This window comes from Hydra viridissima, unplaced genomic scaffold, assembly GCF_058129835.1.
Source record: "Hydra viridissima isolate aposymbiotic clone 2 unplaced genomic scaffold, HvirCarnegie_v1 scaffold_8, whole genome shotgun sequence".
In the NCBI taxonomy this organism is placed as follows: Eukaryota; Metazoa; Cnidaria; class Hydrozoa; order Anthoathecata; family Hydridae; genus Hydra; species Hydra viridissima.
In genome coordinates this window covers 2,598,340-2,670,428 of record NW_028324307.1, presented here as the reverse complement: position 1 = coordinate 2,670,428, position 72,089 = coordinate 2,598,340, and the positions used below count along the sequence as shown (strand labels likewise).

The 72,089-nt window shown below is 31.5% G+C and overlaps 2 protein-coding genes and 2 pseudogenes across 9 annotated transcripts; 2 read left to right on the top strand and 2 right to left on the bottom strand.

The window, feature by feature from the left end:
• Positions 1 to 24,001: 24,001 nt before the first annotated feature.
• LOC149884510 (uncharacterized) lies at positions 24,002 to 26,298 on the top strand (annotated as a pseudogene).
• Positions 26,299 to 38,897: 12,599 nt separating this feature from the next.
• LOC149884509 (uncharacterized) lies at positions 38,898 to 40,724 on the bottom strand (annotated as a pseudogene).
• Positions 40,725 to 48,619: 7,895 nt separating this feature from the next.
• Positions 48,620 to 68,907, bottom strand: LOC149884507 (NFX1-type zinc finger-containing protein 1 homolog). The gene is made up of 6 exons (XM_090094498.1): positions 68,755 to 68,907; positions 66,985 to 67,050; positions 55,363 to 55,459; positions 52,250 to 54,596; positions 51,981 to 52,171; positions 48,620 to 51,888 (listed from the first exon to the last, which is right to left on the bottom strand). The coding sequence occupies exons 4-6, from the start codon at positions 54,525 to 54,527 to the stop codon at positions 48,733 to 48,735; spliced, it is 5,625 nt and encodes a 1,874-aa protein (XP_089950624.1). The 5' UTR covers positions 54,528 to 54,596; positions 55,363 to 55,459; positions 66,985 to 67,050; positions 68,755 to 68,907; the 3' UTR covers positions 48,620 to 48,732.
• LOC149884508 (uncharacterized) lies at positions 59,522 to 64,130 on the top strand. Of its 8 annotated transcripts, XM_090095309.1 has the most exons (5): positions 59,522 to 59,634; positions 60,263 to 60,357; positions 60,573 to 61,908; positions 62,190 to 62,297; positions 62,494 to 62,628. In XM_090095309.1, exons 3-4 carry the CDS (start codon positions 61,507 to 61,509, stop codon positions 62,256 to 62,258), a joined length of 471 nt encoding a protein of 156 aa, XP_089951435.1. In that variant the 5' UTR covers positions 59,522 to 59,634; positions 60,263 to 60,357; positions 60,573 to 61,506; the 3' UTR covers positions 62,259 to 62,297; positions 62,494 to 62,628. The 8 variants fall into 8 exon arrangements, 7 of the variants coding, with proteins under 7 accessions (XP_089951435.1, XP_089951433.1, XP_089951430.1 ...); XR_016454820.1 differs by having other exon boundaries at positions 60,573 to 62,297; XM_090095307.1 differs by having other exon boundaries at positions 62,190 to 64,130.
• Positions 68,908 to 72,089: the final 3,182 nt, after the last annotated feature.

The window sequence follows — 72,089 nt, the reverse complement described above, 5'->3', positions numbered from 1 at the left end:
CACCCGTTTCAATGTTGGTTATTCTCACAGTGATGGGTTTTTTCTTAACAAAACTAAGCCATTCCCATTTTGGATCAACAGGTTTTTTTTCTTTTCGAGGAGGCTTTACTTTTTTTTCTTTTGCTCTTTCTAAAATCTCATCTTTACTGATCAAATTATTTTCAACCGCAAGCATCATCAACGTTATTAAATCATCTGCTGTTTTACTAACTCCGTTTTCATTCAACAAATTTTTCAAATACGATGTTGTATATCTCATTTTATTATACCAAGATTTTTTTTAAGTCAATTCAATTTTTCCTGAAAAGACATCTTAATAAACTTAATAAACAGCAGTCATGTTGGTTCCGTCTGAAACAAATTTAAGCAGTTTGTCAGAGATCACCACTGCAAAAATAACGGTATTTGCAATAGTTGAAGTTCGAAATTTAAGGTTTACCACTAATTCAGCAGTTTCCGACGCCACTCTTTCTTTTTGCTTGCTGATATCCACAAAGAACAACGGATATAATTTTATATATTCAAGCAAGCTTAACCCAGATTGACAAACAAGTTCATTTGTGCCGTAATATTTTTCATCAAAAGAGAACGCATCTGAATAAGCCATGACCACTCTCTTTTCTCCAAAATTCAAGTCGTAATTGTAATTTGGATACTTTATTCCATTAACAGTCACGTAAAAATTGCTAACATCACAATGGTCGAATAGTGATGGATTAACTGTTTGACTGGAATTTCTGTTTGTCTGAAGTCCGAACAAGATAAATCTTGGAATGCTTTTGTCAGTGACTCTTCCAAGCGACCAGGTAAATTCTGTTTGACCGGCTGGAATAAGCTGTCTTTCACATTTGTTTGATTTATAAGCCACTTGAATGGGAATTTTTTGAGCTATTAAATTCATGAAATCAGTCTTTTTCGAAATATCTAATTCAACGCGAGGCATATAAAGTCTGAATTTTTTAAGGTTGATCATTCCTGCACTAACGCTCTCCGCTCTATAAATCGCATCATCACATTCTTTCTTTGTAAAGGTGATGGTATGCCTAAACCCATAAACAACTTTGTCATAGGTTTCGCAAAATCCAAAAATGTGTTTCAACGGAATTTTAAACGAAAAAGCTCCAACGGATGTAGTGTCTGCAAACAAGTGGTCTCGTCTAACATTGAATCCTGAATTTCCAACAAGATTTGACGTATCCATATACCACATCTGTTTTAATCCATCAGCAAACTGAAATCCATAAGGATATTTCATCAATCCAAGTATGGTGGTGGCTGGACCTGGATACATCACTCTTTCCACTTGCTCTCCCGACAAGTCATAAGTCACATCATTAAACAAATACATCAAAGCGTTGTTCACCAGTGCAATGTTGTCTTTAGCATCATAAAAGGTTCCATCGCTCTTTTTCAACACTCCTTCAATAAGAATGTAAGCCTCTAATGGTACTGTTTGAATCGATTGACAGTCTATCTCAAAAGTAATCGTGCCTGAAGAATTTAAATCGAGATTGGTTGGAAGATACTCATAAAATCAACTTTTTCAATACCAATATCATACTCTGGGTTCTCAGTAACTCTTAATCGCTCTGTACTTATCATTTTTTATATAATAAAAAAATTATTTAATTCATTTAAATGTCTCTCATTGCAAGCCATCGCAACAAAATGCTATCTTCATACTATTTTCATGCCCTGTCCCATTTTCACCAGGTCTTGAATTCGAATCGCGTTCTTTTTAGACATTTTCTTACTTTGAATAGATGAACCAGTCTTTAATTTCTCAATGGTCTTTTTACCTTTATCAATAGCTACATCTTTAGCAGCGGAAATGGCTGAAAGGGCTAACTCTGTCCCAGCAGATTTTGCAGCTGTAATCGCTTCTTGTCCAATTTTACTTGTTGCAGCATTTTTAAGCAAATTCACTGTTGCTTTTGACACACTTGACGCAGCTGCTCTTTTTATGAAATTTTTAATCATGTCTACAATACCACCTCCACCAACAACGTTCTTTTTCACATATCTTCTTTTGTTCACAATGAGCATTTTTTAAATAAAAACAATTTTTTAAATAATTTTATCAATAGTCCTCATTAACGATTTATATTCCTCTTTATTAATCTCTCCTTGTCTCAACAGCTCATCGCAAATAGCAACAGCCACATTTCTTGACTCTTTATTCCCAGCATGCCATGCAGCAATACTCAATTCAAGCTTTTCCACCAACGCATTAGGATCGCCTGGAAGAATAATGACACCACGACCTTTTTTACCTTTTTCAATACGCATCATTTTTTCCCAAATAGGAGCAATAAGTTGCTGATACTTTGGTCTTCTTGATGATTTCGGTTTATGCGGTTGTGAATCAGATCTTATAGCATCACTATCCATCAAAATTTTTTCATAATTTTGCAAATCTTCATCGGTATAGCTCTTTGGTATTGTTAATTCAGTCATCAGTTCCCAAAGGCCTTTTGTTCCATTATACCTTTCATCACCAACAATGATATCATCTCCATCTATTTCAACCTCCATTTTTCCAATATACATTTTATCTTCAACTTTGTTCACTTCGAAAGGTCTTTTCTTTTTTTGGTCGACTGACAGGCTTTTGATCATCTTTTCATTGCTTTCGATGATTGGCTTGAACAGCTTGCTCACATCAGCTTGAAAATTCGTATCTGAAATGTTGTCATTCACGCTGTTCTGATAAATCCTCTTTCGTCTGTCATTAATTTCTTTCACAATTTCATCCCTTTTATTCAGGTCTTGTATTTTAAAGAAAAACATCTTTTTAAAATACGTGGAAAAAAAACATAAATTGGTTTTACGACTACGTTGATCCTTTTTTAAACAAATTGTTAAACGTTTGAATCGCGTCTTCTCGACCTTTTTGGATCAAGTTTTCTTTAGTAACTTCATCTATTCCCTTTTTGGTTTTGGTTCGTATTTCCACCGTCAAGGATTTAAATTTTTGAAGCTCCCCAAGAATCAATTGAAACTCTGAATCGCTTATTTTTCCGTCTATCAACGCTTTGGAAATGTGCTCGCTGATGGTGTTCAATTTCGACTCAGCCAACACTTTGATCTTCTCATGCTTTTCCGCTTTTAATACCATCTTTTTATTCACTTGTCCTCCTACAATGGATAAAAACCCCATGCCAATAGCCACACCTTCACACGCAATCGCTACTGGACTGGCAATAATCGTAGACAAAAGCCCTATTCCAGTCGCACCCAATGCTATACATAATCCTTGCATCACATTGTCCACATTCGAAATGATCCTAAAGACACGATGGTACTTTTTGCTCAGATGAACTCGCTTTGCTTTTTCACTCTCTATCTCTTTCTGAATTTCGCTTATTTTATGAAGACGGTAAACATGCCCTCCTTCTTCTATAGGAGCTGATGGAAGAACTGGATAAAGTTTTTCATTCAATATTTCCATTTTTATTAAGCGAAAAAAACTATTTTAAATCAATGTAGTTAATCTTACAAAGTTTTTCTCCTTTTTTAACAATCACGTCCTGTTTGCTGTTACTATTCACGTCCATAATAACATCATCTACAGACTCTGAAATAATAACTTCGTTTTTTCTATAATTCAATTGATCAGTAATTTTATTCATTAATGTTATCACTGCAACACCTTTCTCCAAATTCAGCCCAATGGATAAAGCTATCATTGTATGTGAGAGAGCAGCAAATTTAATGTCTTTCTGGGCAAAAATCTCATATTGTTCGTTAACGTTGAAATAAGGTGGATGATCTAACGTTTTCGTAGACACAATAATGTTGTTTGGTCTTCTTTCCTCCAACTCTCTAACTCTCTCTTCCAAAATTTTTAATTGCAAATCCAAAGTGTGAACTTCTGCTGAGGCAACATTTCTAAAAAACTTGTGAGGAGCATGCATTTTACATATTAAAAATAAATTTTTAGATCATTTTTGCAAACTTAACAATTCATTATTATCTACCCATGAATTAAACGAGTCTGGATATCCCAACCATTTGACTAACGACTTGCTTTTGGTTTTGCGAATGATTTTTTCAATTCTGAATATGTCTTGATGCGTCTTTTGCATCTCCTGCTCGTAAAAGGTGCCTTAAATTTCTTCACCGTTAGCGTCAGCGATTTTATACGTGGGTGGATTCGTATGCTGAACATTTGACACTGTAAAAACCTTTTCAGTCCATCTCGGCGTATACCCTTTTTCAAAATGAGACTTCTTTTTTGCAATCCGCACTTGATCACCCATTAAGAGTTTTGGTTTTGCTGGTAATGTTTGATCCTTTCCATACAGATTCCACCATACCCTACCTTTATTCTTTTCATCGCTAGCTTCCACTGGTGTCATTTTGATAGAAGAGTGCTTTGTGTTGTTGTAATTTTTCACCATCTCATCTAATACGTCAATGTATTTATTGGTATTGTTGGCTGAAAAATATTTAAACATTCTCTCTTTCATCGTTCTGTTCCATCGCTCGACAACACAACTTTTTTCCTCGTTTTCAGTGGAGTATAATTGCACACCCAACGCTCTCACGTGCTTGTTGTAAAACTCTTTTCCTTTATCTACCCACAATTTGACGCATTTTCTTTCACCAAAAATCTTTTTCAACGATTCTGCCACTTCAAGACCCGTTTTGCTTTTTAACGGAACGATCCATCCATACTTTGAAAACACGTCGATCACCATGAGTAAATATTTTACGCCCTTGTTGAATTTTGAAAACGATTGCATGTCCTTCAAATCTGCAGCCCATATTTCATCAATGTCGTTTACAATCACCCTTCTTCTTTTAAAATGATGAATCACCGGTTTATGAAGCTCCTCTGCAAGCTGATCCGTCCATTTCAAATCACTCACACCCAATCCAAATTTAGCTTTGGCTTTGATGATGGGAGCGATAAGTTTTCTTTCGTTCATTTCTTTTTGAGTGGGATTGGGAATCGAATTCATTTCTTCAAGCATCATTTGATCAGCCACATTCCTGTTTTGTCGGTCGTTAAAATATTTATAAGCCAAATCATGGTGATACGCTGCATTGTCTACTCTGTCTACCGGCTTGCTCCAATCTTGATACATGTCCGTGGAAGTGAGTCTTTTGTCTAAATTGGTTCCAGGTCCTGCAAAATTCATCCCTGGAATGTGCATTTCTCCTGGAAACTTTGCCCATGGAAGTTTTATTTTGTTTGAGAGCTTGTTGATCGATTCCACCAAGTCTCCTCCATTGACCGCATGCGAAGATGATCCTTTGGGCGTATGCGAAGAAACAAACTTGCATTTTGTTATCCCACAAGAGTTGCAAGTCCCTTTCAACATAGGTCTGTTGTTTTTTGTGATCTCGTTTTTCAAGTGAATGGTTTCAGTCTCTCTTCTACACTTAACGCAGTACATTTTAACATATATAAAAAAGTTTATATAAAAAATGGAAGTGATGAATTTGTCGTGTAAAATTGGGAAAACCAAAAGAAACAACAGCGCGCTTTTACCAAGAAGTATACGAGGAATCATCGTTGGAAAGTCCGGTTGCGGAAAAACAACGTTGCTCTTAAATTTACTTTTAAGACCTGGGTGGCTAGATTACAACCGCTTGCAAGTCTTTGGCAAATCACTATTTCAACCTGAATACAAAATACTCAAAAGATCCTTCGAAAATAAACTTCCTAAAAAGGATATTGTTGATTTGTTAACGGATGATGTACAAGACGAAATGGAAAAATTGAATTTAAACCCTGAAGATGTTATTGAGGAAATTTCAAAAAAGTATTCCGACAATGATGATATGGAGTGTCAATTCTTTGAAACGGCTGATGATGTGTCTGAACCTGAATCCTTAGACTCAACCAAAAACAATTTAATGATCTTTGACGATTTGCAATTAACTAATCAAAACAAGTGCGAAAAATATTACATCCGAGGAAGACACTCTAACGTCGACTGCTTTTACCTCGCTCAAAACTATTTTGAGATTCCAAGACATACCATCCGAGAAAATGCCAACTTTATTTGCCTCTTTAAACAAGACCAAAAAAGCGTTAATCACATTTATCAAGATCACGTTTCCTGCGATATGAAAATAGAAGAATTTAAAACCTTTTGCAATCATTGCTGGAATGAACCTCACGGATTTGCCGTCATCGATCTCTCTTCTAAAAAGAACGAGGGAAAGTACCGAAGCGGGTTGGACGATTTTTTATTTTTCTAAAACAATTTAAAAAATAATTCTTATTTAAAAAATGTCAGGTATAATCATCGATGTAGATGGAAAATCAAGTGTTATCACCACTGATTTTTTGGATAAAATCGTTTTTGACGAAGGAAAAAGTTATGAAATGGCTTTTCTCGGTCTTGAGACTTACAACAGCATTCCAAATGTAAGCAGTAAAAACAATTCTTTCAAATACAGCATGAACAATGGAGCTCATTGGGAGAACATTATCATTCCATCAGGAAGCTATGACATTAAAGACATCAATGAGTATTTGCAAAGGTCTATTTTAAGCACAACAAAATCAGCTCAACGTGGAAGTTATATCATTGCAAATAAAATTAATTACTCTCCAAACAACCTTCAAATTGGAATCAATCTTTAAAATCGACCATTAAACTTGGTTTGAATTATTTGATTGACTTTAACGTGGAGAATAGCATCTCTTCAGTTTTAGGGTTTACTAAAAGAAAATTAAATTCCAATTCCGAATACGAGTCGGATCATATCGTTAGAATTTCAAGCATTAACACCATCAGAATAGTTAACAACGTTATCGGATCATCCTATATTAATGGAACCCAACTCAATTGCATTTACTCGTTTTATCCAAATGTTAGTCCTGGCTATAAAATCATCGAGAGACCAATGCATTTGATTTATCTTCCTGTTAAACTGTTTGAAATTTCAACAATGGTTACTCGTATCATTGATCAGAATGGAGATTTGGTTGATTTTCGTGGAGAGGATATTACAATACGATATCATATTCGAGAAGTGAAATAAATAATTTTTAATACATAAAAAATGAGCAATTATCAAAATATCAAAATTAATATCTCGCAGAGCCAATCTGATAAAATTAAAAAAGCCATTCAAGACAAAACCGATACTAGCATTAAGCTTTCTCATCAAGACTTGAACGGTAAACATGTTCTCGCTATCACTAATGCGCAATTGAACAAAATTAGAAAAGCGTATGAAACTGGAAAAGGGGTCACTCTTAAATTGAGCAAAAGACAAATTGCATACAACTCGAAAATAGAAGGAGGTTTCATCGGGGCTCTTTTACCTCTATTAGGAACTCTAGCCACAAAGGTTGTTCCTGCTCTAGCTACTGGTCTGCTTTCAGGTGTTGGAGCCTCTGCCGGTTCTGCAATGGTGGATGGAATCGCTGGGCGAGGTCTTTTTTACCTGAGCAAAAATGGAAAAGGAATGAAGATAAAAACTTTAGGTGGAGATGGATTGTTTATCACCCCATGGACTAAAAATGTTCACGGTGATGGACTCTTCATTAAAACTGGAAAAGGTTATAAATATGCTGGTTCTGGATTATTACTCGGTCCAAACTTACCCTTCTCAAGCATTCCTTTTTTAGGTGCCATTCTATGAAAATCGCTTGTTAAAAAATTCGGATAAACTTTTTAAGAAATTAAAAAAAAATGATCGACTTTCAATGGATTGACGTAGAAGGAATTGTTTTACCTAATGAAGCTTTAACTAACTTTCAATTGATAAAGGCTGCTAAACAGTTAAAATTAAAAAACTTTAGAGGTGTTTTTGTGAGGGATGAATTGCCAGAAAAGACAAGAAAAAAAGAATGTGGAATTGTGAATACAGGAGATTCAAGCACTGGTGGGTTTCATTGGGTGTGCTGGTATAAAGACGCTGACAAAAAATACAGCTTCGACTCTTATGCTCAGCCTCCTCTTATTGAGCTCATTGATTATTTAAAAAGTCCGGTTTATTATAACAGCGAGAGAGTTCAGTTTGGTGATACGTCTTATTGTGGTCATTTGTGTCTTTACGTTTTAAAAAAATTGAATGAAGGTCTTGACTTTCAAGAAGTTATCAATACCTTGTGGTGACTGCTTAATGACTAAACAAGAAAAACTCACCACCATGAACGTCTTCCGATCACGTCATCACGATGTCTACACCGAAGAAATCAACAAAGTAGCACTCAGCGCTAACGACGACAAAAGATTCATCTTAGAAGACGGCATTCACACCTTGGCTATTGGACACTACAAAACAAGGCAATAAAGAAGAACAGGCATCTTGAAGAACTGGTATAAAAATAATCATGTTATTTCTATACTTCTTCTTGATTTTTAAAGACGACTCTTAAGTATTGGTTTTGTCCAAGAACATGATATGAAGTGTTCACCATTTTTTATGCATCCTTAAGTATGGGAAGGGTCAATGCGCCAGAACCGCCTTTTGACTATATATAACGATTTTAAAAAACGTTCTCGACGGTATTGACGCTGTTATTAGTATGAATATTTCAATCATTGTGGAGGAGTGCACCAGGACGATGGAAAGATCGAACTTGGTTTTGTTTCAATTTAGAAATTTTTGTTTCAATTGAGAAAAGATCTGTTAGCAATAGTGTTTCTATGACGGAAGAGGATTTTGATGCTTATTTCGATGGCATAAAGTGGACTACTAAATACAAATAAAGACACCATAAACCCCAACTGAAGAATTCTGTTGCTCAGTAACAACAGTTACAAGATTAAACCCCAAATAGTACATCAATTTAACGAAGAGATGGACTCATGTGGTTAAAACTATGCATAAAAGATGAACAAGGGTTTTATTTCGATAAAGGTAGTTTAACAGGAAAATAAAAGAAGATACGACCTGTTTTGGACTTTTGTAAGTTGAATCCAGTATGTTAACTCCCATAATGCCTCAAGTGATGCAGGCGATGAAACAGTAAGGAGATGGAGAAAAATTGGTGGGAAATTTTCAATTCTTGATCTTAAATGTGCCTACATGCAAATTCACATCGATCTGGTTTTGTGGAAGCATCAGGCGATAGTCTACAAAAAGATGCAATACCACCACACACGTCTCGGTTTTGGTTTAAATCCTGCACCAAAAATCATGTCTTCAATGTTAGGCAAAGTGCTGAGTCTCGACGGAGGCATTAATGAAGTAACTGACAACTACATCGGCGACATATAGTAAGCTGCTTTTGTGCGATTTATAAATCTTAAATTTGATGACGACGAAAAATATTTCTTAGCTTACTATTGCGGCTTTTTGATTACTGTAGACAAGGTGTTTTAATAATCATCGGTGTTCTAAGTCTTCGTGATAAAATAAGACGTAAAGCATAAAATAAATTCAGATGAAGTTTCGATATTTGAATGAGCTTTCGATATTTTGTAAGAAATGGTGTGTACTAAAGATATATAGATGTGCGTATAGACCACCGCACAGTAAAACGTACAGCTGCGAGCGCACAAGTATGTCTGTTGCAAGCAGTATTTTGGTATAATTCAACACCAACGATTGGAACGCAAAAAGACTTTACATTTGCTTCTCAAAAATATAAGTACGAATGGCGCCTACCACTTCAAGAGGAGAAAAACACTGAAACTCAAGAAATATCAACATAGGGTACAAAAAAACTACAGGATCGGAGAACAAGTCGACGTAATATACCTCAATATAGAAAATTGGTAATGTAACCAACATAATCACGAAAACAATTATTGAAGTTGATAGCATACGAAGACATGTTTGAGAAGTGAGGAAAGTTCCTAGATCAGATTTAAATAAAAAGAAGAATGTTTCAAGAAAAATTAACATCAAAGATAGTGAAAATGATGTCAAAATGGATGATATAGATATCTTTACTGTTAGGGACGAACAAATCAAAGAGGCAGATATTAACAATAATGAAGAAGATAGCAGTATAGAAACTATAGGTGATGAAGTGTTACCAGTGCTAAGACAGTCTACCAGAGAAAGAAGAAAGACTATAAATTTAACTGACTATGTAAATTAGGAACTTTATTTTTTCTTTTTAAGGGGGATCTTGTAATAACTTTTTGTTATATCTCATTACGGTTAATAGTTGTACTTATGTCACAACATATGAGTAAGATGTTTTATATTAAACCCTAGAGAATTCTGAAAATGTATATAAATTGTACAGAAAAAAGAAATATATAACCATAAAGGAAATATAGTTGTCTTGATTTACACATACCACTTCCTAAACAACAAGCTCCTAAAAAGGCTGTAAATAAGATTAAGACTGAGGATGAGAATTGTTTCCCGTGGTCTGTATTAAGAACTAAATATCCTTAAGACCATAATAGTGAACATATTGATACCATTCTTAAAAGAAATGAGAGTGAAATAAACACGACTGGTATAGATTATCTAAGATTTTTAAATCCATTTCATTCACAAGAATTATTGTATAAGCATAAGGAGTATTGTAACATTAATGAAGCTGTCAGGGTAGAAATGCCAAAAACAATGTCAAAAGCATGCACCCTCTAGCTTTTGTTATAACAAGTGCTAGTAATAAGTACATGGAAGATGAATACAATAAAGATGAACCGCCAAAGTGTACACCTATCTAGATGCTCATGGTCTCTACTCAAGTATAAAGTGTATTCCTGTATCTACAGATGGTTTTGAGTGGATGACGGAAGATGAAACTAATTCATGAAAGAATCATGCTTATATCTTTGAAGTAGATTTGGAATATTCAAAACAATTGCATGATTTACATAATGACTACCCTCTTGCTCCTGAACAAATGCGAATAGGTAATGTTGATAAACTAGTACCTAATTTAAACAATAAAAATAAATATGTTGTTCATCATGAAACTCTAAAATTATATGTGAAATATGTTATGGTTATTACACATATTCATAGAGGAATGAAACTTAATTAAAGCCATGGCTAAGTCAAATTTCTGTTGGAATTAAATGCTGATGTGAGATTTAATTCCAACAAAATGCTTGACGTGTATGGAAATAAATACTGACGTGAGAGTAAGACTAAAAACGAGTTTGAAAAGGACTTTTTTAAGCTAATGAACAATTCTGTTTTTGGAAAAACTATGGAAAATATACGAGTTGATTAGCTAAGATATTAGAGTAGCTAACAATAAAGTTAAAGCAAAGAAACTAGCTGCCAAACCAAGCTTTAAATATCGTAATAAGAAAATGTAATAAAGTCTATGAATGTGATTCGTTAGGGTTAGGGTTGAAAAAGTAAATAAGTTGGGTCTTAGTTTCGATGATGATAAAAAAAGAGTTATGTTACGATGGTTTACATACACTAGTGTATGAACACTACAGACTATTTCAGAGATAAAAAAAGATTTTTTATATAAAAAAATGTATTACATGAAATGTAAAAGTTTACTGAATCTAATAATAAAGAGTTTACACTTTTGAAAAATATTCGTAAAATGAATTTGGCACTACAAAAAAAAGGTGTAAAGAATTTGGCACTAAAAAAACTCAATTTGCCAAAACTCCTCCAAACAACTCTTGTTTAGTTAAAACTACTATAAATGACTCGAAAGCTGAAGGTTGATCCGTATTAAACTCTATTGTTAAAAAACCTCCGTTTGAAATACATTCACCCGGTCATAAGTTTACTGGTCCTGATACAATACTAGATAAAAGATTGAATGTGGACCTTACACAAAAGAATGGAGCAAGCCTATAAACAGAGTTGATAATGTTGCATAACATCATGACGTATGCTATTTACCGAATAAAGACACATCCACATACTTTGCATAAACAAGTAAAAAAAGATATGCAAATTAGAAAAGTTATTGTCAACGATATAGATGAATAATGGGCTGCTAGTTTTGTTGATATGCAATCATTCTCCTAATTTAACAAAGGTATAAAATATTTGTTGGCTGTCATTGATAGTTTCTCCAAACATTACACTCCTCTAAAAGATACAACTATTAGACTGTAGCAAAAGTATTTAAGACTTTTTTCAAGGAAAGAAAGCCAAGCAAAATTTAGGTTGACAAAGGTAAAGAATTTTATGATAGAGATATACAAAGTATTTACTCTACCAAAAATGAAAAAAAAATTAAGTATAGTTGAAATATGGGATCGCATGATGAAAAAAAAAATATGAAAATACTTCAGCGCCAGTTCAACTCATGTATATATAAAACATTTTGGCTGACCAAGTTTAATAATGTGATAATACTATTCATTCTTTAGTTAAAAGCATGCTGAAGCTAGCTCAACAGAGAATGAAAGTATAGTGGAAAGAGTTATACCCAGAAAAACTTTTAGTATGTAATAGAGTAAGAACAAGCAAGAAAAATTCATCGAAAAGGGTTATACAACTAGATGGGCTGAAGAATTTTTTACAGTATCAGTAGTACAAAATACTATTCCAGTTACATATAAGATTAAAGATTCAAACGATGAATGATGTTGAGTTTATAGATGTTGAGATTCAAACGATGAATGATGTTGAGTTTATAGATGTTGAGATTTAAATACTATTCCAATTACATATAAGATTAAAGATTCAAACGATGAATGATGTTGAGTTGAATAAAGTATTTTTTTTTTTTTTTGTAAAAGTGACCTGTTTATTTACCAAAACCGAAATAAAGATACCAAGAATGTTTAAGTACTTTAGAACCAAAAAGCTTGATTCAATCTGACTACTTTTTATGTACCACAGAAATTGTGGTATATACTGTATATATATATGTAACAATATATACTGTATGTATATATAAATAACAAATATACTGTAAATATGTATATATAAATAACAAATTACTTAAAGTTTTTTTTAAACTTTTATGAAGTACAATTAAAGTTATTGGTATTATTCTTATTTTTAATTTTTTATTTTTTGTTTGGTATTTTTAGTTGCATCACACAAAAATGCAAAATGCACCGCATTAGTACACCTCGTTATTATACAAAATATAAAACTCACAGTCGATACATAAAACTCACAGCCGATATATAAAACTCACAGTAGAAAAGCCGAATAATTCTTGTCTTGAAGGCTAATCCCAACTTATGGCTGTAAGCAAATGCGTATAGAAATTATTTCGATGCAATATTTTTTCGATACGATATTTGTTCTCCAAGAAGTTATTGAAACGATTTCGATAAGTTATCAAAAACTTTTGAAAAAATAACGAAATCCTTTCGATGAGTTTTTCAAAATTTTTAAATTTTTCACGGGAAATTTTAGAGGTAAAAAATAAAAGTTCGTTTTTTAATTTACTATATCTGTAATTCTTATTATTTTTTGAAAACTAGTGATAACTAACAATATTTATCAGTATCTGCTGTTATAAATAATAAAGATACAAAAGTTAGTTAGAAATGTTATGTTATGTTAGTTTACTTTAAAAAATGAAACATTAAATAACAAATGGCTTCTTTTTGCGCGGCTACCCTTAATGGCGAACATTGGCGTCATAGCATGGCTTGTTTTTTATTAAAATAAAGTTTTAAAAAAAAACATTCAAAATCTAATTGAATCTAAAGTTTATTAATTAAAGTGCAATTAAAGTGAAAAGCCACAAAACAAAGTCTAATCAAGGTCAATTGTTGAACCAGCAGCAGCAGTCCCAGTTGATGCGCGTCTTGACCTAGTTGGAGTTTAAGTAATTGGTGTGCCAGTACCCAATCGAATTCCAGTTGCTGTTATTTTAGCAGAATATTCTTGAGTGCTACTTTGAGTTCCCCAATCTTCAAATTTCAGTGATACTGGTGGATCTTCAAGAGCAATAAACTCTTCTACTTCTTTTGAAGTCAAGGTGGTGGTTCTAATGGTAATCTAGACATAGTTTTGCTGATTGTAAAACAACTTTTCAATTTGAAATGGTTACAGCTTTGTCCTTTTTTAAGACAAAAAAGCGCTACCATTGCTAAAAACTCTTTCTGAAGAGGCAGATAAACCTGGAATGCAAAGCCATTTCCTAGCATCTTCAGCTAACAGTGGAAACTTGTTTTTGTTGTCTTTCCAAAATTGAAGACAACTTTCATGGTCATCTGTGTCAATGGCTGGAATAGCCATGTACATTTTCCAATTAACTTGAACAACGAACTTAGAAGCTGCAGGGTGTGGTGGTGTTAAATAAACATTAGCTTTGACATCTTCTTGTCACTGTAAGTGATAAGTGCATTGTAGGCATTGTCAAATTCATCTTCTCCACCAAATTAAAAGTATCAATTATATCATTACCTCTCATCATATCTTGTTAATGAAAGCATAATAACGAATTTCAATCAATTTCAATAATATGGTTTGAAACGATACGACAGCATTTTTTTATCGTTATCGAAACTCCATTTCAATAACTTTTGCGTTGCTTATCGAATGTTTCGATAAGATAAAAACATCGTATTGAAATGAAATTTCAATTAGTTTTGAGAGTTTAGTTTTGATACGCAGATGTTAACATGGCTGATTTTTTTCTACTTACTAAAAGGTTTTAGAAGAGAACCAAATAACTTATTTGCAAAAAGGACCATCCATGTTAAACTCATTGAGCTCAGCATTCTTCATCAATTGTGACGACAGAGCGGTCAGCCAAACTTGTCTAGCATTTAGAAAAAAATTCTGCCATCAGTGCTAATGAAAATTATACTTAATGAAAAAAAAAAAAAAAAAAAAAAAAAAAAATTCTGCATTCTTTTACATTTAAATAAATTGCTTATTTCAATTTACACACATTGAAAATATTTTCTATCGGTATGTTATGTTCCTAAAATTTCTTTTCTCATTTGTTGATCCAATAATTATCGTTTCTTCGACGTTACAAAATTGCTGTTTTCTATATAAGCAACATGCAATCCAGCATTTAGTTTTTAGTCTATCCACTTGTGTCTCTCCTAAAACCATTTTTCGCAATTTATCTACATCTCTAACCGTTTTTTCAGCAAGATCAAATTATTGATCTATATAAGTACACAACAATCCAGTATTTGAAACTAATTACATTAGCATGCTTCTCTCTTAAAACTACTTTTTTCATTTTTTTCACCATCTCTAAATTTTGCTTTAGCGTTATCGAACTTTCGCTTTTTATATAAGCACACTGCAATCCAATGTATAGTATTTGGTGCATCAACTTATTTCTCCTCCTAAATCGTAATTCAGCATCTTCTCAGTATTTCTATACGTCTTTTCAGCGTTATTGAATGGTTTTTTCATCTATACATTTTGAAATCCAGTTTTTAGTCTGTAGTGTATCTTCATGCTTTTCTCCTAAAATCTCTACTTGCATTTTATAACATTTCTAAACATACCTTCAGCGTTGTCGAATTGTTGCTTTTCATACAAGCATACTCCAATCAAATATTAAGTAATTACTATGTCGGGATGTTTCTCCTCTAAAACATCTTTTTGCATTTTTTCAACATCTCTAAGCATCTCTTCAGCCTTATCAAATTCCTGTTTTTGACATAAGCACTTTGCAATCCAGTGTTTAGTAGTTAGTGCATCTGAATGTTTTTCTCCTAAAACCTCTACTTGCATTTTTTCAACATCTCTGAACATACCTTCAGCGTTGTCGAATTGTTGCTTTTCAAACAAGCATACTGCAATCCAATATTTAGCTTTTATTGTATCTGCATGCTTCTCTCCTAATACTTCTTTTCGCAGATTTTCAACACCTCTAAGCATTTCTTCAGAGTGATCGAATTGACGTTTATTGTATAAGCACAATGCAATCCAATGTTTAGTAAGTAGTGTATCTGGATGTTTCTCTCCTAAAACTTCTTCTTGCATTTTTTCAACATCTCTTAACATTTCTTCAGCATTAGAGAATTGTTGCTTTTCATACAAACACACTGTAATCCAATATTTATTTTTTAGTGCGTCAGCACCTCTTTTCTCTAAAACTTTCTTTCCCATTTCTTCAACATATCTAAATATTTTTTCAGCGTGATCAAGTTGATATTTTTTATATAAGCACTTTGCAATCCAGTGTTTAGTAAGTAGTATATATTGATGATTCTCTTCTAAAGTTTCTTTTTGCATTTTCTCTATATCTCTAAACATTTCTTCAGCGTTGTCGATTTTTTGCTTTTCATATAAGCACACTGCAATCCAAAATTTCATTTTTTGTGTAGTTAAATGTTTCTCTCCTAAAGCTTCTTCTTGTATTTTTTCAATATCTCTAAATAATTTTTCAGCGTGATCAAGTAGATGTTTTTTATAAAAGCAAATTGCAATCAAGTATTCCAAATCTATTGTTGCTTGATGTTTCTCTCCTAAAATGTCTTTATAGATTTTTTCAACGTAATCAAAATGCTGTTTATCATTGAAGCTCGCACAGTAGAAGGCAAAGAAATATTTATATGATATAGCTATAATAGCAATTAATGTGATAATAAAACCAAACAATATATGTGAAAGTTGACAATCGTTCAAGCTTACGGATGAAAAAAGTTTTTTTGTTTTTGAAAAAAAATCTTTTTTTAATTTGTATGCGATCTTTTCTTGATTTCTGACTCAAAATGTTTTTTTCTCTAAAACGTCTTTGTTTTGGTGCTTGATCAGCCGATCATTTCCGTCTTCATTCTCAATTATCCATTCTCGTCGTTTAACAATCGTTTTTTTCAAATCCTTGGCAATTGAAACCTGTGCTTCAAAGAAGCACTTGATGAAAAGCTCGCGATCGTTGTGTTCTGATAAAAAAAGAAAGGTATATTAATTTTCTAAATTTGTTGACCTTTATTTTTCATCATTTTACTGCAAAAAGTAAACCATAAAAAAAGTTAATAAATTTTAACTTCTCAAAGAGTGAAAGCAATTTAAAAAATCGCTCAAATTCAAATCCTCCAGCGAAGTTTATTTGTCCCCTTTAATGATATTTATGCAAAAACTAGAATTTCATCCTTAAAAACCTCTTTTTGATGTTTTGGAGTGGCACTGCAGCGTTCTTTCGTTAGATACTTCAAATACTCTAATATTCTTATTTCATACTTTCTGCCAAAATAACTTTTCTGCTCCTTCGAAAAAATAAACTGTTTTAGTGAACCTGAACGCACTTTCTAAGTTTCAGCCAGATTTTTTAACTTGTGTTTTTTAAAACCTATAGCAAGTTTTTTAATTGTTTAAGCAAAAACAACTCCATAAAGATAAACAACTTTAAACCTTAATAATGACGTAGAATTTACGGGATTCATTAAACATGGTTTTTCATTAATTTTGATCCCACTACAACTAATTTGTCTACAATTACAGGTTGTAGAGAAAAAGTTTGACAACTTTAATGTATATATATTTTTTGGAGAGTGACTTTCATCAAAAAGTTCATCATTCCATAGTAGACTATAGAAAAGAAGAGAAAAAAAAAATAGCAATAGAGAAAAGATAGAGAAAAGCAGACAATGAAACTTAACTTAAATTTTTTTAATTCTAACTTTTTAATTTTAACTTCAGCTTTTTTTGATACTTTCGCATTAAGAAAACATCCAAAAAATTTATCCATTTCATTTTTATTTTTAAAGTTTGTTTTTATTGTTAAGGAAATTCTTGGTAATCGTGATTTGCGAAAAGAATAAAAGATATTTTGGGAAAGTATAAGAATTAATTTAAATAAACTCAGAGTAGTGAAAGATATTTAGTATTAGGAAAGGATCTTCAGAATTATTGAAATCTATTTGTGAAAACGAAGTTGAAGAAAACCCTAAAGGCATAATTTGGCTTATTAACATCTAATTTAGGATACAGCATTACGATCTTAAGCAAAAGAATTTCATTCCAAAGATTGACTAACGATATTTCACCTGAGGATTAAAAATCGAGTTATTCCTAATGGTTAAATAAGGCGACTTTGCTTTTATAGATTTACAAAGTTAAAAAAGAAATGAAATGAAGCAAAAATGATATTCTTTTCTACATCGTAATAAAAATCCCAACAGCTAAGTTCAAAGATAACGCTAAATTTTAAATATAGAACTTGCTTAAAATTGGTAAAAAAAAAAAAAAAATACCGGGTATGGTAACCTTAAAAGTATATCTTCTTAAAGAGTTCAAAAAAGTGTCAATTGATAGAAAGTCGAGTTATGAGAATCAATAAAAACGTTTCTATGATTATGCAATGTGGTGATATCATTCGAACAATTAAGTTCCCTAACGTTACCTAAGATTTACATTAACTTATCAAGGAGCACTTTATTTATAAACGTTCTAAATCTCCTATCAGTATGGAGGTTGGACAACTTCCGGAAATCATGATGGTAGATCACGATGATTTCTTAAATTATTTTTTTCGTGTTAAGCAAGGGAAAATAAAAAAATAATTCAACAGATTTTTAAAAGTAAAAAAAAGAGTTGAATGTGATTTTAAAAAAGGTATTGAAAGAGAAATTGGGACATCTTTTTCTATAAAATTTTTTTTTGGAAAAAAAGATGCCCCAATTTTATTAAAATATATCTATTGAGAATTTCAATGAAATTCTCAAATGCTATTAACCTAATTAAAACATGAAAAGATGACACTTTTACATTTTTACATTTTTGTTCAGTAACACTTTACCAATATCGTGTTTGTAATCTCACTTCATCAAAAACTTTGAGGTTTTCAGATAATGCAGCCTGATGATTATTTACGAGCAATTATTTTTTTGTGATGTTTAGAAATGAGGAAAGTCAATGATCATAGTCCGAGAAAACGAGACAAAGTGGAAGCCCTCCTAAAATTTGATTTTATAGCACTCCTAAAATTAGAACATTTTATTCATAAAAGGGTTAAGACTTTATGATTGTAATAATAATTTTTTATTTTAAATGGCGGACGTAATAAAGGCAAACTGATGCCCAAAAAAAAAAGAATATCAACATGAAAAATAATAAATTATAATTTTTCTTACCACAGATATCTCTAAGCCAAGAGGTTTGTTTATGTAAAGGCTCCTTTATTAGGCAAACTAAAAACCGCTAATGATTGGTAAGCAGTTGCGCAATCTTTCGTTAAGAATAATTTCATGAGTAGTAACGTTGAACAATAGATGAATAGAAGCGCCAAATTTTATTAAAAAGTAATGAGAAAATTGATATTGCTGATTTAGGACAGATTTTTTTATAAGACCAAGCAACTCAACACCGTGCTCATCTAGAACAGAGCCAAGATCGTTTTGCGAAGCGTTCACTTTCCCTCTGTCCTATAGACAGAAAGCTGCTTCACAGACTTTTAAAATATGCTGCTGATTTTTTTGCAAAAAACCACCATTCTTTTTTTTTTTTTTTTTTTCGCAATTTTGTTGCACAGAGTATAGAAAAATCAGCGTCTGTAGATCGGTCATAGTTTTAACAGATTGAATACTCAAAAATAACAACGATGAGCAAAATGCTTTCAAATAAAGTGGGGTAGAAAGTAAAACTGCCCCTTTACGAGATGCAAAAAGTGTTTCTAAGTCAGTTTTCAGAGTTTTACTCAGCAAAAGATCTTCAAAAAAACTCTTTTTTCCACTGATGTTAAAACCCAAAATCTGCATGTGTGCTACATTCTTGTAATCGTTAATTGTTCTCCAGTATCTTAATACAGTTGTAAAATTTCCGCTAAGTACACATTTACAGTTTTTTGAACCAAAGATATCAAACATCGAGCGCTGTTAATATAGGGACGTTGTTTGAGTATTTGTGACTAATTAATTGTTCAAAGTAAAGAAATACTTCTAACCCTTCTATAATAAACAATGTCGCATTAAACAAAGAAAATTCGTATCCCTTCAAAATGTCTTCGTAAAACTTCTTTACGAGTTGCTTCATGTTTGAAACATTTTGAAGTTTGTCGATCTCATTGAACTCAAAACAAAAAATAAAATCAAAGTTTTTCCAATATAATCCGTTCGCCCAATGATGGAGACAACTTTGCAGAAAGCTTGTTTTCCCAACACCGTTAGGCCCTGAAATCAAAACTAATTGTAAGCTTTCATCAAATTCCTCCTTATATTTTACTTCTATGTAATTATTTTGTTTATGACAAAAGAACTCCCATTCGTTAAAGTCATCATTAACCATGCTTAAGTCTTCCTTTTCGGTAGAAGCTAACTTTAGTTTACTAATGAGAAAGTTGAAATCATTCCTTTGAATCTGTCCGTGTCTATGCGTTGTTCCATAAGTGTTTAAATAATGTTCTTTCAGTTGGTCACTTTTATCTAAATAAGAAACATTTGAATTTAACAGGGCTAAAGTACATTAAAGCAGCAAGATTGTTCTCTTTCCTATACAAATCAAAAAAACGTGTTTTAACTAGACAACTTTGAAAAGGCAGTTCTTACGCAGCGTAACATACTCATAACTAGTGTTGTTATCGACTTCGACTAAATCGACTAAAAGTCGACTGGTCGAAAGTCGAAATTAGTCGACTTTGAAAAACCGAATAGTCGATTTAATCGACTTTGGGTTTCCTTCTAATCGACTAAAAGTCGATTTAGTCGGGATATTATCCTACTATCCTTATTTCTATTTTTTCACTTGATTTAATTTTATCAATCTTTAATATTGTTATGATGCTGACCAATTAGTAAAGAGGTATCTTTATAAATAGTTTATCTTGTAAAGATAATTTATTTGTAAAGATTGAGCCATGCGTTTCAATATCATTCAAAGCGGTTTTTTTAATTTAACCAAAATATCTGAACATTGAACCTAATTTGCTGTATCACATAAAGTTAACTCTTAACTACTGTATGTACCACCACTTCATTAATGTTTCCTTTTTCTCATTATACTAACCAGTTGATGCTTTTCAAAACAAAACGTATGGTAGGGTAGGGTGGGGCTAGTTGAGCAATTTTTACTAAACCTAATAGATCTCTTGAACGGTGCGTCGGATTTACATAATTTTTTCACTATTAGAAAGATAACTTTAATTGCTGAAAATTGCTTAAGAAAAAAAAGCGTTTTTAGATTTGTTTGAGAAAATATTCCCTAAAGTTGACTGAGCTGCTCATCCTACCCCACCGGGGTAAGTTGAGCAGTTGTGTAGAGGAAAATAAAAATAAAGTTAGAAAGTTATAATTTTTTTTCCTGAACTTTTGATTTATACATATCATTTACTGAGTAATATTTTAGTAATAAAAAATTTAAAAGAAGCAAACATTTTATAGTTTTAAATCTCATTAACATATTTTTCAAGAAAAAGGGTTTCAGATATTATTTTAAATTGCTAAGAGTATTTAATAATGATTAATTTAAAAGTGTTATGGACCTTAAAATGTTTACCAAGCAAAATTTGTTTCTCCGTATCCGATAACGCCGTTTTATTAATTAATTTTATTAATTTTTTTCAAACCTGCTCAACATACCCCGACTAGACTAGGTGACACAAAAGTGAGGTTATAAAAAGAGCTATAATACTTTGGGAAAAATGGCTAAGTATAATCGAAAGTCAAATAAATGGGTAAAATATCAACACTTAAGTGATGCCAAATGTTTTTTTTTAAGAACCTAAGAGAAAAATTGAAAAAAAAATTTTTTTTGGTCCAAAATCGAGAAAGTGCTCACTTGACCGCGGTCCAACGACCATTTGGTGCGCATTGTATTACCATTATATATACCTATCTTTCATCCATTAGATGTAATTTAGTTGCCCAACTTGCTCCTATGCTCAACTAGCGCCACCCTACCCAACTCAGTTAAGGATGCGAAAATGTTTTATAAATCTGCCACCACAAAAAAGGTTAGCCGCCCATCTGCCCCCACCTATCTACACCACTGTTTTTTACTAATTAAATTTTTTGTTAGTTTTTTGCTTTAATTGTTATAAAAAAGCTCATCCGTGTTTTTTTTTCTTTTCTTTGTGATTGTAATTTCCGTTTTATTTATTTTGTTTCTTCAAATAAACAAACTGTCAAGCAACATTTAAGTATATGACTATAATAAAATTTTTTATTCAAATATTTCGACTAAATCGACTTTTAGTCGACTTAGTCGATTTTAAAAATGTATAAGTCGATTTTAGTCGACTTTGGAAAATATATTAATCGATTTAGTCGACAGTCGAATAATTTCAAAGTCGTAACAACACTACTCATAACTAATGTGAAGATTTCTTAAAGTTTTAACGGCAAAATTAGTTAACATTAGAAAACAATTTTGTTTTTTAGAAAAAGAGGATTACTTTTTGCATACTTAGAAAGGGCTTTTGGGAAATAAGGAAAGTTAATCGTCGCTTGGTTTCAAAGCACTCTTAAACCCTATCTTCCGCTCGACCTTATCCACCTATTATTTCAGATTGCAAAATTTTATTAATTATATTATTATTTTATTTTTTCTATATCACACAGTTTGAAATAAAACTTAAGAGTGTTAAATGTTTGGCCAATTGTTTGCTTTTTGTCATATAAATGTCATATAAAAAAAACAAGGTAGAAATAAAATCCTCAAATGATACCACGCGCATAAAAAAAAAAAAAAATATGAAAAGGTTTCTTTAATGAAATTGAAATTTATAAAAAAATTTTAATGAAAGCTTAAAAAATTCTATAAAAAAGAAATAAAGCAAGAGGAAGGGTTTCAAAGTGTTGTTCAAAATTTGATGAGTGAATGTTTGAGGAGTTTGCAAAAAAATGTTTAGGTTTTAAATATTTTTCTATAAAACCACATCATGATTCTGAACGTGTACGTACAAATGAATGCTGCATCGCGAAATTCAATAGAGAAAGGAACAGGCTGCCACACATTACTTATTTGCAATAAATAAGTAAAGTGTGGCAGCCTGTTCCTTTGAATCATATCACACTTCAGTAAAAGAATACAACTTCATATAATTTTAATAGATCTTAATAACTTGCTATCCATGAAAGAATTTCTCACAATGGCTTTTTTAACAATCCCTCAGGAAATATTTTTTTTTTTCGAACCCTTGTTCTTTACGTTATATATGGATTTCATGGGACTGATAACTTCATGGCGTTTGAAAAATACGTAAATAAAACTAACGCAGTTGTTGAAGTTATTTTTTAATAAATTTATCATAACAGATGCAACCTTTATAAACTGATCATATTCTTACATAGAGCTTAACACTTGAGCTACTTTTTTTTTTTTTTACCAATATTTGAACTTTTGAAAAGAAGGGTTTCAGGCTATTCATCTTAAACTTCGCGTGAAATACAATTGTTTTTTTGAGAGAGTATTTAAACCACTTAATTTCCACTGAGAATTAATTAAAGGACGTCATTTCTTCAACATCATAATTTTGGAGTTATTGAATTTACAATTGGCAGCGTCTGTTCAAATTTTAAGTTTTAAAGATCAGTTTTATGGATGCAACTTCTAATGTCGTACCTAATATTATTTCCGGCAGCATGCAATATATTCCTTGATTTTTGATTGCACTGATTTTCTGATGAAACTGTTTTTTGCTCTCATCTGTGTGATCAAAAATATTTGGAGAGGGAGTCAAGTGCTAACTCAAAATATTTATTTTGACAGAAACGTTTTTTAGAGACGTATTTTGAGACCCTATTGACTTGTAGGTCTACAAAAGTTTCTCATAAAGTTCAGTCTAATATGCTATGGCTTGCCTTTCTTTTACACGGTTTGTAGATTTGGGGTCCTAATATCAATGAAATACCCTATGAAAATCCTTTTAAGGGGTAATGCAAGCCTATGGGAGCCCAAAATAAATGGTTTTGAAATCCCTCATTAACATTCAAAGCATAATTTTGGTCAAGACGTTTATAAGCTTTTGCATACCATAATGCGATCTATTTAAGTGCTTAAAATGCTACAAGACATGCTTTGTTTAAACAATATATATAATATAAAATGTAATGCATAAAAACAAAGCTTTTTTATTTTAAAAGCTTTTATCCAAATATGCATCTTATTGCTGTTCCGATGTATCATGAGAAATTCTCAAGTTCGAACTTTGCCCCTCGGTTAAAAAATTACCGGCCAATAATTTTTTCGGGAAATGGCAGTAATTATTCAAAGAAGAAAGCAAAATGTAAACACATTGAGCGCTTTTTAAATAAATTTAAAGATGCCTACATTTGCAAAAACTCATGAAGATTGTAGAAAATCTGTTTGTGTTATATGCATGAAAAAGGGTGATCAAGAGTTGACTGAAAACTATAAGTTGAAAATTCTTCAACTGATTCAAACAGACAGGTTTTAGAGATGAAAGAGTGCCTTTGGCTACTTGTGTTTCATGCAGATCTCAAATTGGAAAACTATGTGCTGGAAAAATCAATCATGTGCCTAAACTTTTTGACTTCAAGTCAATTTCTATCAAACCTACAACCAGAGTTTCGTCAGTTTGTGAGTGCCTTTTATGCCAAATTGCCAAGATCAAAGGAAAAGAGAAGTATCCGTTTGACAAAGTCAAAGAATCCGAGGAAAAAATTCCAAAGCAAACTTCTCAGAGTTCTAAAAAGCGCTGCACAAAGTGCTTGTCAATTGTTGGCCGAGGACTTCCTCACAACTGCACCATTGGAACTCGCCATAAAAACCTGAGAAGAATGGCCACAGATGATCCCGTAGGTGCAGAGCAAGTGGCTGCAGCAGTCTTAGCATCCAAAAGCGCATCTCCAAATGGCACTATTAGACTCAGTCAGCCTTGTGGAAAACTTTTGCCATTGAGGAGAGGTAATTACTTCTATTGTCTAGTTAATTATCATAGTATCATTATGCTAAATTAAAGGCACTCAAAATGTTGATTCACAAACATTTAATTTATGACCTGTAATAATTAATTATGAGAAAAAGAAACCAGAATGCTTTTATATTAATTAAAATGCTAATTGCAACTGCTTTTATTGAAAATTCATCTCTTAATAATTACCCTGCTTCAATTTTATTTCATCAACCTAATTTTACTTTAAATCATTCTCATTGCAAGAATAATTTTTTTTTCCTAATGGATGTTATTTTATTGTTTTTAAAGGTCCGTCATCGGCTCAGCAGCTATTCGAAGAACCACTCACAACAGAAAATATGGTTCAAATTCAGCAAAATACAGGACTTTCAAACAACGGCATGCGAAAACTAGGTTCAGCACTAAATCAAATCATCCCAATTAGATTGGTGGAGCCAAGTTTTCCTTTGAAGTTTGCTCAAGCCGGCCAGAAACTTAATGATCAGTTTATGGTCAGCAACATCATTTTGGCAGAAAATGTTCAAACTTGTCAAATTGTTCACTGCCAGAGCCTCAGCAATCTCAGTGATGTTTTCAGAGCATTACGAAAACTATCAGAATCTTTCATTTTAAAACTCGGGATTGATGGTGGTGGGTCATTTCTGAAAGTAAGCTTCACTCACATTGTGTTGGAAGAAGATGAGACTCCTCCACACAGCCCAGTACAGAAGACAATCAAGCTGATGGCACCAGCATCAACCAAAAAAACGAGTGTTAAGCAGCAGATGCTGATAGCACTGTCATAAAACACTCCTGAGAGTTACCAGAATGTGAAGGCCATTTTCAACTTCATTCAAGTCAAAGAAAAATGCCAAACAGGTTCTTTGGTTTTCTCTTGTGACCTAAAGCTGGCCAACATTCTTTTTGGCATTCAGTTTCACAGTAGCAAACACCCTTGTTGTTGGTGTGATGCTGCATCTCCAGGTCTTGAAAATTGTGGACAACTTCGAACTTTAGGCCAGATCAGAAGACAGCATTCTGAATACATCCAGGCAGGAGGAGATTCAAGAAAGTCGAAGGAATTCAAAAATGTCATTCATGTGCCTTTGATTGAATTTCAAGATGACAAGTTTGTCCTTGAGGCTATTCCACCAATGGAGCTCCACTTATTACTTGGAGTTGTGAACCACATCTTTAAAAATCTTTGCAACCTGTGGCCAAGGGCCAAGTAATGGCCTCCATCACTTAATATCCCTATCCAGCCTTACCATGGGGGGCACTACAATGGGGACGATTGGATGAAGATTCTAAGAGGTCTGGATAAGCTTCAACAGCTTTTAGAAAAAGGTTTCAGTCCAGCTCTTGGCTTCATTCAAACACTCACACTATTCAAGACAGTGGTCAGTTCGTGCTTTGGAAAAAGCCTGGACCCTGACTATGAATCCAAGATTGAACAGTTCAAACTTAGCTACACCAACCTTCCTATTTCTGTGACTCCCAAAGTGCATGCATTGTTTTACCACGTGCCACAGTTCATCAAGATGAAACAAATTGGACTCGGCCTCTTCAGTAAGCAGGCAACAGAAGCTCTATATTCTGACTTCAAATCTCACTGGGAGAGATTTAAGAGAGATCCATTGCACCCAGATTATGCCAGTCACCTTTTAAAATGTGTCATTGACTACAACAGCAAGAGAATTTAATTTTTTTTAGAAAAGAAAATTTTCTTCAGAACATGCCTTTTCTCTGTAATCCATTAATGTAAATCCAAGGTTGTAACAGAACTTGAAAACAAACTCACTTAGAAAATAAATTAGTTAAAGAATATTGGTTTGAATTTTACAGGCTAATATGTTGTGTTTTGTAAAAAAAAATGCAAAAAAAATTTTTTTTCAACAAACTTTTTGGGCTACTCATAGCCTAAATGTATGGGTATTTTGTAGTAAAACATTCAAAGCTAAATAAGTCTGTTGAATTTTAATCCAGGATTTTCAAATCACTCATTTTGTGTTCCATATGACATGCACTATCACCCTTTAAAAGGGTTTCCATTGATATTAGGACCCCAAATCTACAAACCGTGCTGCTCTAATTATTGAAAAAAAAAAAATTATTTTCTTTTTTTTTCATCAAAACCAAACGAAGGGTGGGTTGTAGAAGGATAGGTAGTAGAAGGGCTAAATGTTAGCTACTTTTTAAATTAAATGCGATAAGTCGTGTATTATGTGCGGAGGGAGGACTAAGTTAAAAAACAACAAAAACAAACAAGGAAAAGGCGCACACACGGAGAGTTATTCAACCTGCCATGAAAATAAATGATAAGAAAATAAAAGCTTTATGAAGAAAAATTAAAAATAACGACTTGTAAAAAACGTAAATAGGGAGAATTATTTAACCTGTCATGTAGATTACTGTTGAGTAGGTATTACAACCAAAGTTAAAAAGGGATTTCTTGGGTGAACGAAAAGAAGAAAAACCGGACAGTTTTAAGAAGAGTTTTGAAGGACAGTTTTTAAAGGACAGTTTTTAGGAGAGTTTTCAGAAAGAGAGAATTTTTGTGGTTGAAGAATTTTTGGATAAAGAAGAGGTTTTATAGGTGAAAAATAAATAAAAAGTAGAAGAAATTCTTGACAAACAGAAAAAGTACAGAGTTAAACAGATGTCAAAAAAAATATTGATTCAAGAAAAGTACACTGAAGTTTAGGCCGTTTCTAATAACGAAAAAGAAGAAAAGATATTTGTTTAAAGAAGAAGAATAAAAGAAGAGTAATTGTTAAAAAAAAAAGAATACATATTTTATTGCGGTAGGAAATTACATCTTTATATCATTTATAATATTTGTTCATTTTTATTAGAAATCTAATAAATGTACCAATGATGAATTTACATTTGAATATATAGTGAGAGTCATTTTTTAAACCTTTCAGGACTGCTCAGAGGTTGAAGTTACACCACCACTCAGTAGAACTTGGGAGAGAACTTTTATCAAATGAATGATCCTTAAAAACTTCTTGAAACCGCTGCATACTTACTATTGACATAACTAAGCACAAAATAAAAGGCTGCTTGCCTTATCATTAAGTGAACTTCAAAAAAAGAAACAAAAGTTTTCTAAAATTTCTTTAAGCTCACTCAAACTGCCCATTCTAATTAAGATGCTCTCAAAGTCCAAAATCACTAGAATTGCCCTTACACAATTAAAAGTGATTGTAAAGTTATTTTACACTTTACAATCACTTTAAATTGTTTCCTATGTAAACATTTTTTAGTTCACCAGAAAAAGATGCTGCTGTTTGTTACCCAAGTCGCTACTTTTTAGTTTATATAATCTTTTCAGCATCTTTTTGTTGTTAATGAATATTTAAGTTTGTGCATACTTTAGTACAAACTGAAAGCGGTTATAGATACTTCGATTTTTTTATGTTTTAACTTTTCTTGAAACCTTAAAAGGTTCTTTTTTTTATTAAAACCAAGTTATGGTATTAATTTGGGTTTTAATCTGTATATACTTTTAACTTTTAAAATATTTATAATAATAAATAAATGTTTTCCGGCTTTGCATTATGTGGATTTTACGTTGCAACAGTTAATGCGCATTTAGTTGTGGATTTGCACTTTGTTATGGCAATATAGTTGACTTGTATGTTGTCGCACGTTTAATATACAGAGTTTGTGAATAGGCATGTCATTTCTAAATTAACTTGCAATTTGTAATTTATTTAAATTTAAATTAATGTGTATTTGGTTGTGGATTTGTGTGTTATGGTAGAATTATCGTTCATTAGTTTGTAAATTGTTTATATTTTTTGATCGAAGATTGAACTTCATCTTTCCTGGTATAAATAAGTTTTTACTTTCAAGACTAAATGATTAAATTAGTTAGATAATTCAGTTGTTATAAGAATTTTGTAGAAAAATTACATTTTCAAATAACAAATTTTCAAAAATTACATTCATTTCGTAAAAAAATTACATCTATAGGACGATGTAATGAAATCACAGTTATGAATTTACTTTACTTAAAACTGCAAAACCTCTTTAAAAATCTGTAATTCATATAAAAAAAACTTTAAAAATCTGTAGTTAATATAAAAAAAAATTAGCTCTACTTACGAATTATTTGCATTTCTTTCAAAACGTCCGCTTTACCCATTAGCGTAAGAGAATTTTCGACCATGGACATGAAATCGAAAGGATTTCGTAAAAAGAGTTCTTTAAGCAGTTCATCCATTTTAAGTTGATCACTTTCTTTATTGAGATCAATATAATCAATTACACATTTGTCGAAAGCAGCATCACATGCGAATCTTTTCCGATCCAAAGAGATTTTTTCAATTAAAATGCATTTTATTCTTGGATCCATGATGAATGCACCAATTAAATATATGATATATGATAAATATATGATAAACAACACAACAGTTGGTGCCTTCAGTTTTCAACCATTTCGTCATTCATGCTTTAAAACCAAGTTACCATCCTTTTACATTTATCAACATTTTAAAAACCATCCAGACATAAAACATAATCATTCATTGAACATTTTTGGTGACCATCTTAAAATTTATATCTACAGATATCTAAATAGCTTATAAACAATAAAACCAGGGGTGAAGACACCACGCTGAATGATGACCCACCAATATGAGTGATGAAAAAACTATTTTTCTCCAGCCAACCCCTCTCAATTGGTCATATTTATGATATATCATATCTGATGTTTATATAAAACCAAGTTTTTAAATGAACATTTAGAAAGGCTTAAACGCAGGAGAATTTAATTTTCATGTTTTTTTATATATTTAAATGAACTGGATGCTTTAAATGGGATTCGATTGAGTTGGCCAACAAAGTTGCAATACAGTTGTTAGAAATTTTCAAAAAGTCTTCCAAACTGCAGTCATTCACTAAAAATTACTTAACCCTAGCGAAGTTGTATACATAAAGTTGTTAAATTAAACAAGAGATGTATGCGAAGGAATAATGATGGTCTAATGTGTAAGAAAATCAGGAAAGCAAAAGTTTTGACAAAATTAAATGAAGGGATATAAGTTGGAGAATCTTGTTACAAAAGTCTATGTCATGTCTTTCATCTAACGGCACATGCATTAGAATTTCAAATTAATATCATAAGATATTAGACCCAAAATCTCTCGAGTAGCAAATGCACCAAGTCACTAACAAATATCGAATGGACCAAGCCACTAACACGGTGATTATATTCTCAAATTAGAAAGTCAACATTATTGAGTTTGATAAAAACTCCATGCAAAAGAGACAATTAAGAAATTGTTCATTAATAGAGGCTGCATCTGTTTTACGTAAATAGTAGAACTAATCATAAAAATACTTCCATAAGGACATAATGTTAACGAATATATTTCGGAAACGAATTATTCTCTAGAAACATCTTTGTACATGGTGCGTAAAAATAAACCTACTACACATACTAACTATTATGTCTTTTAAAAATCTTTGAATGTGCTTACAAAGTATCTTCTAATAACTGTACCACAAAGCAGTTATAGCATATGGTTCAAACTATGCTTGTATCAAAAATGTAGGCCAAATTTCAAGTAATATCTTGAAATTTCAATCAAATATTAAAGTATTTTTATTTATGTTAAAACAGAACGAGTTTCATTTATGCAAATATAATCTTTATAAACTTATGAACAAAAGCAATAAGAAACATTAAATAAACTTAAAGAAAATAAAAGATTATTACTGTCAATTAGCTAAAACTGAGTAAAAATAAAAGAAATCTTTATAGGATTTTACGTTTATTGGGAAACAACTCCTTAGCCGATGTTGAGGTAATCAAATCGTCATAAAACAATTAATATCCCCCTGGTTAATACGTATAAATAGAGTGATCATCGAAACCTCGCTCTCTTGGAGTAACCTGTCAAACATTATTTATTGTTCAAAATAGGTTGCTTAGAGGCATGGATATTGATGTTGAAAAAAAATGACTTGTATAAAATTACGTTGATTGGAGCTAACCCATCCCCGGCCCGACCCCTAACTGTCCACTTCGGTATGAAATTCTTACTTGCGTTTTCAAATTCTTCGTGGTTTTACTGTAAATCTGTAAATTAAGAACAAACTTAAACTATGGGAATTAAAAATATGTTTTTCAAGTACAAAAACCTAAAAAAAGGAGAAAAACTTTTACTTTAGGTATATAATTACATACATTGATTAGAGTAATCATGATACCCACTTGGTAAGTTGCAACAATTTTTGTGAGGGTAAAAAGCTTCAAATTTCCTAAACTTTTTAGTCTTAAAGTTTAACTGTACTAAAATAAGTATTCTTTGCATTTTGTGTGAACCCGAAAATTTGAATTTATTCGAAAATTTTAGAAATAAAACTAATGTAATATTAATAATAATAGAAGTACTACTGTTACTACTACTACTACTACTACTACTACTACTACTACTACTACTACTACTACTACTACTACTACTACTACTACTACTACTACTACTACTACTACTACTACTACTACTACTACTACTACTACTACTACTACTACTACTACTACTACTACTACTACTACTACTACTACTACTACTACTACTACTACTACTACTACTACTACTACTACTACTACTACTACTACTACTACTACTACTACTACTACTACTACTACTACTACTACTACTACTACTACTACTACTACTACTACTACTACTACTACTACTACTACTACTACTACTACTACTACTACTACTACTACTACTACTACTACTACTACTACTACTGCTACTTCAATTGTAATAACTGAACTTATACTTCTGAGCTGCTAAGAACTTGATGTTTCTTTGAATCAAGAAAGGATTAAATCAAGTTTAACAATCCAAATAAAAAAATGTTGTCATTTATTTCACTTTTGTGATATAAATGATAGTTGGGCAATACTTACATTTATTACAAACTAAAAACCAATGCAAATTTGCCCAATATGTGGGGCTTCTCGAAAATTCATGACGGACAAACAAAAGTTCAATAAAAGATTCATTGCAAAGCTGTACGTATTTTGATATGGTATTAATCCTCTTCATCGATGGAAGAGGCTCTTTGAGTTCCTGATCAATATATGACATCGGTTTAAGCAAATGGTCTGCAGAGCCCAACAAGATCAAGAGCCTTTCTACACAAGGAGAAAGCTAGAAATCCAAAAGCGTTTATAAAACAGTTTGGATTGAAAGTTAATTTGTGAAGAATTGGAAGTGCTAAAACTAATGTGATATATTTGTCGAATGATTTCCGGTCCAAAAAAATTCAGTTAAGTTAACAATATACTAAAAGACCTGATCGGTCAATTCAAAAATAATTGATTGCAAATAACTGCCCGCAAGAAATTTCTTGATTTTTATGCTGCTTGGTTTATAGTTCCAGCTTTAATGCTTAAATCATTAGCACATGCTGCTGAAACTCTATTTCATTTGCCTGTCCCACTAGGAGTAATGGGTGAAGAAGCTGTCAAGTCGAGAAATAAGTTTTATAGGAAGTATCGTGAACTCCTCGCTCGCAAAGAAAAGGTAGAAAAACAAATTTAAATGCCTTTTTAATCTTCAACAATTCTGACGCAGCAGGTAATAGGTCTGAATTAGAAAACGTTTAATAAAAAGACGATTGTGTCATTTTTATAGTATAACCTGTGAAGTTAAAGATTTATAATAAAATTGATTCTTTTTTGAAGCAATTTTGCAGCTTAACTTTGATTTTCTCAAAATTTACCCAAAATTTTGGATGAAACTTTCACAGGAACAAAAGTTATCATACTGTAACTAAAGTAATACCATAAACTTTTTACTTAACAAGGTTTCCTTTTTTTTGGCACCACAATTTACCGAAGTACCACACGGTGGTTTGCAGGCGCGGATCTAAGGGCTGGCCATTGTGGCAATGGCCACATAGTTTAAATTTAACGGCAGTCACATTAGTTTTCGGTTTTTTCGCATAAGGAATATCCCTGCAATTTTAAATTTGTCAGCCGTAATTTACGGATTTTGGCTATAGAGATTGCTGCCATGGCCACAACGATTCTTCTTATACGTTACCGACGTTTTATTCAATCAATAAATGCTATGAAAAAATATTAAAATATTGATCTTTTATCGAAATTTCAACTGTGAAAATAAATTTTGGCCACACAATTCCTGGATCCGCGCCTGGTTTGTATATCTAAATGCTTACAAGGATGGACTATGTTTTGCAAGAATAAACTTTATATAAGTTGTGAAGTTAAGTTAGGTGTATTCGCTATTTATTTTTTTCTTAATAGTAAGAATTCATAAAACATATAAAAATTTTTGCATTTTTTCATCTTTTGCATTTTCATGCAACAGAGTTTTGATTGGAGTTTTTATCTGAAAAAAGAGGAATTCACACACGAGTTTCCTGTTTTTCTGTTTTTACATACTATTGCTGAGAAAGTAAACAAAACGTACAAGTTAAAGGAACAAAAAGTATTGCCAAGCTAGTGAGAGTATTTTGAGATGGTATTTGTGGGCCAAGATAAATTGCTCTCAATCTTAAAGTATCGTTTGATGCAGAAGACATAATTAAAACACCCATATACTCATTACGAATGTTCGGAAGTTCATCACTAGACAATTTAACATTAAAAATCTTCGCACGAATCCGCTTATTTTATTGAAGTCTAAATCAGCATCGCCTAAAATTTTTTCAATTCAGCTGCAAACATAAATGAACAACTACCTTGAGAAGGAAGTTGTTCCATTAACGTTTGCAGCTGTTATGACATCATTACTGCTTGGAATCCACTCTGATATTGAGAACTTCATGTTTGAATAAGACAGTAATAAGGAGCATATTGACATTTATCTTATTTCAATATAATTCTAGAAATCTAGATTTGTATCTTTTACATACAAGCTTCTTTCCGTGTGGCCAAGGACAGTAAAATCAATAAAAAGGACTTGTTAGAATAATACAAAATACATTCTTAAAGGTTAGTTTTTCTAAATTAATGAAGTTGCATTTAGAAGGTATAAATTTTTTAGTTTTTTATTTACATTGCATAATATTATTATCTGAAACTCAAAATAAAATGATAAACATACTACAATGTACTGCGTGGTTGTTAACAAAACCTTTTGCAAAGAACGAACATGCGTTTTTCCTCAAAAAAGACATCAAGATTTTCATCAAAACATCCCCAAGATTTATAAACAATTATTTTGTTTATATACATTAAGACAATGATATTATTTTCACTTACACGACTGTCCTCATATAGCCGATTAGAAATTAGTATAAACTAACCCTTGTGGAACAATAACTCACTCTAAGTTGTAAGCCAACTTTTACAAACACTATGAAAAATTCATCACCTCAATAGAGGTTGATTATGATATCAACAAGATTAAGTTTCCTTTATTATTTTGAAATGCTGTGCTACCATTTTAAAATTTTGCTTTTTAACAAATACTTTAGTCCAACCAAAGTTTGATTGAATGCATGTAAATTGACTGTGATTTGACCAGTTAATTTCTATATCAAAATAATGTATTTACGTGTATTATGTAATAGTAACTAGGGCTTTAAAGTCTAAGAAATACTAACATCCAAAGCTACACTAGGTTTTGTGTGGGTATTGACATGCGACTGACAACATCAGTAGTGATTTTCATCAGTAGTGTTTTCTTTTACAGTACGTAAATTTATTAGCAAAGATATTAATTCAAAAACAAGAAATTACTTTTCAACCAAGTTTGAAAAATGATCGAATTTCAGACACATGAGTTATTTTTATTGTCAGATTAAATACTGTTACAACTTTATTACTTAATACTAAAAACTTCAACTGTGTGAACAACCTGCCACGGTTCCTAACTATTGGAGCTGAGCTAATCTGGTAGGCCTGAGAAAACCTTTTGGTGGGGTGATAGGGTATACGCCCTCGACTTAAAAAATGTAACTCCCAGCATCAGGCATTGGGAAATGCCAGAGAAAATTGAGTTCAAAATTTGGTAAAATTTTTGCAATTTTTGAATACAGATGGACAGCCATTTTCAGGATCTTTACAGGATGAATTTTTCTCATAATAAGTGAAGGGTATATAAAAATTAAAACTAATATATAACTTTGGAAAAATTCATTAATCTTTAACCAACATTCTGAAATATTTAACAATAAATTAAACGTTGCATCATCAATGCTTGTTATACTCACTTATGTCAGCTACAATCATGAACTAATAAATATTTTCTAAACCAGATAATTAATGACGGAAAAAAAATCCTAGATTTTTAAAAATCAAACGGAACATATTATTCTTATCACAATAACTGCTTTGAATTAAACTCAACAAGAAAATTTTTCAATTTTTCTCCATATTCTGGATGAATTTTGTCTCTCTTAAATTCCATCTTAGCATAAAGTTGAAGGTGATCAACACTTTTGAGAGTTTTTCTGCAATCAGGACCTGCAAGCAGATCTCCATGAAAAGGTTGAGGTAAAGTATGAATAGAAGTCAACCATTCAATTATTTCAGGTCATTTTTTTTCAAGGCCTTGAGGACTTGGTTAACTACACCAATCATTGGGTGGAAAGCATCAATTATTGGGAGACTGTCAAAATTTTAGAACAAAATTGGAGCTTCCACGGCAATAGGAAATTCTCTGGGTCTTTTAACATCTCCGCCAGATTTTAAAAAGGCTTAATTTGCCTTTTTTTAGTATGTCTATTAACCAAGGAGATCCTGATTTTTCCAGTTCTTCGGCACTGTCATCACACCAGCAGCATGCATACTAGATTGAGACTGTAGGCTACAAAGATTATTAGTCATTTTCATGTCACAAGAAACAACTGAATTTCCTGGGCTTTTTTGACATTAATATAAGTTTCTAGCACATCTTCTCCTTCGGCTATTAGCATTTGGCACTTCACACCAGAGTCTTTGGAAGATTTTTGATGCAACATGAGACCTGATAATCAGCTTGATTACTTTCAGGTTTCTTTTTCATGACTCCAAGACTGAGTTTCAAAACGCCACCCCTACCATCTAATCCAATTATTGCAATGTGGTCCATAGAAGAATTTACCAAACTTTGAACTCGATTTTCTCTGGCATCTCCCAATCCCTGATTTTGGGGGATATATTTTTTGAGTCAGGGGGTACCCAATTAACCCACCAAAGGTTTCTCTTGGGTCTGCCAGATTTGGTCAACTCCAATAATTAAGAACAGTAATTGCATGAAAATCATAAATGTTATGACGTTGAATAAACGTTTAGAGATTTAGACAGAAAGTGTGCAAAAAGAAGTTTTAGGAGAGAATCATGCGGATATACTAAATATTTTTCAATCAATTACCAAGTGCTTATTGAATATTTAAATACTTTATACTAAACTACCCTGTACTTATTTATGTATATGTAAAAAATTTAAAAAAAATTAAAAAATAATGCGATAACAATTAAAAATTGTTGTGAGATTTCGCAATATGTAAAAAGGTTTTTTCAGGAGAGAAACATGAGGGTACATCACTGATCTCAAAATATAACTGGAAAGCGTTTTTAATTGTCTTTTTCAAAAAAATTTGAAGCCAAATTTGGGCTCCCAAGATGACGGCGATCAGAGCTCTTAGCGGTGATTGATGTACATTTTATGAGGCTTTTTACAGATATATGAAAGAAAATAATTAAACAGAGTTTTGAAAGAGAAACTGGACTATCAAATAAAGTTTTAAAAATTTTAAAGGTATCAAATGATTTCTAAAAAAATCAAATAATTAAAGAAATTATTTAAATATTAAGGTACAAAATATTCGATATACTTTTTAAGTGTAATTTACGATTAAATAATATTTATGCATAATTTATGTACCTTTTAGTTCTTAGTTACCCAATGCAGTGTGCTAGAAGGTTGATAACATAACTGTATGGTAAGCGGCAGTGGTGTCTACTTACAATTTCGACAAATTTTTTGTTTTCAATTTTTGTAGCAAGATACCAGATATGTACATGCTGCATGAACTATTAGCTGAGTGCTGTGAGTACACAAAACTCAGGGGTTACTTCTAGGATTATTTAATACATAAATGTAGTCAATAGATATAGTATTTAATAAGAATATTAAATACAAAATATCATTTTTTAATATATATTATTTTACTTATATATTGTTCTTTGTAATATTCCAGTCTCTATGATTGAGTTAATTGTTTTTGACTTGTTATTCAAAACAACTTATTAAAGGAATTTTTTGATAACATATTTTGTATTTTATCAAACATTATCAACATTATGTGTCTTATCAAAAAATGTATGATACATAAATTTACAATAAACTATCTGCATTAAATGTCGGAATACATTAATACTTTCTATCTCTTTGAACAAACCAGTTTTTTAAAATTCAAAGACAGAGGAGGTTTAATTAAACCAACCAAAAGTGTTGTTATCATAGGCAAAGAAACTGAAAGATGTTTCCAAAGGTTGCTTGCATCAATAAATGACAACCTTCCAAATGAAATAGGAATTCAAAGTGCCATTTCAAGTGCTGTTTTGAGATCAGTTGATTACTCAAAAATATTTAATGAACAAACTTCTCATATGTTTGACTCAGCTATTACTGATAACCATTTATTTGCACTGATTAAACTTATTTTGGAAAACTTTCCAAAAATACATCTTTATCACCTGGGTAAAAAACAAACTGCCAAAAAAAACTGGAAAAAAGCTTAGGAAGCAATTAACAAAACTTATCCTATTCAAAAACCAATCAAAAATATTTTTATGATATGATATGATATGATATGATATATATATATATATATATATATATATATATATATATATATATATATATATATATATATATATATATATATATATATATATATAATAACTCTAGAAGGAACCTCTGAGTTGTGTGTAATCACAGTGTTCAGCTAATAGTTCATGCAGAATTTGTAACTTTGTAGTGCCTATCTGATAAACTTATGCCTAAAAAATATTTCATCTTAAAAATAAAATCAGCTGCCTACCATGCTGTTGTGTTATTAACCTTCTAGCACACAGCATTGGTTAGTTAAGAACTAAAAGGTACATAAATAATGTAACAAATGCTAACTATTTGAAACTTGAGATTTCTGCACAAGCAAACAAATACTTTTTCTTCACTATTATTAAACAAACTAAATTTAAGCAAATTAAAATTAAAATTTGTACTTAGTTTTACTGAGAATTTTTATTTTATTATATTTATTCTAAAAAACGAAAAACAGAAAGTTAATATAGAGCACTATTTATATTTGAAATTTGTAATATTCCGTTATTTTTATAAAAAAAATCTTATGTTAAACAAAAAAACTGGATTTTTATTAGAAAATCATGTATTTATCAATATTTGAGCCTAAGATGTAGAACTTGATTATCATCAGTTTCTTAATTTTCAATCACCATTTGTTAATTCGCCGCCATCTTGGGAGGCCAAAACTGGCTTCAAAAAGTTTTCCGTATACGCTTTCCAGTTATATTTTGAGATCAGTGGGGAACATTAATACGAATACTAGATTGCATACTGCTCATCAGAGACAACAATTCGATCACGAAACAATTTGATCACAAAAAGTTTGGAGATGTAGAAAGTACTAAAAAAAGAAGTTTTAGGAAAGAAACATGCGAATGCAATAAATGATAAATAAGAGAAACATTTAACAAAATAGAAATTATGCGAAGATAGGTTGTGGGAAAAAAAATAGAGATGCATTTAATAACAATGGTTTGTGGGAGTGTGCTAAGAAAAGAATTGTTAAATGCCCATTAGGCAGGTCCGTTTTTAGGGGTCGGAAAAACTATAACTTTGCCACTTTATTTTCCCATTCTACGTTGATATACAAGACCATTCCAAAAAAAGTTTTAAAAATATTTCAATTTTCCTGATCTCCCTGAGGGTTTGAATATTTTTAAAAAAGTCATTTTTGACCAATTTTTCGTTAAATTGCTATCTTAATTGGATCAAAGACCAACAAAACTAATAATTTTTTTTTGGGGTGAGTTGGCTCTACTATTAGGAAGGTTCGTATAAAATTTGAGCTCAAAATATTTAAAATTTCTCGAGATAACACATTTTGAAACATGACCTGGTTTCTTTTTAAAGACCTGGTTTTTACTATGTTTTTAATTGTGTATTTATCTAAATACTCTTAAATATTCATTAAAAAACTTAATAAAGTTTGCATTTAATAGGTTTGTTAAATAAGTAATCCAAATATTGTACTTAATAAAGATAAATTAAAGTAAACTGTTAAAAATGTAAAATACTTTGACTAAAGGTTTTACAAACACGTTTTGTAAATAATATACATAAAAATTCAGTTAAATTTTTCTTATAAAAACTTTTCTTACAATTTATTAAGTATTTCTTTGGACCAGTTACATTTATAAAATGGAAAATTAACTCTGTGTTCCTTCAAAACCAGTAAAATATCTTGTAACTTTTCCTCTTTAATTATTGAATCGATTAAAGTCTCACAACAGTCATTGACACAGACTAATCTCTTTATAAACCTTTGCATATTTTTATAATCAGAATCATGAGTCCACAAATCAGGTGGACTTTCTAACCAATTTGGTAAGTAAGGAACTATTTTAAATATTAGCCAAGAATTTTGACCAACGTAATCATTAAGTTCTGAATTTTCATTTATTTCTACAGGCTTAAACTTTTTAAGTTTAAAGACTTCAGGTAAATTTGTTTTTAACAACTGCTGAGCAACTTTTTCTTTAATTTTATTGTCAAGACTTTTATCAAATAAACAAAAGACAACTGTTTCTTCAGAAAGATAATGACTGTGTCTAAGATAGCTTGAAATAAAAGCTTGAGGGACATCAGCATCAAAATCTTTCATTTTTATCATCTCCTTAACCGTACACAAATCATTATGAGCAGCAGAAGCAGTTTGACTTGATTAGAGAAAGTTTTTTGCATAAACTGAAGCTACATATATTGCAGCCTTTGAAAATACTATTTCTTCCTCTAGGGTTAAAAACTTTATGATTGGTTGAGTAAGCTTCATTGCCAAAATGTATAAAGCATCTGCCATAAATCTAGCTTCATGTTCAGCAGCTGGTTTGTGTATAATAAATCCAGGAACTGCCTCCCTTCCTTCCAGAAAAACAATGACATATTGACACAGATGTTTATAATCATTTCTGGGGAAAGTATGAAGTTCCAAAGCTTTTTTGCAAAAAGATAAACTTTTTTTAGCCATATCTTCTAATGGAGTTCCAATAACTTTGCACCACGGAAACTTTGATAACTGATCCATATTTTTTTGAACATTTTCATAATTCATTGGCCAAGCAGCTTTGAATCTCGTGTAAATAGATTTTGATGGACCTTTGCTTTCTGTTTTAGTGATTGCATTTATTGCATGTAAAATATGTCGTTCTTGAGAATGTTTTCTACAAAGAAGCCTTAACAGAGGTCGATTTAAAAGTTCTCCTAAAATACTTATACAACCCTTATTACAACCAGTGTTACATGCTGTTGTATCAGCACAAATTCCAATTATAAGGCTTTCAATTCCAAACTTTTTTATAACATTAAAACATGCCAATGCTTGATCATATCCTTTTCCTGATTGACATTCAACTATGCCTAGCAGCTCATCCTGTTGCTTTCCATTTGTATTTAAATCCCAGTCTGGACTTGTAACAACAATAGCTAGACGTTCATTTACTTCAGAAATATAGTCTTCATTTAAAGCCGTAACTTTTTTTGTATCAATGTGCAAAATTAAATTACAATTTTTACATTTTTCTTTTATTTTTTCTTTAACTAATTCTGATTCACTTAAATATAAATCTTTTCTTATTTTTTCTACTTTTGTCTTTGAAAGTTTTACTTCATTAAGATTGATATTTCCACATCTTAAAAATAATGCTAATAATCCTGTCTGTACTCCAACAAAAGGGACCACTAATAACAAAAGTTAAATAACAAAAATTAAAGAAAGATAAAAAAAATGTACAGGTATTTTGTTGAATTTTTATCAGTTACTTTAGTGTTTGTAACATAATCTTAATGTAATCTCATTATTTCTAAAAGTAGTTGATAATTTTTAAACTTGGAATTGACATTAGAATTGTTGAGTTCCAAATTATATTTAGTTTATTCCGTAATTCAGTACAATCTCTCTACTTCGAATCTCTTTAATTCGAAAAAGTTCGTAATTCGACTAAGTTTAAAGTCATCGTGAAATGCGCTTAAGAAACTCCTGTTTAACTTTCTATAATTCGAATCTCTATAATTCGAATCTCTATAATTCGAAAACCTCCACAAATCGATTGGTTTTTTTGGACCCGTTAGCGAGAATCTCTCTGTAAATCGAACTTTTCAATTTCTGATGAGTAAAAAGCTCGTTAACCATTGAGCTCTTTTTCAAATTTCGAATGTTTTGAACTTTTGAAAATTGATTAACATTGAATTATTATCTTTTGTTTGAAAAAAAATCATGGCATCAGAGAGACCGCACAAAGAAAACAATTTAAAGCGGAAACACGATGTTCTACTGGAAACACGATGATCTACTGGGATTGGAGAAAAGAAAAATAAATAAAGAGGTTTTGAAAATCTTTGATATTCCACAAAACACTTTTTAACTTGGAAAAAACAAAGATAAAATCTTTGACGCTTTTCGTCAAGGAAATTTGGCTAAACGGGTGAAAGTTAAAAAGTATTATCATGTCAACAAAGCTGTTCTTAAATGGTTCAAACGAATGAGAACTTATATTCAAAAAAGGCAACCTACAATTACTGACTTTTTTTTGAAAATGTAAAAGTTTAAAACACATAATCTATACTGGATTTAGGCCTAAGAACCACAACTGATTTGTTTTCTTCATGTCTATTCGTTACTTCGAACAAAATATTTGAAAAAAAGTCAACTTTCTATAATAGGTCACTCTCATTCACAAATCTCTCTAATTCAAACTTTTATTTCTCCCCATAAAGTTCGAATTAGAGAGATTGTTCTGTATCATTAAAACGTATTGCTGTCAATAAATATTGCCCATTAAATTTATTTCATTTTTATTAGAAAGTTTCTTTTTCTGTGAAACATTTCAAGTTTTGACTTTTTTAAATTTTCTATTTTTGGCCTATGTTTTTTTACTCGCTATTATTTTGTCAGAGGAAGTACCGGTAAAACTGGGAACAATAATGAAAAGAGTTTATATTTTGATTTAACATTAAAAAAATGTTAGTGAAAAAATAAACTTCAGGTATTCATTAGTTTATGCAGTTTATTCCGCAAATAGTGAAGTGCACAAAAAGTAGTCAGATTGGTTTTTGGGTTCAAAAGTACGAAAACATTCCTGGTGTATTAAGTTCGCTATTGGCGCAAATAAATAAATAGGTCACTCTCACACTGTCATGTTATACAATTCTCCAACAATTCAATCAAATTCAGCATCTGTTAAATGTGTCATTAAATTTTGAACTTGTATCGTTTTAAATTTAAATCTGTTGGCTTCGCAACTGATATTGTTCTCCATGGTGAAAAAGTTTTCATAAAACGGTAAAAAATAAGCAGTTAAGGTGAATAAGGTGTTAAGTATTTATATAATTTTGTTGTTTTGGATTGATAAACAAAGGTAAATTTATTTAAAGTCTTTAAAAAAAACATCAGATCGATTGAAATCTTGAAAATGGACATTAACTTGATTGATTACAATCCAATCAGTGCGAGATCATACATTCCTCTGGACGATTTTCTAGCGAGCAAAAATGCGATCATCAATATGGTCAACGAAGACAACGAATGTTTCAAATGGTGCATCTCAAGGTTTTTAAACATGAAGGAAAAACACGGTGAAAGAATTGATAAAGACTTTATTGAAAAATCGAAAGAGTTAAATTGGGAAGGCATTGAATTTCCAGTCAAACTCAATCAAATCAAAAAATTTGAAAAAAATAATCCAGAAATCAGCGTTAACGCTTTTGGGTACGAAAATAAATCCATTCACCCTTTACGAATATTGAAATGTTTGAACAGAAAACATGAAATAGATTTGCTGCTCATTTCAGACGAAAAAACAAATCATTATTGTCTGATAAAAAGTCTAAGTCGATTGATATCCTCACAACCATCCACACATCACGGTAAAATGTATTATTGCAGAAATTGTTTGCAAGGGATGAATAGCGAGGAAGATCTTTCCAAACATTCGACTTATTGCAAAGAGAACAGCTCGGTAAGAATCGAACTTCCCGAAAAAAATTCTTTCATGAAATTTGAACAAAAAGAAAGGTCGATGAGAGTTCCTTTTGTAGTTTACGCAGACTTTGAAAGTTTCATCACACCGATCAACACTTGCGTCCCCGACTCTAAACAGTCTTACACAAAACGGTAACAAAAACACACTCCGAGTTCGTTCTGCTATTTCATCAAATGCCTTGACAAAACCGTTTACAAAGGAAATCCGGTGACTTTTACCGCAACGAGAGAAACGGACAATGTTGCAAAAATATTTGTGGAGATGCTCGAAAAAGACATTGAAATTTGTGAAATGACAAAATTTTCAAAAAATATGATCATAACCAAGGAGGATGAAAATAATTTCAATTCTGCAACCGTGTGTCACATTTGCGAGGAAATTCTCGGAGATGACAAAGTGCACGATCACTGCCATTTGACTGGAAAGTACCGAGGAGCTGCACACAACACTTGGAACACAAAATACAAAATTCCAAAATTCTTCCCTGTTGTTTTTCACAATTTGTCAGGTACGACAGCCATTTGTTTATCAAGAAATAGTCTGGTGGAAAATTAACCTGCATTCCAAGCAACGAAGAAAAACACATAAGTTTCACAAAAAAAATAAAAGTAAGAGAATATATTGACGAAGAAGGTAAACTGAAGGAAGTATGGAAAGAATTGAGATTTATCGACAGTTTCAAATTCATGGCCTCCAGTTTAGAATCTCTATAAAAAAATCTGACCAAAGACCAGTGCAAAAACATCGCCAAATATTATTCCGGGAAAAAGTTTAATTTATTGCTTAGAAAAGGAGTTTACCCTTACGATTAGATAGACTCGATCGAAAAGTTTTCTGAAACTCAATTACCACCCAAAGTGTCGTTCTTTTCCAAATTAAACAATGATGGAATAAGCGACGAAAATTATTTGCATGCTCAAAACGTTTATAACGAATTTGGTTGCAAAACATTCAGAGATTACCACGATTTGTACAACGTGTCAGACGTTTTGATGCTGGCGGATGTCTTTGAAAATTTCAGGGACGTTTGCATAAAAAATTACAAACTCGACCCAGCTTGGTACTATACGTCTCCAGCCATCCTCCAACCCATTGGGTTGGAACGCTTGTTTGAAAATGACAAAAATAAAATTGGAGTTGTTGAGTGATCCTGACATGCTTCTCATGGTTCAAAAAGGAATCCGCGGAGGAATCAGTATGATTTCAAACCGACTTGGAAAATCAAACAACAAATACATGGGAGATTCGTTTGACCAAAACAAAGAGTCAACATACATTCAATACCTGGACGCAAACAACTTGTACAGATGGGCCATGAGCAAACCTCTTCCCACTCACGGTTTTGAACGGATGACTGAAGACGAACTTTTAAATTGGAAATTGATTCCTTGCATTTTAGAAGTCGATTTGGATTATCCAGAAAGTCTTCACGACGAACACAACGATTACCCACAGGAACAGTAGTTCCTGGACGTGTCTTTATTCAAATATTGGCAGATGGAGAGTTGTAGTTGGAAATACTTCAACAACATCGGAAGGAATAGGAGTGAACACCACTGCCCTTGCTTGCGACTTGCTCTTTTCCCCTCTCGGCGGACCGGTTTACGCCAACTCTTTGCAAGGTTGCAACGTTTATAACACCACTTCCTTGGGAGGATATTTTACGCTCGACTTATCGTTTACAACAAACTTAACAATAAAATTGGTTAATGATAATACTACTGCAATCACTTACTGGATTCAACCTTTTATTTCCACATTCTCAACCATCCCTCCTCTCCTTTCCTCCATTAAATTGTACTCGAAGACGTTCAGATATCTCAACACAACTTACGGAAACGAATATGTGATTCTTAACACCATAGGAAAAGGAAATGGTGTTTTTCTGAAATACATAAGGATGCACGTCATCGGTTCCTCTGGAAGCTGGTGGGAGTCCAGAGTTAGAATGTATGACGGTAATTTACCTCCTGGCGACGGAACTGTCCTCAGTCCATGGACTCCTTACAATCCAAACAATTACAACACTTTCCCTGGGTATGATGGCGACAGCAAATGCATTTTTCCTCGTCTGGACTGGAAGACTTTTACTTGTCTTCGTGGAACGGATCAAACTTAATCTCGTTCAACAACAAATCAACAGGACTGCTATACCAATCAACCGTTTCTATAGGATCCTCCACTACCATCTCGTTTTACAGAAATTTTGCAGAAGCAGACTCCATGCCAAGCGTCGCAGCTGGCAGAAGGCTCGTCGTCACACTCAACTCTGGCGACGCGCAAGTCGGTCAATCTGGAAGCTTTTATCTTCTTCTCGGACAAGCGTATTATTACGCCTAATTCTAAACCTTTTTAAATTTAATTTTTTGAAAATTTTGACTTAAAGAAATTCTTGGCACATTAAAAATGAGTTCCATTGAAACTCCGAGAATTATAGTGTCTCAAGATCCCATTCAACTTTTAAAAAATAAAGGAATCAAATGTCGAGAGATAGAAATTTACAAATCAATCATCCAAACAAAAAAAAAACAAGACAAAAGAAAAAAAGAACAAGAAAAATTTCATGCAAAATTTAAACACCTTTACAAAAATTACAATTTTTCATTTCGCGTTTTCACGTCATGAAAAAAAAATGTTTTGTTCCAAAAAAAATTTTTACGCGAGGAAGAAAAAAAAATCATTTTGTCCCAGAACTCCCAATTCCTAGTAGTAACGTGATTAAAAATCTTTTTATCAATCCAACATGTTTCTCATACGAAGTTGCGGTCGTATGAGAAACATGTTGGATTGATAAAAAGCGTTTTGTAGTGTCTGAAGGTATCTTGTAGCAATAATTCGGCAAATTTCCAAAATTACATTAACTTATAAACTACCAAATAAATCTTCGTGATTCCACGACTAAACTACATCAACCTAAAAAGAAAACGGAGAATTACACTGTTTGTTTCATACCTCGTACTTGACAAAACTGGTACTTTAATTTTTCATCAACTCTTTTTTGATACTAGAAAACATGAGTTTAAGTTTTTAAAGTATTTTTAATAAAAGAATTTTTCACTTATCTGAAGTATGCTATCAACTCCATTCATTAATGAAATAAAACGCACTTGTTTCTTGCATTTGTGATTGGTGATTCTTTGTTAAAAAACTCTGCAATTCTTTTTAAGTAGGTGGTTTTAATTATTCAAAATTGTGATTTACTTGTGATTTTAGATCTCACCAATCTCCCCTTTGGATCACTATCACTAATCAGGTTGTTTGTGCTCTTTGCATGAACTTGCATCGGATTAGCATTCAACAGTGATCGGATACTTGTTAATAATGGCTTATTAATAATCAAATTTAGACTTTTTCCTAGTCATACCTCCGTAATGGAAGGAATAAATTTTGTAAATTTCATTTTTTATAGTCACTATCATCTGATGATCTGGCCTTCTTTTTATTCCAGAAATCGCAAATAATCTATAAATGTTTGACTTTGTGTTGAAACACCACCTATTAAGCTGATCACTGTAACTAAAGTTTAAATCAAGAGTTGAAAACCATCAAAAGCACCAATAAATCATATACTTTATTGCAAATAGATCATATACTACAAATTAACGCGTTGAAGTCGTTAAAAAAAATTTTACTTGCATAAAAGAATGTTAGGAAAAGGATAAACGACCAAGTGACGTTAATTCATTATCCATAGGCAATTAATCCGTCATTGTCATAATATTTAAAATTATTTCATATTTAAAAAACATTACCGCTGTCTTGTTGCCGATTCTAGGACATTGATGTACATTTCCGTCTTATTTTAAGGCAACTCTCTAAAAGGTGACACGAATATCAAAAATTAGCACGAATCAAAAAATTATACTCAATTTTATACGAAAAAATCGTTTTGTCTCAGAACCGGCATTTTTCTACTACTATGATACAACTATTGTGACCCATGGGAAAACAATTGGAAATCATGAAATTCCAAAGAAAACAATTGGAATCCACTTACTAACAAATAAGACCCATGGAGTAACTAAGAAACTCACGGTAAGCCATATGACCCCAAAATGAAAAACCATATAAGTCCATATTTCAGCTGGGGCCTCATAGATTTTGAAAGTTGTCAGAAGCCCATGGAATATTTCTATTTTGAAAATAAGGTATATAATAGCAAAATTCCGTATTGTAAAATTCCATAATGACTAGCCTGCTTCTAAATGACCTAATATTTTGTTACTGTTATATAGGGTATAGATGTACCACTATATAGGGTTTATATGTAGAACAATTACATAAAACAAAAATGTTGCAGAGTGAAAAATTGTTTCGTGGAAAAGAGGATTGAAGTCATGGTTTAGCCATTACAGTAACTTAATCTCAATCTAATCGAAATTGTTTGGACAGATGAAAAAGAACAGTTGCAGGAAAACCAAATTAGCAAGAAAAGTTATGGAATATTGTCTAGAATACACGGAACAGCATTCTTTTACCTTACTTTATACCGAACAGTCGTTTTAATAAACCAGGGAAATGCAATTAAATGTGAATTGTTAAACTATTATTTTAAACTAGTTTTGTTTTATTATTATTTGAAACTTTAATTATTTGCATTATAACATAAAAAAAATCAGTCCTACTATTATTACATCAAAGTTTTTTTTTTTTTATATATAGTTAATTATTGTAAATAATTCCAAAAAATCAAAGTTTTTTACCGATTCGTTAATTCATTTGTTAGCATTTCGTTTATTGTAAATCGTTAATTCATTCGTTAATTCATTATTTAAAGTTATATTTGCATTTACAGAGAGTGTTTACAGAGAGTGTTTACAGAGAGTGTTTACAGAGAGTGTTTACAGAGAGTGTTTACAGAGAGTGTTTACAGAGAGTGTTTACAGAGAGTGTTTACAGAGAGTGTTTACAGAGAGTGTTTACAGAGAGTGTTTACAGAGAGTGGTGTGATCAAAAGTTATGAATGCAAAAAAAGATGCATTCATAACTTTTGCTCACACCCACTACTATTTAGGCCAAAATTTCATTTTTTTTGTTAGTGTTTTATCATGAAAGTCCGTAAGTATTAAAAAACCAAATTTTTTTGCACTCAATAATGATTTATAAATTATTTTTTCAGTTTTAACTTCTCCATGTTTAGCATCTTTAATCATTGCGGATGAACAATAAGTTTTATTTAAACTAAAGTCTTCAATAAAATACCGCTTACTGCTCGATAACAGTTTAAATAAAGTAGAAAACATCTTTAGCAAAATACATGCATACTCTAGTAGGTGAGTAGGATCAAGTATGCTAAACTGAATTGCGACGTCTTGGTGGAGCCTAAATTGGACCAGGTTTGTTGTGTAGCAGAGTTCCCAATCCTGCATTAAAACAAATCTTTTTCATCACTAATGACGAAGAAATTTGGCACCAACATGAACTTTTAAAACCCTTTTGATATTCTTTTTTGACGCATTGACATTCTCGTCAATTGTCCTCATGGTTTTGAGGAGGTTGCTGTTGATGCAGTTGATTAGAATATGCCCACCAACAAATTATGTAATTATATTCGAATACAGCAAGCAAAATTCATTTAGAAATAGGACAGCTTCAAAAACTTAAAAAAACTTGTATAACGGTTTTATCAATTCTTTTCTCCAAATATTTAATGCTATGAGTATTATTTGTTCATTTAAGATCTAAATTTTTTTTTCGAAATGCCCGACTTTAAGTCATTTTACTGCTACATTATGTAATTTAAAGAAGGATTATAATAACTCATTTATTTTTGATATGCTTTATATAGACATATTTTGATGAAAAAAATTTCACAAATTATTAATTGAAACTGAACACCTTTAGTGAATGTAGCAGTAATCTAAAGAGCTCAAGTGTTGGGCAACTTTTGTTCAAAGTGAACAACGTAGCACGGCAATATTTGATCGGGATTTTGTATTACTATTTCCAAATAGCGACCATCAGGTTGAAGAAAACCACCACGGGAATCACATCTAACATTGCTTGCATTCCAAGAAACATCGTTGCAGTGTTCAGTTTCTCCTGGCAATAGCTGTGCAAGTATTAGATGGTTCAAACCACCGTAATTAAATGTGTATGACGTGGTTTCTGAAAAATACACGCCTGGACCAAATTTACCATTAGCGCTAGGCTTAAAATTATCGTTCATAATGCTTTCTACGTTTTCATATGATTTAGTACCGTGAAATCCAAAGATCACTTTTGATTTGTCATCTTTCTTCCCGTACTTTTTTTTAAATTCTTGATGCTTCTTTTCAAACTGCGTTTTTAACTTAAAGTGTTCAAAAAATTCAACTTGAGTAATATGGTAATTGTGGGACTTTCCCATGTAACGATAAAATCTTGACTCAACCATGCTGAAATGAATGTCTAATTCATTAGTTTTATCAATACATCTATGGGGTTTTATTACTTTTTTTCCAGAGGAAAAGTTCACTTCTCCAAAGGAAACATCATACTTTAGTTTAGAAGAAGTATAGTGAATGATATATTTGGGAAACGCTTGGTCTGGATTAAATATAACATATTCGTCGTAAAGTACTCCACCTGTGTTTTTCGTATTACGAGGGGCAAATAACGAATCACACTTGTGTTTTCGCAATTTCTCTAAAGAAGCATCGTTCCAAGCTTTTTCCACAGTAAATGATTTTCCAAGAAGTACCTCGCATAATAGCAACTTATTCGATCCTTTAGTATACATTTCTTGGGCACTTTTAGACGAATCACTGGCGAAATAAACTCCAAATCCATACATTGGATTTCCTTTTGTTGGCAATCGAAACCCCTCTTCAGTTATTCCCATAATGCCTTCGTCTCCAGTTCCGTGGAACTTTAAGGAAAATGACTGCTCTGGATCAAAAAGATGTTTTTTAGCGTTTAACCATTTTATTTTGAGCTTGATGTTCGTGACTTTTTCTATTTTATTAATTGTAGGAAACCACTTGTGATCAGGTTGGGTGTATTTTGAAACCATGTCAGAGACAGTTAGGTACTCTGAGGCGGTTTCACCGGTAGGGAAAATCTCATCTCTTTGTATAAAGTGTTTGTTTAACGAATTTAATTCTCTAAGTTCGTTTTGTACCATCCTAATATTTTGCCGACGAAGTTTTTTCTCTTCATCGCGTTTCATCTTTATCATGTTCTCAGCAATTTTATCACAAGTAAAACATTTTGAAATAGTGTGATGTTCGAAACATAAATGGTCATCGCAAGCATGGCCGTCATTACACTTTCTAGTACATCTTTCCTTGCATTTTACTTCTGAAACGTTTTTAAAGCAAGGTTTATTACCTAAATGTAAACAAGGTAAAGTAGCTGAAACATTGAAACTACAAATACCAGGCGGGTCCAAACATTTTCTTTGTCCAGGATGCCCACATTTAGGATGAGTGAATTGGATCACGTATGTGCAAATGGAATGAGAATGTAAAGGTTGGCATTTTTCTTTGCACTCGTGTATTTGACAGCGCATTTTCAAAGTACACGGAGAGTTGCAAAAGCCTGAAAAATTGATATCTTTACTTTCCTTCGCATAATACTTTGCTGTGTTATGATATTTACAAATCAATTGTAAAGATTCGCCTATTCTCCTTTGGAAGTTAAGTTTATTCATCAACTCTTTCCAAGTGGAATGATCTTTAAACATGTTGGCGTTCCCTATAAAATAAACTCCACATCTGGCTCTTGACTGAGCTACACACCTTCGACCAATGTCTTTTAGAAAACCAATTCTTGATTTATCGTTTGAGCGTACAAGTGATACTATTGCAAAGTCGTTCTCATCGCCTTGATACATATCTATAGTATGCACTTTGACGCTACTTTCTTCGGACATTTCCGCTTGCTTTTCTACCTGGGTATAATCGCTAATGCTTTTTACCTGAGAATATTTTTCAAGATAAGCTTTTAATGTCGATCTTATTAAAGTCACTTGCGTTTGATATGCCGCAAGAATCGTTATTTGCTGTGGATTGTAACCGTGGTGTATAAGATATAGCGCTAACTTTACAGCTCTGTTGCTTTCTTCAGGATTAGAATAACTGCGATCGCTGGTTTCTGGGTGTTTATGATCCCAAAAAAAACAAGACTCCGCAATACAAGAAGCTTTCTCGTTTAACGAAACGCGCTCAGTGTTGGAAATTAAGTTTGGGTAAATATCTTTCAACAAGTCAGCCAACTCTTCTCTTTGTCTATTTTGAATGTGCAGCGTCTCATATTTCAGTTGGTTATTTATTAATCGCTCCATCAGCGAAATATCGAAACTAAAGTCTTTTTTCAACACATAGTTTTCTACTGGTGGGCGTAGTTGTTGATGATCTCCGATCATTAGCAAGTACTTGGTCCACGTGCCAATGCAGGCCACTAGCTGAGGTTCCAAAATCTCAGCAGCTTCTTCCACCAAAACTATGTCAGGTGCAATTTCTTTCAACAGAGACTGCTGAATAGCTGCGCAAGTTATTGTCATTCCAATGATTTTCTTGTTCTTTAATATGTTGGCATTGTGCTGATTTTGTAACTCAGTAAGCTGCAGGCATTTGCATTTGTATTGATTGGTAAGATCTTGAAACAGTTTTTTTAAGTAATCGCACTTTTGATATATGTTTAACTGAACCAAGATGGCCCTTTCTTCCGGCGATAAGTCCCACAAGACATCTTCTGAACAAGGAGCACCGTAGCTTTTAATAATTGCATGGAATGCAAATGTAGAAAAAGCTTTTATATTATTCACCTCTGGAGAAAGAAGTGCGTAGTTTACGTCTAGAATATCTTCTTTGCCATTAGTTGATTGATTGGTCTCAGAAACTCGTTCGTTTTCTAATTCCTTCACATATTGTAAATCTTCTAAGTCATCCATTTTTTTATTACTGATGCGTTTTTTTTGTATTATAAAATTCTTTGACGTTATTTCTCCAACTAACCTAGATTCCAGACCGGAAAATACATTTGAGTTGGGTAGCCATGCATTAATGACTTTTTTTTCAAAATTGAAAAGCTTTTTGAGTACCTATCGCGTTCTTTAAATATTTCGTTTGCTATAATGCTTGGATCTTTTTCATAAAAAAATTCCTTAAAATCTTTCCCAGCAGCCTCTAGGACTTCATCTAAATTAATTTTTGCTTCGCTCCATATGCAAGTTAGAATTAAAGACTCAACTTGAGAGTCATCCAACACGCTTTCTTTGTTCATCGACATCGACTCGTTTAATTCTTTAAACTTTGTTTCAATCTCTTGTTTTAAAACCCTCATTTCATCCTTAAGTTCATTAATTTGTTGAAACAATGTCTTTTCTATTTTAATTTTACTTTTATATGCAAGCAAAGATATTTCGCTAAGCGATGGATTTTTGCAGCCTCCTCCCAGTCAAATGACGCTTTCTTTCGGGAAATGTTTGAGCACAGAAACTAAAAACTCATCCAAAGCGTGGTTTTTGTAAGTTAGTACTAATACTTTTGCATTCTTGCAGCTGGAAATCGACAGTAGGAGTCGCAGCATTTGAACTCCTATAAATGACTTGCCACAACCTGGAGGTCCTTGAATAATCCCAATTCGGTTTCGAAGAGCATTTTTTACCGCTGATTCTTGGCTGGAGTCAAACACACTATCGCTGCTATAACGTCTATCTAAAAATGTCTGCAAAGTAACTTGTCTGTCTTTTTCACTATTATAAACAATTCCACCGTCAAAACGCTCGTTCGGGTTTAAAAAGTCAGGTAAAGGACCGTATTGCAGATTAACCAATTCGCTAATAAAACTAATTTGATCAGGCTCCATTAGTTTTAAACATTTCAATATTGGTTGGTACGCTTTATAGTATACAGGCGACTCAATCATCACAGTAGAACAGTTTTTTGTCATTAAACTATGCAAAATGTTGACTTCTGAGACTTGATCTCCTACCGCGTCACATATTTGTACAACAACTATTCGTTTTCCGATATAATCACGAGAAGCAACCGTTAACCACACAGTATCTTTAAAAGTGCCATTAAAAGACAAACAAAGGAGGTTGCCTTGCATCATATTCTTAGTAAACTCAAGGTTTTTCACTCTAAAGCATGGTTCAAATTTCAGGGCTAAACAGAGGAAGTTATCAGTTATTGAAATTCCTTGTAAATATATGTTCTTGTAAACTTTAATGTCTTGCTCATCCAGGTTTCCATTCAAGAGCTTCGATATGCCTTCTCTGATGAAACCTAAACAATCTTCTCGAAGCAATCGGAAATATACGTCTATGTACTCATCAGGTGACCTATAAGAGCCCTTCTCTTGAACTTGCTTTAGATCACTTAAAGCTAGCTCATCTGAAGCATCTATTTCATCGTTAGAAAGTACAAGAGGCAGATCTTTAAACTCAACATCACCTATGCAAGTCTGACAGCCTATAGTTGATGCTTTTACGAGTTTGTACAAGAACTCTGATGATACGACCTGCTTCTTTACTAACGTTTTAATCAAAACAGCAATAGCGGTTATCTTCTTCGGAGCAGAGTTTGCAATTACAACAAGAAAGTTTTCAATCAATATCAGCTCCGCTCTATTTTTAAAAGTGTTTTCACAAAGAGATTCGATAAGCTGTTTCAACCTGCCGTGGTTTGGTTTAAAAAAAAATGTCTGTGTTACTGAAACAAGCACTTCTTTAAATCTCTCATTCAATGTCTTAACTTTAGAACTTATATGTAGCAATGTGCGAATAAGCAATATTGATAAATCGTTTGATGTATTCCATGAAACCATTTGGGTAAGTTGTTTCCACACACAGGTTGATGAGATATACTTTATCACATCACTTTGTACGTCCGTCAAATTGTTGCAGATCTGAACAAGATAGTCGGATATTTGAGTATCACTTCTTTCAGACAAATAGGTTACGTTGACTTTAGATGCCTTAATTTTTTGCGTGGCTTTGTTTACCAACAAGCGATACTCAACTCTATCATCATCTCTTAAAAAAAGTTGATTTGACGATACATCTTGAAATGAGAAAAAAATATCATTACTCTTTTCAGAATCATTCGTGGCATTGTTCTTGATAAAACCAAAAGGTGTTTCAATTGCATTTGAGACAAACTTTTTAACAGTTCCTTCTTTCATAAATACCGATGACTTGGGAACATTTTTATAACCTTCGAGATATTTACTTCGTTCATTGCGGTAAAGTTTTTCAACATTACATCGCTGTGAAGCTAACGACTGAGACGAGATTGCTTCAGATGATTTAACTGAATGTTTGAAATGATTCAGTTGAACGCTCGAAGGTTCGTTGATCGATAACTTAGGATTGCTTAAAGGTAAGAATAGGTTATTTAAATCTTCTATAACTGCGCTACTAGCAGCACAGGCTTGTTCAGGAATCAATTTTTGTTTACTGATGTGTTCTGCGGACGTCAACAAATTAGTTTTAATATAAATTTTACTTGTTTCACCAGTTTTACTTGCTTCACTTCTTCTAATTTGCAGTGAAGCTAACGACTGAGACGAGATAGCTTCAGATGATTTAACAGAATGTTTGAAATGATTCAATTGAACGCACGAAGTTTCGTTGATTGAAAACTTAGGATTGCTTAAAGGTAAGAATGTTTTATCTACGTTAACTGCTTTATTAGCAGCACAAAACGGTTCAGAAATTAATTTGTGGTTACTCATGAGTTCGTTAGATCGCAAAATATTGTTCACTCTGCAAGTTTTTCTTGTTTCGCCGGTGTTTCACCAGTTCTAAAAATAAGTTAAGGAAAATTTAGGCTACTAACACCAATGCCAAGAAATAAAACCAGAAAACTTGATCTATTCAGTTTTTAATTTTTTCTATGCCATTCTGATAACTTTATACTCTTCTGTACTGTTGTCGAAATTTCCGTTCAATACTTCACTTTTACAGTGTCTACACAACTTTACATAGCTTTAAAGCTTTGTGCACTTTTCCAAACCTTACTGTAAAAAGTAAATTAACATAAAACATTTTATTTATAATGAGTAATCATGCCTTAAATATACTATTACCTTGAGGGTCCTAATTTATTATTGTGATAAAAAAAAGGCCACGGCAGAAAATAGAATAAGAAAATGATATCAAATCAAAAACAAGCTTTTAGAGTTAGAGTTAGAGTTAGTTAGAGTTAGAGCTTTATGAGTTAAACAGGCTGTTTTTCTTTAAATAAACACAATCTTAATGGAATATTCCAACAACTCATGAAATTATTCATCGAAAAATTTTGTAAAACATTTAAACGGACAATTAAGTTTCTTTTAAACTTAATCAAACTTCTAATATTTAACTAAAAAGTTTTTAAATTTATAAAAGTTGACTCTTCATCTCTGCTATAATGTTTTTTTAAAGATAAAAGATGCAGTCTGTAAAATGCTAGTGAGCGATAAGTTAGGAAAAACTGAAATCGACAAAATTTTAAAATAAACTAAACTGTAACAAAAAATATTTTGAATATTGTAAACAAAAGTCCTTTATGTAAACAAAAGTAAATACCTGAGATTAAACAGAAGTGTCTTTTCGTTGTCAATTGAATCAACACTATCCAGTTTTACTAACGAGTAATCAAAATGGTTAAAGCCTTGTCAAGAGCCTAGATTAGATCAAACGATTTAGTTCTTAGAGCTCCACTAAATCAAAATTTTCAAATATTGTGTTAAAGGAAAAGCATTATTAAACCCCAAACTGATAAAACGTGAATTGATTTATTTTATTATGAAAAAGAGCTTTCTTTGTAATGAGTAATTTAACATAAGTCTACTTAGTATGAGTACGGTATGATTTGATATTTGAAAATGGATATATGTAATAAAAAGTATCGAAGGTATTTTTAGGAAAGAAATATTTTTATATTCAGTGCAGGCATTATTTTCAGGGCTATCATTATATTAATTGCTGTTACTTTAATCAGTGCTATAATCAGTGTTATAATTAGTGCTTTTACTAAACGAAACGTTTTTACTATACGAATGTCTTTAAATAAGACGAAATACTAACTACGGAAATAATGTTTCGATCTTTTCTCACCGATGCTTAGAAAAAAAAAGTAAATGCCGTCAAAAACTTAAGAAAACAAGATAGAATAAATAGTTGAATGGTATAACAGTTTTTAAATTTATTCAAGATGAAGTAATTTGTCACAATGAGAGTGACAATAGGCCGGGTGAATAAAAATGAGCAATTGCTTTTACTCAGTAATTGGTCAGCTTTATATGAATAAAAACTTCAACAACTTTGCTTTAGTTTTTATTCACTTAAAGTTGATCAGTTACTGAGTAAATTGCATAGGTTTACATGAATAAAAATATAAGAAAAACTCCTAAAGTTTTTATTCACGTAAAGCTGACCAATTACTGAGTAAAAGCAATTGCTCATTTTTATTCACCCGGCCTAATTGCTAGGCTAAATATCGAAAATGTGTGGGGTGAGCCATCGATAGAAGTAGACCGCAAAATACACACGGTTTAGGAAACATTGTCAAAGAAGTTTGGGATAATCTTTTATAAGCTAATAATATGATGTAAAAAAATTTTGATATCAATCGTGACACAATAAACTATTGAAAAATGTCAATTTGTTAGGCTTTTTATAAACTTTTAAGCATCGGCATTTGGTTTTTAGGTGTTAAACGAATAATAATGGATAAAGTAGAAAATTTTTATCAATCTTTTGACATAAATCAAGTTTTGTGAAGTTTATTATAATAGAACTCTTTACGCGTTTAAAACAACAAGGTATTTGATGAGGCATGTTTGTATTCATATGTAAAATTGTTAGTTAAATTTTCTGTTAATTGAATTTAATCGGTTTTAATCAAATAGCAACTCTAAACAATGTCTTGAGGGATTGAAACAAAATAACATAGCGTTTGCGAGCCTTCGCAATTTTTTTTCTGAGAATTCGTAACTTTGTATGTCTGAAAATGAAAGTAATTATATTTATTCCAAATAACTTATACTAAAATTATTGGTTAAAAACCAAAAAGCCGAATTCCAAAACTCATAAACTTTGAAAATTCACTTCTTTCTTTACTGAGATTTAAAAGTTTTAAAATCATTTGTATACAAAGGAAATAATTTATTGTCTCGTGTTAGGATGTTTTGGTGCTTGTTTTTTGTATTTTTCAGAATCCTAGATATATAAATAAAAAAGCTTGTGTTTATATGTATAACTCTTGGTCTGAGAGTAAAAAGTAAGTTTAATTCTATACATGGCTCTTAGTTGGTGAATTGTTTGCTACTCTCACAAAACAGATTTCATCAAAATAAAAATAACCTAGAGACTAAAGATTTTTGAAATGAATTTAATTGTATTTAATGAATCATTATCGAATTTTGAGAAATTGGCGGGTATAAAATCTCTAACAAGATTCTAACAACAACATACAAAAAGTTGTAAAGGAAAATGTTTGTAAAACTGCTGAGCCAATAAGAATTTACAAATCAGCTAAAAATTCTTTCAAGAACTTAGCCATACTGTATTGAAATTACTACATTATATGTTGAATAGTGCTTTGATCTAAAAGTTTTTCAAAATCCTGCAAATGTTATAAAATGACATTGAGGGAAGCAAAACATGTCAGAATTTGTTTTTTAAAATATAGGGTATGACTGTGCTGTTAACTTCAATAGATTTTAAGGGAATATATTTATGATACATTCATTTATTCAGAGGTACCTCAGTGATAATGATACGCTTTTATGAAATGATGCTTTATCTGCATATGCCTAATCAAAAATGGAAAGTGATGTAACTCTAAATGAGATTCTATGCATAATATGCATAATTTGTTAAAATTTTTCATTGGATGTATAGTTAATTCAAAAATGTAATATCCTAAAGGGATAAAACCTTTATTTCAATTGAAGCAAAGTTGATTGACAATTAAGTCAGCAAGCAAAATTTTTACAGCTTTTATATTCAATTAAAGGAATTTTTAAAAAATAAAGCGTGTACACGAAATAAATGTGAAAGTATTAGCACGCCATTTTTTTTCAGTGGTTGTATTAAAATCTTTTTAATTGTTTTGTATTTTGTTTACAACGTGTTGTGGTTTCAAAAAAATATGTCAGTTTTTGGATTTAACTTGAAATTAGTTTTAAAAATAACAAAAGAAGAAGACGTAAGAGAACAAATTATGCACAAATATTTACAAAATCCTAATAGTAGCAACAATTCAATAGCAAAATCATTGCAAATACATCCATACACCGTTGTGTTATTGAACGCTTTTCTCAAACAAAATCGATCAAACGCAAATCTGGTGGTGGAAGAAAGGAAGGTTTTAAAGATATTAAACTAGTTAGAAAAATGGTTAACAGTTTTAAGAATAATCCAAGCCTTTCACTAAGGGAACGCGCAAAAAGTATATGGATTTTCACATTCTTTCAAAGCACAAAAAGTCCCCAAACGTTCTGAAACTCAACAAAAAAGTGCAAGAACCCGCCGCAAAAAGTGTTCTGGCCTGATTTAGCTTCAATTCATTATTGTAAACTGGGCTATTATTAAAAGGAAATTGAGAAAAAAAAAAAAGCTTTGCAGAAACATTAAAGATATTAAAATATCATTTTGTATTTAAAATTTATAATCAAAACTATTTGATTCTTATTCGTACAGAATAAGAATCAAATAGTTTTGATTCTTATTCTGTACGCAAGCTTATGGGTACCACTAAAGCAAAAGCTCAAAATTTTATTAGATTCCCATAGAAATAATTAATTTTTTTTTTTAATGTTTGATCTTCTTATATTATTGTATTAAAATTATTACTTAGTTCGAAATAAAAATTGAGGAGTACTTTTTTTAGTTGTTTTTCTACTTTCGCATTTATTTCGTGTACACGCTTTAAATAAAGCTGTTTATATCACTCTCTATCATTTTCTAGCTTTAAGCATAATGATTATTATGCCAATATATCTAGCATATGGTCCAAGTAATGCCTTAAAATGATTTAAGGGCCCCTTAAGGGTTTCAAAGTGGTTCAGGGTATTTTAAGGACGAATTTTCTTAAATAACTTTTTATCAAACCTTAAAAATATTAGTTTACATTTCTTTTCAGCACAAAATTGGTATATTTTTGATAGTATTTTCAAATTATGGTGTGTTTAGGGCAGATCTTACTAAAAAGCGGGTTAGGGCTGAATTTGAGCTAGCCCATAATTTGCTTCAATTTTCTGGAATTTTAAAACTTAGAAAAAAAAATTTAACAGAACAATTTTGCACCTTTCAGAGAGCATGTTTTATGAAAATGTTTTGTAATTGAATTTTGCAGAAGAAACTCATTAAAACATATATTAATGTTGTTTCTTTAAATATTGTAAATATAGTTTGAGTGGTTTTTTTTATGATAGTTTTATGATAGATTTATGATAGATTTATGACACGATTTGCGAGATTATTTTTATGTATTTTGATAAGTATAAATTGTTTGCAAAACTTATGTAGAGGAGAGTTTTTTAGTATAAGAAAAAAAATGTAGAATTGAATTGTTGTGTTTGATGTGAGAAAGCTACATGGCTAGAAAATAGATTTGCTCTGAAGATTTTTGTCCATTCATAAGCTTCAAAGTATTGATAGACATTAATCATGATGATCATTTTTTGTTTGAACTATTTATAATGAATTATTAGTTATAATAATGTTGTAATCCTATAATAGCAAGAAAATATTTGTTGTATAAATAAAAAATGGCTTCAAGAACTGAAAGAAGAAAACATTGTAATCAACTTGATTTTTCAAGATTAAAAGGTAATGCAACAATACAAATAGGTGGGTAAATATCTTGATAATTTAAAAATATCAAGGTAAAAAATTAGATATTTTAAGAGTTAATATAAATAAAAGACAATCAGATATTTGTCTGACTGCCTTTTATTTATCTTAACTCTTAAAATATCTAATTTGCAACTTTTTAAAAAAGCTTTCGGTCAAATATATTTATTTTAGGAGAATCTTCCAATTATATGACACAGGGTGAGCCTGTTATAGAAGAGGAGAATGTTATAATTGGTGAAGATAACTATGATAGAAGTGTGCCTACTATTTTTGATTCTGCTTGAGTTTGAGTGAAAACAAAATTCGAATATCTCAGTCTCCACTCCCAAATGCAAGATAACTTTGATAGTAGTGTGTCTTCTATTTTTAATGATATGACCATAGGCGTAGAACGCGCTGGGGCTCGGGGGCTCGAGCCCCATCCGGAAATTTTCGCTGGGGCTTTGCCCCACCCGGGAAAATTCATCAAGCTTTCAAAAATATTTAAAAAATAAAAACCATAGTATACTTAAACATTAACAAATATAACAATTTAAAAACGATTGTAGTATTTCTGCAGATACCTATGGTGATTTTCAAAAGTTTAAGCTTTCAAAAGTTTATATTATTTTTCGAATTTCAGAAATTCCACGCTTCTGATGCATTTCAAGGGAGTTTGAGATCTGTAAAAACGTAACAAAAAGCAAATTAACGGAACTACATAAACTAAAGAGTTGTGTGAGTTAAACGTTCGTTTAGTATTTTTTTTCTTTGATAACTTTGGCAGTATTACTTGAATTAATTATTTAAAAGTTTTGAATTAAAAATCATTTTAATCAAAAATTTTTTTTAATTGTTCAACAACACATTGAGTTTTAAGTAAAAATTTAGATTAACTATCAATCATTAAATTCATTTACTGGATAACTAAATGTTTCTTCTTAATGTATTAGGGGACGAAAGGCCATGCCATTTGTGGAAAGGTTAAAAATAATTCAAACTTTTGCGTGCTACTCAAACTACGCGCAGACGATCCTCTGGAACTGAAGAAATGGTTGAATCGTCCTGAGAAGCAAAAGTGTCTCTCGCCTGAAATTGAAAACGAAATCCTACAAGACTTTGCTCACACAACACTTCGTAAGCTATGCGAAAGTATAAGGGAATCACAATTCTATAGTTTGATGGCCGATGAAATAACGGATATGTCCGCGAAAGAACAAGTTTCGATCTGCATTCGACGTGTTAATGAATAATTTAAAATTGAGGAGCTTTTAATGGGATTTTAGCTAACCGAGAACCTCAAAAGCTGTTTAATGGACGTTTTGTGTTGATTTAGCCTGTTGATTCAAAATTTTCGGGGCCGATCTTTTGACGGATTGTCTAACATGTCTGGAAGTATCTATGGATTGCAGACTTTAATGAGTGGGAAAGAAGAGCGAGCTTTTTACGTGCACTGCCGCGCTCAAAATCTCAACATGGTAGCACAAGATTCTGTTGAAAATTAAACAGAGATCAGGAATGTTATGAATTTAGTGCAATCATCTATTGCATTTACCCGTGAATCTCCAAAACGATTGGTATGTTTCAATAAATTTCGAAATGTAGAGGATGTAGAAAGCGGAACATCACTGCGGCCATTCTGCCCCACTCAATGTACCCTTAGAAAACCGTCCATTATATCTATTACGAGTAACTATTCCGCCATTTGCAACTGGTTAGAGGATTTTGAAAATCATTCTGATAATTCAGCCTAATTTTTGCGAAGCAAGAAATATAATCAACACGCTTAAGGGGGTGTTAAAAGAAGCCCGGGATGATACTCGCTTCAAAGTCTTATGGGATGCAGTCGTTGTAGCAGCAGAATGTAGTTTACTTGACAAACCAGAGATGCCACGGAAACGTAAAATTACTTCAAAATTTACTGGAAGTGGAGTTCCATACTTTGCTACGACTGCAGAGGACTACTACTACCAGCTTTTCTATGCATCTCTGGATTGTGTTATAACGGGACTCGCGACCCGTTTCGAATCCACTGAGACCACTAAGCATTTAGCAAATGTAGAAAAATTTCTCATTGGTCATTGCTTGGAAGTTGGATTCGTTGAGGCTTTTTACAATGATGACTTTGAAGATTATAGAAGGCTACAGCTCCATCGCTACATATTTATGGATCATGCAAAATTCAAGAATATTCAACTAATTGATTTTGAATCAGTTTTGAATGAGCTTGTAGACCATGATAGTGTCCTTACTCAATTAATTCCACTGATTCCCGAGTTTGTAAAGCTGGTAAACATTTTACTATGTATGTCTGTCACCTCATGTACGTGTGAGCGCTCTTATTTTTGTCTTCGTAGGCTAAAGACTTATTTGCGTTATACAATTTCTCAGGAACAATTGAATCATCTCGCTATTTTAAATCGCCATCGCGATATTGCCTACACTCTTGATCTTGATCATTTGATCATTGAGTTTATGATGAGTGCCTCTATACCTATGAACACATTTTACTTGAGAAAATAAATTACATTTTTATGCCGATTGAAAAAACTTTTTATTTCTTATTATAGATTTTCAACTCCTACAAAATAGTTTATACCCCATCCGGGAAAACTAAAACTCTACGCCTATGGATATGACTGGATAATATGACTTAATAGAGCACAAAAGCAATCAATGTAAATTAGGATTTCCTTTGTTAAATCTAAATTATTAGTTTTTGACACAAATACTCACCAAACACACACTACAAAAAAGATTGCTGTCAGCTTTTTTTTACCAAGTGTAATTAGTCAAAGTAATTGAACAAATTCATACATTGCTGTACCTTATAGTGCTAAAAAGCCTATTTAAAAAAAAAATTTTTTTTTTTAGGTGAAGTTACACTAAGAGAAAGTTATGAAAGTAAAGAAGAATCCAAGTGTCATTTTTCATCTCTTCATATAAAGCTGTTATACTTCTGCTTGAGTTTGACTGAAAACAAAATTCGAATGTCTCAGTCTCCGCTCCCCAATGCAAGTTATTAACATTATCAAACTTCTTTAATGTGACTTTATTCATACATAAATGTATGTTATCAGTTTCTAAATTTGATTGTTAGATTAATATCATTTAATAATATCATTTTCATTTAATTCTAGTCTGACTGCATAAGAACATCTCTTAATTTATCTGACGTATGTAAAAGTTATTTTTCTGCTGTTTATTGTGATGAGATGATTTATTTGTTCTTTCATGAATGTGTTTTTTTTGCTACATTTTTTTTTAAAGGTTGTTTTTACTTTTTCTTATAGGTTTCATGCATGTTACAGTCAGATATTCAGTCAGTTGTATGGTGTAAACTATTTATTGTTCAAGTATAGGTTTTCTCTTAATTTTAACTGCATTTATAGTAATACTATTTATATCTGGGTATATAAGGCCACCAAGCTGTAAAACCTTTGGATATAAATAATGATGAGATTTGATATGAATCTCAGGGTCCATATGTAGGAGTACATATGGGCCAATGAGCACATATAAAATATGTATTTCATATCTTATGAATATACTTTTACATTAGCTAAGTATTAGTTTTATAATGGTACAAAACTGCTATAGACTTTTTTTTTCAAGGGCTAATTGCAAATTGTTTAAGTTATATAATCTATTGAAAATAATATTTGTTGTAACTTTAGTTAAGTTTCTGTGATTCCTCTGATTCAAATTTACTGCGTATGCATGATAGTATACTTGGTATTTGGAGCTGGCTTAAAGTTGAACAGTTTAGAACAAAAAATATGAATGTTTTGTATTAGTGGGGCTAAGTATTTATCCTAAAAATGTTTTGACATAAAAAATGAATGGTAGCAGTATTATATTTTAAGTAGTATATTGTTTATTGTGATTGTTACAACAGGACAGTTTCTTATGAGTGCGTACATTCTTGATGAACTGAATACAATCTAGTCTAAGTTGACCAATCTTGAGCAGCGACAGGGAAGATTGGAGGCACATGTTGCAAGTGATCATGTTAATCAGAATGTTTTCATACGCAATTTCTGATTATGTAAGTATAGCCATGTGTTAGCCTTGGCAAGGGAATATAGTATGAATCATGGTGTAATACATTTAAGTTGTTAACTGATCATTTTAGTTGACATTGATGAAGCATGAAGCAAGGTTGACTCTCTATGAGCACATTTCACAGGTGCTTAACAAATTGCTAGTGCATGACTTACAGCAGAAGATCATAGGTCTGGAACACATGGGAAGCAGAAATTTTTTGATATTCTGAAAAATCAGCTCAAATGTGAATATCATCTACATTTACTGTGAAAAGTTGTATAAATATGAATCCGTCTGACTGTGAGTCAACAATTTGATTTGTGGTGTTTGACTTGAGACAATAAAATAAGGTAAAACAATTAACATCTTTTTATATGCAGATATTATTTATATTGTCAATTGGACTAAATCAAACAATAAAATCTCTAAAACATGCGAATCCATATAATTAGATGTAACTATAGTAATTGATTATATAATTACAGATTTAAGTTTTTATTTATTTACATGTTTTTTCTCTTCTTTTTTTTTTTTATAAGTATTTAAATAATTATAGCTTCAACTCTTTTCTTATTTCCTGGTACCACGTTTGAAGAGATAGAATTGAAAGTAGCACAATTTTTTAATAACACCAGAGATCGCTTTGGTGGTCATCTGTGGCGCTGTAAGAAAAATACACTTCAAGTTTCGATCAAAGAAGAGAGTAAAGATGGCGACAATTAAGGAAATGAAGACGACAGTGAAAACGAAGACGACAGTGAAAGCAAAGATCCTTGACAAAAAAAAGCAAAAGACTTAGAAATAACTTTTATAATTAAAGGTATCATGTAATGATGATTTATATAAATATTATTATGTAAGTTATGATTTTTGAATATTACTAGCTTAAAAAACTATTGAATATTACTTTTTTTAAAAAAACAACTACGCTTTACTACTCATACGGGATGAATAGTAAAGTGTGGTTTTTTTTCGAAGTGTCTTCGTAGAGCGCAATGCGCTCTACGTAGCCATAAGCTGCTTAGAGCGCAATATTGTACACGCATCCGCAATTATTTTATTATAACAGTGCGGTTTATATTTCACAATAAAGCTCGTTAGATAAGTGATTAGGGTAAGGGATAGGGATAGGGATAGGGACAGGGACAGGGATAGGGGTAGGGATAGGGATAGGGATAGGGTAGGGATAGGGATAGGGATAGGGATAGGGATAGGGATAGGGATAGGGATAGGGATAGGGATAGGGATAGGGATAGGGATAGGGATAGGGATAGGGATAGGGATAGGGATAGGGATAGGGATAGGGATAGGGATAGGGATAGGGATAGGGATGGGGATAGGGATAGGGTTAACATCAACAAGATTTTTTAAAAAAATTTAGCGCATGCGTACAAAGTACTGCGCTCCGAGTAGCATATGGCTGCATAGAGCGCATTGCGCTCTAAGTAGCAACGGCCTTTTTTTTTAGCCGCTTTAGGGCTAGCCCTGAAGGGACCCTAAAGAAACAAAGCTCTTGTTAGTTGTGTATAATCAGCAGTGACTATCTTTTAAAATTGTGGTGCAAATCTTATTTTAAATGTTATTATGGATTTTAAGTTATTTAGCTTTACTACTTACAGAAATTCTATTAAAAATAAAGAGGCATAAAAGTTTCAGCACAATAAAAAAAGTGAAGGCATTTTAAACCCAAAAATGTCTCAGTAAGCGATAATTATTATGTTAAAAGTTTTTTACCAGTTTATGAAGAAGCTATGAATAATAAAATGCTATTCCCTGTGCCTAAAAAACACGACTTTGTTTCAAGGCGGCACAATGGATTATTGAGAACCTTGCAAATGTCTGAATAGATTGGTCATGAAACTCACTAAATCTAAATCCTCTAGAAAATTTCTGGTCTTATTTTACGAACAAAATATTTCTCAATCAAAAATCTTTTTGTCACATTTCAGAAGATGTTAATCACAACAAAAGGTTTGTTTACAAAATTTAAGATGTTACTAGATCTATCGAAGAAAATCAACCTGATGTATCATGTGTAAAGTACTTTTCCAATCACTGTGCAGCGCAATTAACAACTTATGAACTTTACCAATTTTTGTTGTTACAGTTAAGATTTTGTTCTAAATTCTTAATGGGTATTTTCCTCTTCAAGTCATGGTTAAATCCCCTATGAAGTTATTGGTGAGGCTGTTAAACGAAAGTCTAAAACGAATAACTACTTGGCAGATTTTGGATTTTAATTTAATGCACTCCTTTTGTATAGACAAGATAAATGGAATCTGTTTTAAGCCATTTTCAAAAGAGGGGTATGGACCAAACTTGATCAAAATTAGAAAAAATGTTAATTACCTGGTATATTAATTTCTGGCGATGTAATATATCATCATTTATAAAAGTTATAAGTTATAAAAAAAACAAGAGCTGATGCAATTACTGAATCATTCAATAATATTCAAGTAAACAAAATTAATAAAGAGATTTCATTAAATATTTAAAAAATGGATTGTATTGGAAGTTTTTATGATGGATTTTGTTGGCTAAAGATTATAAAGATGTACAAAGAGAGATGACAAGTGCTGGGTACCACACTGTTGAACTCAGTAAGTCTTAATCTTAACCAAAATATTTGTAATCTTTTGAATAAAATCACTTGCATGCTGCATCATGCGACGATATACTTGAAAAACCATATATATTTTTTGGTAAATTTTTTGTATTTATAATTTGTAGACTACAAATAAGATAAAAATGAACCAAATCTAAGACAAGATTGACAAACTTTTTTTAAATTTCTTTGGAATTTGTCTATAGCTAAAAATGGCATTATGATAGTACAATTCATAATCATGAGATACTACTAATGAAGTATTTATTCTTCTTCTAAACGTAGAACCAGGGTAAACTTTCATACTCTGAACTCTTGACTACGTTAAGGTTTTTCTTAAAGTGTTTTTGCAAAAAACACTTATATAGCTTTTAGAAATATATTTTTAATAAATAATTTTCATTACACATTATTACCCAGCTAACGCAAAACGTTCAAGTACGTTCAAAGAACGTTGGAAACGTTTTTAGAACGTTCATAGAACGTGCCCGACCGTTTCTAACGTTCTACGAACGTTTCTTGTACGTTTTGTGTTAGCTAGGTATGTCAAGAAAACAGTTTATATAAATGTGAATTTGTCAAATTTATTGATGCATATATTTTATTAGTGAATAAACATTTGCAATGACTTATGTTTTTTATAACATTCTTGTTAACACAATTTTAAAAAAAATTTTACATATATTTACGTACATTTTTATTTTATGACTCACCGTTATTTGTTGTTAGAACGCAAAGATTTTGCAGCGCCCAATTTATTTGAACAACTTTTTTTTTTTCTAAAAGTAATAATTTTTCTAAAAATAGTAATTCAGTCAAGTTTTATAATCCAAGAAATAATTATTTGTCTTTAGAAAGAAAACTTGTTTATGAAAATAAATCATTTGTGTTTTATAATGTCACTGTATTATTATGAGAATAAAATCTTAATCACTTCCCAGAAACTCATTTCTCAGAAATTTTCAGATAAATCAAAAACTCTCCTACACAGTTGTTCACTTTTTTTTCTGATTTTTTCATCTTTATTAAGCTGAGGAGAAGAGTAAAGAGTGCGTCGTTAAAGTTTGATCGATGTTTAAATAAATTAGCACCGATTTTTTGTCTTCCGTTAATTACGAAAAAAGTAAAATAACATCGAATTTAGTAAAGTAAAACAAATCGAATTTAAAATGGTTATATACTTTGACCCCCAAATTTAAAAGATTTCATTAAGAAATTTGCAATGCCTCACATTTTGAGGCGGATATACGTTTATCACAAAAGCTTTTGATGTTTTGTACGGAGTGTGTGTGTGTGTGTGTGTGTGTGTGTGTGTGTGTGTGTGTGTGTGTGTGTGTGTGTGTGTGTGTGTGTGTGTGTGTGTGTGTGTGTGTGTGTGTGTGTGTGTGTGTGTGTGTGTGTGTAACAAACATCTCGTAATTGTTGTCTTGTGATTTTTTTTGGGGTTTATACGGACAAATCCGATTTTTTATTGCACACCAACTGTATCTGATATCAAATATATAAATCTGTATATCTAACGGGTGATAAAACTTTATTAGGCCTGTGTTTAAAGAGTCATCACTCACTTTAAAACTTAGATTAAATTTAAACAAAGACTGAGTTTGATTCTGATCTATTTTATTATTTGAAATTTGTTTTGTTTTTTTTTCAATTACCCCATTTCCTTATTGCCAGTATTATCTTTAATAGTATTCATAGTTGATGCTGGAATTTTTTTGTCGTTTTAAATAAACTGTTTGCTGTTAACGTGAAAGCTTACTTAACTCAAAAGCAAAAGTTTCGACTGCAACACGAATATGTAAGCGAGTCAGACTTTTTCATCGCGGTCTCTACATAACCTTATTTGTTAAGTACTTCAACGAAAATTATAAATAACTGTATCGTGCCTTTAATACAGAAGTCGCAAATTTAAAAAGATATTACAAATATATTTCAAAATCAAAAAGAAAAAACACAAAGTTTTGACTTCAGTGAGATTACTTTATTATTTGTAATGAAAATAATCACTTACATGCAGAATCAACATTGCATCAAGTGACGATATTTTGAGAAACCATATACATTGTTTTGTAAATTTTTTTTTATTTATCGTTTATACATTTAGTACAATGTATAATCATGAGATACAACTAATGAAGTATTTATTCTTCTTCTAAACGTACAACCAGGGTAAACTTTTATATTCTCAACTCTTGACCAAGTAAAGGGATTTTTTCAAATATTTTTGCATTAAAGTTTACAATTTTCTACTTCGAAAGTAGCAATAGTTTTAGAAATGTTTTTTTATTTAATGATTTTCCTTAGAAAATTGTGAAGAAAACAATTTATTTCAATGTGAATGTATAAATTTGTCAATTTTATTTATGCATATATTTCATTTGTAAATGAAATGACTTGCTTTTTTTTTTTAAGATTCTAGTTAACACGAAATATATTGATATTGTACATATATTTGCACACACTTTTACATTATGACTCACCGTTTTATGTCTTTAAATAATACGTTTTCAGAATATCTAAAAGCAATATTTATTTCCAATAAAAAAAATTCAGTAAAGTTTTACAATTCCAGAAATAATTATTTGTCTTTAGCAAGAAAACTTGTATATAAAGTAAATCATGAATTATTCTACGAAATGAAAGTTCGATCTTTATAACTTCTCAGAAATGTTATCGTAATGTAAACAAAAAACTCATACACAGTTGTTAATATTCTTTATTTTAATATTCTTAATATTCTTAATATTCTTTAACTTTATAAAACTGAGAAGAGTAAAGAGTGCGTCATTAAAGTTTAATTGAGGTTTTGTTATAAGCCTCGACGTTTTGTTTTCCATAAACAACGAATAAAATTCAATAATGCATTTAAGTCATTAGAAACAAATTGAATTTATAATGGTTAAAAAATTTGACATACAAACTTAAAAAATTTTATAAAGAAGTTTGCAACCCGAAAAAAAAAACCGGCTAATCCTGTTAAGTACTTAATAAGTTTCCTACTAAAACTTAGTAAGTTCGTGACGAGTACTTACTAGGAACTTAGTAGGATTAGCAAGTTTTAGAATACTTAGGGTGGAATGCAAGAACCGAACTTCAAATTTGAAGTCGAACTTCAAACCTAAAGTGCGACTTGAGCGAATGCACAAAGCGAACTTCAACTCAAGTCAGACTTGAAAACCGCTAAAAATAGACCTTTTTCAAGTCTGACTTCAAACCAGACTTGAGAGAGCAAAAATTCCTTCCGAATGCAAGAACCCAACTTGAAATTTCAAGTCAGACTTCAAATCTCAAGTCTGACTTGAACGGAATGCAAGAAGCGAACTTGAACTGAAGTCAGACTTGAAAAACGAGAATTTTTGAATTTTCAAGTCATTTTTTCAAGTCTGCTCCAGACCAATCTTGAAACCAAACTTGAAAAAAAAAACAGACCGCCATTATCATTTTGCTGATGCGTAACAAAACTTTACTATTACTATATAACTTATTACAACCTTTGCAAGTATGAAAATGAGTTTTTAACAAGCAAAAGTAGTTACTTGGGCATATTCACCTAATTAATTTAGAAGGTTACATTGTGAAAGTATATTTTTAAATGAATTCATTACAGAAAACTGAATATTAACATTGCGAAAACGTGTGTCTTTTAAAACATCCTGTAACTCGTATGTAATGATTCAACATGTCATATTTTGATGCCATTAGAAATGTTTATTAGCTTTTTGAAATGTCGAACATCCTAGCATTATAAAAGGCTGTTGATTAAGGCACATTTTTGTGATACAGTATAAAAGTAAATTCCATTTAGTAATAAATAGTTGCAGTTATACAAAGAGGTGATACGTGTAAAAGGAGTAAAAGAGAGTTCATGAGAAGTAGTTACAATTACATGAAGTATTAAAAAAACTTTTTTTTAAATGTTCAAAAATGAATCGGTATGAGCTGAATTTTAGAAGAAGAAGAAGAAAAAATAAGCCAAGTCACATACCAAGGTTTATTATTGACAGAGCTAATCCTTTAGAAGTTTACCACGGTATAGAATTTAAAAGGTGCTACAGATTTTCCAATAAAAACCTTTTTAATATTAGCTAATGACATTATTAACAACAATGTTAACAATCGAGGGTGCCCTCTTTCAACTGTACAACAACTGGCTATTGCATTTCGGTTTTATGCTACTGGTTCATTCCAAGTGAGTAGATATTCAAGAAATGGTATCAGAAAATGGCACCTTCTTATTGTAGATTTTACATTACGTTTTTAAATAACAACATTTTATACCAACAAATGATAATATACTTAAGTAACAATAAATAAACTCTCTTAGAGAATAACAGGAGATTTGGAAGAGCTGAAACTCAACTGTTTGTCCAGTGGTTTAGAACATTTCAATTCAAATGGCTAACAAAAGATATCAGTACTTAAAGTTTCCAACAGAAGCTGATTCTTTGATAATTCAGCAAAAGTGATTATAAGTTTTCATGGATATCTGATTTTGCTATTTCATACAAACTTCAAACTTTTCTTAGATAAAGAAAATATTTATATTTATCAACCATTATTTAGATTTTACCAAATTCAAAAAATCCCTTTTTTTACCAAAACAAAAAGGGATTTTTTTTTGAATTGCCAGGTCATTGCAGGTGCTTCAAATGAAATTTTATCTGCTTGTGTTCAATGGCCTGGAAGTGTTCAGGATTCACGAGTTTTTTCCAACTCAGCTATTAAAGAAGTTTTAGAAGCTCGCCAACATGTTCATGTTATAGGTGATTCTGGCTATCCTTGTAAACAATATTTAATGACACCTTTTTCAAACCCAAAAAATGAAAATGAAATCCAATACAATTACAGTTTGAGAAGTACACGTATGGCAGTTGAATGTTGTTTTGGTATATTAAAAAAACGATTTCCTTGTCTTAGCATTCCCTTACGAACTAAATTACAAAATTCCATAGCCATAATTGTATCCTGTTTTGTGCTTCACAACATTGCCCTTCTAGAAAATGATCATTGGGAAGACAATGAAATACAAAATAGCAATCAAGAAGATGGCGCTGAAGCATTTACAAGAGATATTTATGGAGAAGCAAAAAGAAATCAAATTGTGGACCAATTTTTTTAAAAAATCTTTTTTGTGTGTCTGATTATAGATAAAAGTTATATTTGCATATTATTTCAAAAAAAAAAAAATACATTTCAAATTAGTACTATATATCAAAAAACAATTTCACTAAGAAATAAAATAATAATTTAAAACATAAAATAAAAAACACTAGATCTGATGTCGTTTGAAAATAATTTTCCTCAATTAGAATAATTCTGTTGTGTTTTTTTTAATACTTATAACTGTGACAATTTTTTTTGGTAAATTTCCATTTTAATTTCATGTTCTTTTAGTTTGTATTGTTGCTTTTGCTGGAGTAAGTTTATTTTTATGTTAGCTATTTCTATTTGTTTTTGCATTAGTTCTTTATCAAGTTCATGAATTTCATTATATTGCTTTTTTTCGATTTTTTTAGAGAGAGATATCTTTTTTAATGTTGAGCATTGTTCTTTTTCATGTGTTAATGAACCAGATGCAATCAAAGGCTCAGTAAAAGTTTTCTTTTCTGTTTCTATGATTGGCCCAATAGTATCAGAAGTCCTGTCTCCATATGTGATCTCCATTGACTCGTTCAGAATACCTATATAAATAAATAATATATTTAAATGATGAAAAATGTGTGCATATATATATATATATATATATATATATATATATATATATATATATATATATATATATATATATATATATATATATATATATATATATATA

Excerpts from the sequence above, each read along its gene's own strand:
- LOC149884507 (XM_090094498.1), bottom strand. The coding sequence starts at position 54,527 with ATGAGTAACCACAAATTAATTTCTGAACCGTTTTGTGCTGCTAATAAA. Across the intron at positions 52,172-52,249 it reads TTTCCCGAAAGAAAGCGTCA|AAAAGACATTGTTTCAACAA; the intron begins TTTGACTGGGAG and ends AAATTAAAATAG. Across the intron at positions 51,889-51,980 it reads CAAAAATTAATTTAGATGAA|GTACTCAAAAAGCTTTTCAA; the intron begins GTCCTAGAGGCT and ends AGAACGCGATAG.
- LOC149884508 (XM_090095304.1), top strand. The coding sequence starts at position 61,507 with ATGCCACGGAAACGTAAAATTACTTCAAAATTTACTGGAAGTGGAGTT.